Consider the following 69,302-nt stretch of genomic DNA (forward strand, 5'->3'; position numbering starts at 1 on the left):
TGCTGTGAACAACACAGAGATGTCTGCCCTCATGGAGCTGACATTCTATCCAGGGTGTCGGACAGCAAACACAATAAATAAGTAAAACGTATAATGGTAAATAATGATAAATGCACAGAAAAAGCAGGAAGGGGGATAGAGAGTAGTGGGGGGCAGTGGCAGTTTTCACGAGGGTGGTCAGGGAGACCTCACTGAGAGGGTGATGCTTAGATCTGAAGGAATCTGAAGGGGGAGCCATGTGAGCAGAGCAGTTCAGGCAGAGGAACAGCTAATGCACAGGCCCTGAGACAGAAGCACGCCCGTCCTGTCAGAGGGCAGAGTGAGAGGAAGAGTGGGGATGAGGGCAGGGAGGTGACTGGGGCAGATCGTGTGGGGCCTTGTGGGTCACAGGGAGGACTCTGTCCTTTATCCTGAGTGACATGGAACCAGGGGAGGGCTCTGAGCTGGGGATGGACAGGATCTGACTCCAGAAGTCCTAGGCAAAGGCTGGGCTCTGGCCCCAGGGCTAAGGGCTCCCCCGAGAGAAGCCTGTGAGCCCCTAGCTCTGCAGGGTGATGGTACATGCATTCCTCCATTGCGCCATGCAGTTTCAGCCTCCTCACATCTTATTCCCGCCCAGGCTCCACTAGGCCCAAGGCTTCTTGCAGTTTCTTTCTTTTTTTTTTTTTTATTTACTTGGTTGTGCCGGGTCTTAGTTGCAGCAGTCGGGTTCCTTAGTTGCAGCAGGCAGTTTCCTTAGTTGCGGCTCACCGGCTCCTTAGTTGTGGCACATGGGCTGCTTAGCTGTGGCTCGAGAGCTCCTTAGTTGCAGTTCGCTGGCTCCTTAGTTGTGGCATGTGAACGCTTATCTGCAGCATGTGGGATCTAGTTCCCTGATCAGGGATTGAACCTGAGCCCCCTGCATTGGGAGTGTGGAGTCTTAACCACTGGACCACAAATTTGTAAATGCTCTTTACATATAAAGGACAGGATGCTTTGCTTGCCGTCTATATATTGCCACTGATCTTTTTCCATGATGTATTGACATTTATCACTTATTTATTTATTTATTTTTGGCTGTGTTGGGTCTTCATTGTTGCGCGCAGGCTTTTCTCTAGTTGTGGCGAACGGGGGCTCCTCTTCGTTGAGGTGCGCGGGCTTCGCACTGCGGTGGCTTCTCTTGCTGCAGAGCATGGGCTCTAGGCGCCTGGGCTTCAGTAGTTGTGGCTCGAGGGCTCTGGAGTGCAGGCTCAGCAGTTGTGGCGCACAGGCTTAGCTGCTCTGCAGCATGTGGGATCTTCCCGGACCAGGGCTTGAACCCGTGTCTCCTGCATTGGCAGGCGGACTCCCAACCACTGTGCCACCCGGGAAGCCCGAAATTTATCATTTTTATGAGGCCAAATCCTCCTCACTCTCCTCACCTGTTTCCATCTATTGGGGGTCACCTCCTCACCAACCCCTCCAGGAAGCTTGCTATAGGAGGCTCTTCGGGCCCCATTTCCTCTCCCAGGGCCCTGAAGTAGAAGGGCCTGATTGCCCATCCTGAGGAAACCCTTGGAGCAGATCTACCACTGGGCTTGTTCCAGGACTCTGATCTCTGACTGAGATCCCCAACTAAGTTGCAGGAGGGCTTCCCCCAAACATGGGTTCTAGAGCCTGATGTCCTGCAATGTGTGCAGGGTATTAAAGAGGTAAAGACTAGATATATGTATATGTGTAAGTGAATCACTTTGCTGTACACCTGAAACTAACACAACACTGTAAATCAACTATAGTCCAATATAAAATAAAAATTTAAAAAAAAGAGAGAGAGACAAAGGCTGTACCCGGCCATCCTCCCATCACTGTGACTTGAATAAAGTGCCATCGTCTCAGCTACTAGACTTGCTTGTTTTTTGGGGGGGCGGTGAGGTGGGGTTGCAGAGTCTTAGTTCCCCGCCCAGGGACCAGGGATCGAACATGTGTCCCCTGCAGTGGAAGGGCGGAGTTCTAACCTCTGGACCGCCAGGGAAATCCGAAGACTTGTTTTTTTTTTAAAAACGGAGACTCAGTAAGGCAGAAAGACTTCAAAAGAGCACAAGAACAAGAATGTTTAATGCTGGCAAGGGTACTTTAAAGGGCATATTCCCTCTGAACACTGTTGTGTGTGTGTATTGGATCCCTGCAGCACAACCTGGCAATGTGTGTCCCAGGCCGTGGGGAGGCAGCAGAGGGCAGTTAGCGAGAGCCTTACTTGGGCATCAAAGCTAGGGATGAGCCCAGTGTGTGGTTTCGAGCAAATGAAGTTACTTCTCTAAGCCTCAGTTTCCTCCTCTGTGAAGCAGGGATAATCACAGCCCCTGCTGATTAAATTATGCAACTTAGCACCATGTATAGTGCACAGAAATGTTTGAAGCATGGGAACTGTTACTATTATTAAATCTTAAAGATGTACATTTCCTTTGACCCAGCAGTTCCACCTGTGGTAAACTTTTCAAAGAAAATAATTAAAGACGTGCACAAATATTTAACTGCTTGGATTTTTGGGGTGGGATAAATTATTTATAATAGCAAAATATTTATCACAGTTTAGATGTTCAACAAGAAAGAGTGGTTCAGACAAATTAGCGTTCATTGATACAATGACATCTTATGCAGCCATTAAAACAAATGTTCTTGAAGAATATTTAATGACCTGGAAAGATACTGGTGATATTTATAATCTTGTTTTAAAAAGATACAAAATTCTTTATAAATGTGTTTCCAATTCTGTTTTAAAAGGTAGGTAGGGGGCTTCTCTGGTGGCGCAGTGCTTAAGAATCCACCTGCCAATGCAGGGGACACAGGTTCGAGCACTGGTCCAGGAAGATACCACATGTCACGGAGCAGCTAGGCCCAGGCGCCACAACTGCTGAGCCTGTGCTCTAGAGCCTGCAAGCCACAACTACTGAAGGCCACGCGCCTAGAGCCCATGTTCTGCAACAATAGAAGCCACGGCAATGAGAAGCCCGCGCACCGCAATGAAGAGTAGGCCCCGCTTGCCTCAACTAGAGAAAGCCTGCGCGCAGCAACGAAGACACAACACAGCCAAAATTAAAAATAAATAAATTTATTTTAAAAATAAATAAAAGGTAGGTAAATGCACAGAAAAAAAGACATTAGGCAATCACTCATTCATTGCTTCTGCAGATATTAATTAATTGCCTACTATGTGCTAGATACTGTGCTGGGGCAAGCGAGATGCACTAAATATTTAAAAGTACCTCTGAGGAGGTGGATTTACAACTCTTCCAACCATCCATTCAACAAATGTTTATTCAACAGATGGGCAAGTACAGTGAACAAAACAGACAAAAATCAGTGCTCTGGTGGTGCTGACACGACAGCAGGGGAGAGAGCCAAAAAACAGTAACTATGATTATCTAATCATCTAGTATGTTAGAAGGTGATTTGAGCAACAGAAAATAAGAAAAAGCCGACAAGGTAAGGGGTTTGGTCGCATGTGAGAGGGATGTTTGCTCCATTAGTCAGGGTGGGCAGGAACAGTCCCACTGATAAGATGACATTTGAGTAAAACCCTGAAGGACAGAAGGGAGGTAGCCATGACGATACCTGGGGGAAGAGTCTATTCCAGACAGAAGGAAAAGGCAATGCAATGACCTTGAAGTGGGAGAGCATCTGATTTTTTTTTTTTTTTTTTTAATGGAAGAGCAAACTGGCTGGAGCTCAGTAAGTGCAATCACAGAAAAAGATGTCCGAGTTTAGATTACAGGTTTCTTTTTTCAAAAAAATTTTTTACAAATAAATACTAAAACCAACAAAACAAAAACAAACAAAAAAACTTTATAAAAAGATTAAATCAAACTGTGCCTTGATTCCGGGCCAAGTTCCCGGACTCAGACAGACTGACAGACGTCGTCCAAAACTCATTATTTACTTCCTGTGATCCCGAACCAGCTCGTTCGCCCCTCTAAACCTCAGTTTTATCTGTAAAATGGGTATTAATATACAATACGGCTGTTGTGAGTATTCAGCGAGAAATTTCACTTGGCGGGGTGTCTGACACATAGTAAATGCTTACGAACTGTTTCTGGCCATTATTACCATTACTGCCTTCCACCCCCTAACTCCTTTTGAGGGAAGGTGGGAAGCTCTGTTACCAGAGGATAGCCATTTTCCCCTTTAAGAATCCAAGTGGGCTGGGAGCCAGCCTCTCCGCACCCTTTCCAAATTTTCCAATCCCTGCTTGGCATTTTCCGCCTGCAGGTCTCCGATTGGACTATCAGCACCAATCAGAGGCTGGAGCGGCGCTGCCCGAAGCCCAGCTCCGCCCCTGAGCGGGCCCTGCCCCCGGCCCAGTCAGCCCCGTTGCTATGGGGACTGGTGGACGGCGAGGGGGGAAAGCCCCGGATGTTCGTTGGGGATTCAACATGGCGGCGGCAGTGGCCGTGCTGGCGGCGGCGCAAGAGAGCTGAGGGCGGCGTGAGGGCGCCGAGTTCCGGGCCGAGCAGCTAGGCCGCGAGCGACTGCTGTACCGAGCCGGTAGGATAAGCGGTCTGGCCAGGGGATTGGGGTGCGCCGGGCGGTTGTAGAGCGTTTAGGCGAATAGGGGGCGGGGCCGCTGGAGGGAAGGGTCGCGTCCGGGGTGTCGTGGGTCTATGCTGAGCGGGAGGGAGGTGTATAGGAGGTCAGAGGTCAAACTAACGAAGGGGGCGTGGCGAAGGGGGGCGCAAAATTCGAAATTTGAAGTGGGAGTTCGTTGGAGGGGCACGGGGTGAATGTCAAAAAAGGGGGGTCAAATTAATAATTTAATGGGAGGATGTGCCTACGAGGGTCAGAGGTCACAACCGTGGGGGCGGCGGGTTGGAGTTAAGGCAGCAGCCAGTGGAGCAAATGTAGGAGTTTTAGGTTGGGGGGCATCTTTATGAGATCAAAGGTGGGGCGTGACCAAAGCGAGCAAAAATCAGAATCTGATGGCCCGACAGATGATGTTCCCGAGGGTCAAAAGTTAAAACCCAAGTGGGACATATTGCTGGAGAGGAGGGGTAGGACATTCAAGAAAGAAATCAAAGGTGCTTTCTGGTGGGAGAGAAGGAAGCCCCCCTCCCGCAGACAATGAAAAGAATTCCAAGCACTCATAAAGCACTATGTGTCAGGCCCTGTTCTAAACGCTTGCCATGTATTTAATCCTGACCACAACCTTATGGGCTTGGTGCCATTTTATTAAAAGGCTAAGTGATTTGCCCAGGGCCACCTCATGAATAAGTTTTGCAGCTGAGATTGGAACTCTGGAGTTCTGGGCCCAGAGTTCTATGCTCTGCGGCCTCTCAAATACTCATAATGTTGGTTAATACTTAATGAGGGCTGACACTGTGCTCAGCGCCTGGTTCTATTGTACTACAATCTAGATACACCCACTTTGCAGCCACAAAAAGTGAGGCTCAAAGAGCTTCTGCTAAGTGACGGAGGCAGATTCCAGGCTGGATCTGAATGATTCCAGAGCTTCTGCCCCTGGTCGCCACACTGTAGATTGCCAGACGTCTGTTCGTGGAAGCAGGGGGCTGGGCAAGGCCGGGCCGCTCCCTGGGCAGGAACAGATTGTCTGTTTGGCCTCCGTGGAAGGGTGTGATCTGGGAGGAGAGGGTCCCCTGGGCCGATGGGATGGGGTGTTTGTGGGTGGCCTGGAGTCCAAGTGAGTCTGGCAGGCTCCTGTCTGGGGAGGGTGTTGTTGGGTGGTACCCTGTACAAAGTTGGGTGTTCTCTGTCCTTACAACCCCAGCCTCTCCTCTCGATCCTCAGTCACTGCCACCTCTTTTCCTCCTGCTCTCCCGCATCCCTCCCCGAGGTCCAACCACACTGGCCTGTTTGCTGTTCTTCAGCTCTGTAGGCTTATGCCTCCTCCAGGTCTTTGACCTTCGTGTTCCCTCTGCTTGGAATCCCTTCCCCACTTTGCACCCTCTCACTCACAAGCCACTCACTCACAGCCTGACCAGGACCACCCTGCCCCCAGACACTGTTTTGTGGTATTTTGGCCGTGCTGTGTGGCATGTGGGATGGTTCCCGGACCAGGGATCAAACCCAGACCTCTGCAGTGAAAGCGCTGAATCCTAACCACTAGGCCACCAGGGAACTCCCAGCGGCCCTCCACACACACTCTTTATCTCACTATTGTTCTCTCCCAGCCCTTCACTCAGTCTTTAACTTATTTATCAACACACAGTTTCTTGCCTGCCTCCCACTAGAATGTGGGCCCCTCACGGGCAGGAATTTCTCCATGTTGTTCTTTCCCTGAATCCCCACTTGAATCACTGCCTGGTCCACGGAGGGTGCTCAGTTGGTGGTGGTTGAATGTTGGGCGTGGTGCTGGGTGCTGGGTCTGCAGCAGCGGACAAGACACACAGAGCCCCTGGCCCCTGAGGGCCCTCAGTGTCCCTTGGTGGGAGCAGACTGGAACCAGACCCCTAGCCAGTGATGCATGGCTACATCTCTACCAGCAGTGACGTGGCCTGCGAGGACATGCTCAGAGGACCAGGCGAGTGCCCAGACCCTCGGCCTGCTACTCTGTCCCTTGGAAAGTCCCCTGGGCAAGCTCTGAAGGATGAATAGGAGGAATGGGAAAGGGTGTGCCAGGCAGAAGAAAAGGCGTGAGTGGAGGTCAGGGATGCAGAGTTGGGGGCTTGTCGGCAGCGTGTAGCCTGTGTGAGACCCCTAGGGTTCCTGGCCTTGGAGGAGGGTGGGCAGTGGAGCAGGGGCAGATGAGTAGCTGCCCTGTGTGTGTGGAGCTCCGAGGCAGTACTGGGGAGTGGTTCAGAGAAAGGACGCTGGAGCAAGGATGCCTGGCTATGGGCTTCCCTGGTGGCGCAGTGGTTGAGAGTCCGCCTGCCGTTGCAGGGAACACAGGTTCATGCCCCGTCCAGGAAGATCCCACATGCCGTGGAGCGGCTAGGCCCGTGAGCCATAGCCGCTGGGCCTGCGCGTCCGGAGCCTGTGCTCCACGACGGGAGAGACCACAACAGTGAGAGGCCCTCGTACTGCAAAAAAAAAAAGGATGCCTGGCTCACATTCATCACTCACAGGCTGTGTGACCGTGGGCAAGTCGCTTAACTTTTCTGGGCCTCAGTTTCCTCCTCTGCAAAATGGGCATAATGATAGTGACCAGTTCATAGAACTGCTGTGAGGATGCAGAGCATAAAGTGCTTGGCCTAAGGCCTAGCACACCGTAGGTGCTGTGTAAGCACTGGTCTTGAGGCTGCTGCTGCTACTGCTACCTGAGGAGGGCCTCAGAGGTGGTGGCCGGGCCTCTCTCCACCTGCCTCCTGGCTTACTCTGGCAGCCACGCCTCCCCTACCTGGCTCTGGCAGGGTCACTGGGTGGGTACAGGGCCAGGCAGCCCTATGAGGCCAGCCAGCCTCAGGCCCTCATGGCAGCAGCTCGCTCAGCATCTCAGGGCTTGGCACAGATAATGGGGGAATGATAGGGCTTTGGCACTAGACACCCACATTCGGGTTCCTGCCCCATCACTTACCAGCCATGGGACCTTGGGCAAGTGATTTCTTATTTGCCAGTTTTGTTCCTGTGAATACACTTCAGACTAGGGAAAAAAGTAGAGCTTTCAATGTAGCAAAACACCCACACTTCCAGTGTCCAGCACACAGTGGATACAGTTAAAGGCCCCTCTTCTCTGCCCCGCCCTCCCTGCCCGTCCTCCCTCCCAGCGGTAGCTGCTGGGCTGGATTTGGTGTCCAGCCTTCCTCTGCAGGTTTTCCTACTGTTCCTGCCCTCCGATGGATTCACAAACAATAGAGTAATAGCTCTCAACCCTGGCTACATATTGCAGTCACCTAGAGAGCTTTCAAAAATACTGCTGCCCAGGCCCACCCTAGAGATTCTGGCTTGGAGTCCCTTGGTCTGGGATGGGGCCAGCATCGGCATGTGGTTCTGATGGCCAGTCAGGGTTGCCCACTGTTTTACAGTTTTACAGATCATATAAAGGGTACCACAGTAAACAGCCTGCTTCTTCTGCTCTGCGTTAGTTTGGCTTTTTCTCCACGTGGACGTGTGTCGGTCTAGAGCAGGTCATTCGTTTTCCCTTTCTGCGTTTCTTTTTGTATTGGTGACACACAGGAGTTACCCGTTCACCTTTCGGCGGCCATTTAGGTGGTTCCCACTGGGACTGTAACAAACAACACTGCAATGAACATTCTAGACATGTTTCCTTGTGTACCACGGCCAGAGTCTGTCTTAGCCATATGTCTCACAGTGGAAATGCGGGACCTTCCAAATTGCTCCCCTAAGCATTTGTACCAATGTGCTTCCCAGCAGTGCTTGAGGGTTCCCTTGCCTCCGTGTCCTGCTTCGGGCAAGTCTGCAGCCCTTGCTGAAACAATTTACTCAGCCATGAGGTGGTAGGTTTTATGCCACCTGCCTGCCTCCCTCACCCCAGGCTGGAAACGGGGATAGTTCATGTGACGGCTTAGCTGGGGCCTGACGCCTGCTGAGCCCTCACACCCAGAGGAGAAGGCAGGCTGGGCTTTGACCTTCGCCCTCTAGGGTATCCAGGACAGTGGCTGAAACTTTGACCCAACTCTCCTTGGGGATCATCTCCCAGGGCTGACATTTGGGAAGGGAAATGGTACTGACTTAAACCTTCTCAGGACGGAGGCAAAGAGGAAGGAGGTGCAGCTCGGAAAGGGTTACACTCGTGTGTGTCAGATCATTGGTCCCAGTAGTGACCAACACAGTCAAAGCCCTGCCCTCATGGGTTACAGGATAGTGAAGGAGATAAACCTGTCCCCAGACGGTGATGGCCCACAGTGGTTGGGCTGGGATAGGGATGCACAAGCAGAATGGTTAGGGCTGGGAGGGGGGACGCACAGGGACTGTAGGAATCCGGAGGTGGCGTCTGACCCAGCCTGGAGAGCCAGCACGAGGGCTTTCTGGAGAAGGAGACATCTGATTGACGAGAGGGAGCCAGGCGCGGGAAGAGTTGGAAAGAACAGGACAGGTAGTGGATATGGAAAGTGCAAAGGCCCTGAGGTCCATAGGAGCTTGGGATGTTCAGGTCCCACCAAGGAAGCCAGTGTGGCAGAGCTGGCAGTGAGGTCAAGGAGGTGGGGAAGTGTGGCAGATACAGCAGGGGGTGACAGGCTGGGGTGAGGAGTGGGGACTTCATTCTGTGTGTAATAGGAGTCATCGGAGGGCTTTAAGCAACATCTGCTTTGCCTTTTATAAAGATTGCTCAGGCTGCCATGTGGGGCACAGATCAGGGAGGGTGGGGGCCGGGAGACCTGAGGGGAGGCTTCTGGGATAGTCCAAGCAGAAGAGAGTGGGTAGCATGAGGGTGGCGGTGTTGGAGGGTCCCGTGTGCTGGCCAAGATTTTGAGTCCTTTACCGATATGGACTCATTTGATCTTCACAGCAACCTACGAGGTAGGTACCGTTATCAACCCCTTTTTAGAGATGAGAGAGTTGAGACCCAGAGAGATATGTGACCTGCCTAGGGTCACACAGCAGGCAAGTGGCAGAGGCAGGACTTGAACTCCAGGCCTTCGGGCTCCAGAGTCACTGCTTGTTGCAGTTGCCCTGCAGTGTTTTGGGAGTGGTCTTGGTAAGACAAGGCTACTTCCTGTTCTTCCAGGCTCCTGTTTAGATAGAAACTCTTTGGGGGCCTGTTCAGCCTGGGTGGTTTCTGAGCACTGGGTCCCCACTTCCCTCAGGACCTCCCACAGCCCCCTTCCCTTTCTCGTCTACTGCCTTTCCCCTCCCTGTCCTGCTGGCTCACACTGAGCCAGACTTCCTGGCCAGACGCCGGTCGGGGTGTCCCCAGCAGCTGTTTCTCCCATCACCCAAGCCGGGCGGCCACAGATGCTGCCAGCAGGAAGCAGTCTCCTTCCAAGTCACAGCCAGGGAAATGGGACCCTTCCCGGCCCAGCCACCCATCCGGGGCTGGGGCTTATTGTCTACCAGCTGCCTTGGCCCACAGGAACGCTGGTGGAGGGGGGCAGGGAGGGTCAAAAGGGGAGCTTTCCCAGGTCCCAGGGGAGCCAGCTACGGCAGATATGTCAGAAGCCACCACTCACTGCAGCCCGTCTCACGGGGCCCTCTGGTCCTGCCCAATGGCACCTTCCCTGCCAGGGCCACACATTCCGCTCACACGTCCCTCAGCCTGACCCCCTACTGGAAGAGCCAGAGCATCCCCGGGCCTCACCTTCCTCACCTGTTAAATGGGCTATCGGGAGGATTGGAGGAGACCGTGCTGTCGAGTGCTTAGCACATTACCTGGTACGTAGTAAAGCTCGCGGTACGTGTGCCCCTCTGGGCTGCAGCCTCCTCTGCGCCTGCTCTGTGCTGGCCGCCACGTCCCTGAGTGCCAGGCGCCAGGTGTGTGCTTTATGAGCATCCCGCCGTGGCTCGGCCCGGAGCTCTGAGGAGGAGGTGTTATTAACCGCATTTTAATTTTAAGAAAGCCCATTTTTGCCCTGTCTGCATGTATTACCTATTTGCAGTTGAGAAACCACGCACAGTGCAGAGGGTTATATACGGCGATAAGGTCCCTTTCCCACCCCAGTGGTCAGGCCCCTTCCCAGAGACAGCATTGTTCCCGGTTTCTTTTCTTTCTTGGGTGTTTGTTCCTGCACGTGTTCTCCCCCGCTTTTGTTTTTGCTCACATGGAGCCGACTTCCCATGTTTGTATTCTGTCCTGCCCCTTGCATTTTTCACTCTTAAGTTCTGTGTCAGGATGTAGAGGGCTTCCTCGTGCTTTCTGTGGCTGTGTGAGGTTCCATGGCATGGTGTCCCCCCACACGCGTGTGAGCTGTGGGCACACCTCTGGAGGTGCTCGGGGGTCTGAGATGTGTGCCCCGGTAGCTCTGCTGGCAGTGTCCCTGTCTGCCTGAGAGCATGCTCCTGTTTGCACCCCACCCCCAGTGTCTGGTGGCGCCACAGTCTCCTCACGTTCTTACCATGTGGATGGGTGTTATCTGATACTTTGACCTCTGCCAGTCAGGCAGGTGCCACAATAAGTGGTCCTTATTGTGGTTCTGATTTTTTAAAAATCATTCTTGTTAATTATTTTATTTTAATTTTGGCCGTACCACGTGGGATCTCATTTCCCCCGACCACACCCCCTGCCATGGAAGCGCAGAGTCTCAATCACTGGACCACCAGGGAAGTCCCCTGATTTTAATATGAGTAAAGGGGAGCATCTTTGTGTTTGTTGAAAGCCATCTGGACTTCTTTCCTGTCTATTTGTGATATTTTTGCTTTCCCTAAAAAGAGGAAACTGAGGCATAGGCTGGAAACCCCACAGCGAGTGAGTGGCAGATTTGGGACTCACATCCAGGCCTGCCTGTGGCTCCAACTGGAGCTCTTAACCTGTCGGGTGCAGTGGAGACTGAGGGCATAGACTCTGGAGCCAACTTTGCCACTCTTAGCTGTGTGATCCCAGACAAGTCAGTTCACCTCTCTGTGCCTCCGCGTCCTCATCTATAAAATGGGGACGATAATGATACCTCCTTTATAGGGTTGTTTTGAGGATATAAATGCATACTCATCAGACAAAATGCATAGTAAGTGTTCAAAGACGGATAGCTGCCAGTATTAGTACTCATAGTATTACTCTGTGTTATTAGTATCAGCAGGCACTGTTTTGTGAGCTTTGAGTGAACGAACTTATCACATCCTCCTAGCAACCCCAAGATGTAGACGTTCTTGTTTTTTTGGTGGTGGTTGTTTTTTGTTAGTGGCATGTGGGATCTTAGTTCCCGGGCCCCCTGCAGTGGAAGTGCAGAGTCTTACCCGCTGGACCACCAGAGAAGTCCTAGATGTATATGTTCTTATTATCCCGCTTTTAAGGGGAGGAAATGGAGAACCTGGGAGACCAGACTGGTGTCAGAGCCGTTAGGGCTGGGGTTTGGCTCCCGGGCTCCCTCTGCCACCCGCTAACTGAGCAGAGGGATTAGAAGGCTCCTCCCTTCCCAGCCGGCTGCAGCGGAGCTCTGGAGGGCACACCTTGGCAGGTGGGGACGCCGGGCAGGGGCCCCACATAGAGAGCCTCCCTCCTGGGCCCTCTGCTCCCACCCCAGCGCCCCAGCCCAGCCCTGGAAACTCTGATAAAGCCGCATTGTGTGGCAGTTTCGGGCTTGCTTCCCCTGGCGGCTTTCAGCCACTCCTACACATGGGGAAGCCTCCTGGGCCTCCTCCCCCTCCCCCGCCCCTCCTGCCAGCCCTCCACGCGAGTGCTGGGACTGGGGAGGAAGTAGGGCATTGCGGGAGGGCTGGGCTCCTACCGTCCCCCAGGTGAGGACAACCCCCCAAGTCCTGTGCGCACGCACGCGCGCGCGCGCGCGCGCTCTCTTTCTCTCGCTTTCTTTCTCCCTAGGGACCCCTCCTCTGCTGCCTGCAGCCACTTCCCCAGCTCCCTTCGCCCTCCCTCCAAATCTGTCCCCAGATTAGTTGTGTATTTATGTACCTTGATAATTCCACCTCTTTAAACCTTCCACAGTAGTGAAGGGTAACATGCCTATAGAAAAGTGCATCAGTGCCCATGTCAGTTTAACAGGTAATTATAAGGTGAGCAGCATTTCACCACACCTAGGCGAAGACTGTGAACACAGCACCCCAGGAGCCTCCCATGCCCTCTTGACCACAACCCCAGTAGAGGCCACCTCCCTGACCTTGGGGGTCACCAGGCCCCCGCTTTTCCAGAGGTTTTACCAGGTGTGCATCCTGAGTTACAGCCTGCCACCTCGCCTGCCTGGGGACTTCGCATAAATGGACTTCTGCAGCACATCCTCGTCTGGGTCTGCCCTCCCTCATCCTTGGTCTGTGAGGCACAGCCATGTGGTTGTGGGTGTGAGTGGTTCGTTCGCCCTCGTTGCTGGGCAGCCTTCTAATCATGACTTACTTCTCCGCCCCTGCTACGCGGGGGTGACCGTGCTCTTTGAACGCATCTGCTGGGACCTGTGTGCATGCACTTCTCCAGGGATCACGTCCGGGCTGCGGTGCTCAGCTCAGAGGGTCGAGTCTCACCCCCTTAGCAGAGCCCGCCACGCAGCTGTCCAGTGTGGCCGTAACTGCGCGCCTGCCCAGCAGCGGCTGCTCATCCTCCCCTGCGCTGGGTCTCTCAGACTTTGTAACTGACCTTGCAACATTTTATATTCTCTTCTCCTACAGAAGTAACACGTGTGCTTCTTATCGCTGAGATGAGTCCTCTTGCCCTTTTCTCCTCCCCGGGTTCCTATCCATGCCAGCTCTTACCCATCCCACCTATGGGCGTCAAGTGCTTACTCCTTGATAAGCCCTGTGCTGGGGCCCCAGGCGCCAGGACCCGGAGGTGAACACAGCAGGCTCCCTCGCAGGGCTCAGTCTGGCAGGCGACCCAGACCTTGACCAAGGAGTGACACGGAGACAGGCAAAATAGACCAGACTCCCAAGCCCCATCTCCTCCCAGCAACCCTGCCTCGTTCACGGGCACCCCATCCGTCCTCTCGATGGGGCCGGGAATCTGGCGTCACCCTGGCTCCTCTTGTCCTCGTCCTCCACATCCAGGATGTCAAGAAAGCCGGCTGGGGCTTCCCTGGTGGCACAGTGGTTGAGAGTCCACCTGCAGGTGCAGGGGACACGGGTTTGTGCCCCGGTCTGGGAGGATCCCACATGCCGTGGAGCGGCTGGGCCCGTGAGCCATGGCCGCTGAGCCTGCGCGTCCGGAGCCTGTGCTCCGCAATGGGAGAGGCCACAACAGTGAGGGGCCCGCGTACCGCAAAAAAAAAAAAAAAAAAAAGCTGGCTGATTAGACCCCGGCGCCTCCCACTCCTTGTTATCTCCGCCTGGTTCCAGCCGCCCTCTGCTCCTGCCTGGGCCATGTGGCCACCCCCTCACTCCCCCGCTGCCCCCACAGTCTGTCCCCGTGCCCAGCCAGGGGTTCCCTGCCCTGCTGGGTGCCCTCCCGTGGCTTCATCTCTTTTGGGAAACGCCTCCAAGGCCCCACAAGATCCTGGCCCAGGTTCCCTGCTCACCTTCACTCCTCTCCTGCCGCCCTATTCCTGGAACATTCCAGGCTGGTCCTGCCTCAGGCCCTCTGTTCATGCTGCTCCCTTGTGTTTGCAGCACCTCGCATCCCTGCATCCAGGCAGATCTCCCTGACTCCTGTCTACAGTAGCACCGTCACTCTCTCTCCCCACCTTCCCCTGCTTGGTTCTCCTGGTCCACTCACCATCACTACTGATCTGTTATGACTGTGGGCGTGTGGGTTAGTGTCCTCTCAGCCCGCCCCCCCCCGCCCCCCCCTGAATAACTTAGCTTCATGGCCGTGGGGGGGATTCTTGCGTCCCTTGTTATATCTCAGGGCTTGACTTGTAGTAGTCACCCAGTAAACACTGGTGGGCGGAATGAATGAACAAGCCATAATAAGCGGAGAGTGTCATTGCCAGAGCGTATGATGTGGGGGGGTGTCCTTCCCCCACCCTCCTGCCCCGCCCCCAACGTGAGAGTTACAGGGCAGGCTTTTCTAAGGAGGAATTGCTGCTTGAGGATGAACTCAGGGAGGAGGAGGGTGACGAGCAGTCGAGGCTGAGAGAGCTGCCTGTCCAGAGGTCCCAGGCGGGAGAGCGCAAGGCGCCTTCAGGAGTCGAAGGAAGACTGGCATTCTCCCTCTGCTCTGGATTCCAATCTTGGCAGCCACTCGGGCCTCTTCATGTCTCAGTTTCTTCCTGTAGAACTGAGGCTCCTGTGCGTGTCCTAGGGCATGTGTAAAGTTCTGCTCTTAACATACTTATCCTAGTGCCTGGCATATGAATGTGATTGGTTTATTACCCTTTTTTCCAACAAATACTCTGGAGTGCCTGGCCCTTTGTGGCCTCCGGGGACACTGTGGTAGATAAACAGACCCAGTTGCTACCCAGATGGAGCCTATCTCTTGGACTCTTAGCCTTCTGGCCACACCCCCGACCTCCCAGCTCAGAGGCAAGAGAAGGCCTGAAAAGACCTTGGGCCTGGGGAGTCCTTATTCCTGCGGCTGATTAATAGGGAGAACTAATCGCGGGTTTGCACACGCCAGGCCCAGTGCCCGCACACAACTCCCACGCTGTTTCTACTCAGTCCTTCCTGGAAGGATTCGACCCATTTCAGAGATGAGGGAGGTGAGGGTGGCACCAGTGGTGAGTGCTGCATCCATCCTGCTGGCTGGTGCTAACCTGATGTGGTGGTATCTCCTCGGGGTGTTGGAGCAGCTTTTCACATGCTCCTCAAACATCTGGAGCGCCCCTCCTATGAAGGGCCCGTTCGGGTCACTTGCCTCTTTTTCCTCTGGCTGTCTGTACTTTTTTTTTTAACCACTAGACCGCCAGGGAATTCCCTGTCTGCATTTTTATTTTGAATTTCTGTGAGTTAAATTCTAGATTCTGGTAAAGAACATGTGTTTCCTAGATGGTACTCCTGCCTTCTCTCAGTCCATGGCCTGTCTTTTCACTTTAAAAAAAAAAATTATTTATTTATTCATTTGGCTGCATCAGGTCTTACTTGTAGCACACGGGCTCTTCATTGCAGCACTCAGGCTTCTCTCTAGTTGTGGCGCATGGGCTCTCTAGTTGCGGCCATGGGCTCAGTAGTTGTGGCGTGCGGGCTTAGTTGTCCCGCGGCGTGTGGGATCTTAGTTTCCTGACCAGGGATGGAACCCGCGTCCCCTGCATTGGAAGGCCGATTCTTAACCACTGGACCACCAGGGAAGTCCATTCACTATTTTTATTGTGTCTTTTGATGAACAGAAGCCTTTAATTTTTAATTTTTTTTATTTTTTTATTTTATTTTTTTTTGTGGTAGGCGGGCCTCTCACTGTTGTGGCCTCTCCCGTTGTGGAGCACAGGCTCCAGACGCGCAGGCTCAGCGGCCATGGCCCACAGGCCCAGCCGCTCCGCGGGATGTGGGATCTTCCCGGACTGGGGCACGAACCCGTGTCCCCTGCATTGGCAGGCAGACTCTCAACCACTGCACCACCAGGGAAGCCCAGAAGCCTTTAATTTTAATGCAGTCAGTTATCATCCATTTCCTTTATAGTTTTATAGTTCTACTTTTCACATTTAGTCTTCCTTTGTGCTAGAATTGGAGTGTGTGTGTGCGTGTGTGTGTGTGCGTGTGTGTGTGTGTGTGTGTGTGTGTGTGTGTGTGTGTGTGTGTGTGTGGTGTGAGATAGGCACTCAGTTTCACATTTTCCATCTGGATCCCCAGTCATCCATGTACCATTTATTACAAACTAGCGTTTCTCCCGGGCCACCTGTGTCATAAATTGTCTCTCTGTATAAGGGGGCCTGTTTCTGGGTACTTTCTTCCTTTCTCATGCTTGGTTTGCCTGTTCCTGTGTCAGTACCCCACTGTCCTAATTTCTGTAGTTGATAGTAAGTCTCGATGGTGTGGAGAGGAAGCCCTTCCACATGTCCTTCTTCCCGAGTGTCTCGGCCATTTGACTTTTCATAATTCCATTTAGATATGAGACGAGCATCTTGCCACACACACAGACGTGACTTTGAGTCTCCCAGTCCATGAACGTGGTCTGTCTCTCCATTTACTTATGTCTTCTCTGATGTCTTTCAGCAAAGTATCACACTTTTCCAGCCTGGGCCTTGCCCACCGCTTGCTGGATTTATTCCAAGGCACTTTGTGATGTGGCAGGGGGAGCCTGTGGCCTCCTCTCCCATGAGGCGCCTTGTTCACTGGGCTTGGCTTTGCTGGGTGAGGCTCTCACAGCAGAGGCAGGAGCCCAGCTCCCCCATTCCCTGCTTTCTCCCTGGCACCGCCCCTGGGCGCTGGCAGAGGGCAGGCAGGGTGCCAGAGAGGAGGTTGTAATTTTCCTGAATGATTTCAAGGGCTAATTAAAGGTTTTCCTTGACTAATCAGCTTACGGTTTAATTATCGGGAAACAGGCTCAGGGATGCAGGAAGCAGCACTGCTGGGGTCTCCTTACAGCATGGCGGGAAGGAGCCAGGGCCCAGCCCTTACCCCATGGCCATGGCAGGATCTGGGGATACCCCGGTACCCCCAGGAGGCCAGCTGCGGTTCTCCATCCCTGGGAGAGAACGGGGTGGAGCGCAGCAGATGCCGGTGAGGTCAGAGTGGGCCCCTGCCCTGCTTAAAATCCTTCTGTGGTTCCCACTGCTGGGGTGGTGGGGGACCCAGTCCCGCCTCTGGTCAGCAAGGCCCTGCCCCCTCCCTTGCCAGCTGCACTTCAGCCTCGCTGGCCTTTTGTCAGTGCCCTCACCTCTGTTATGCTTTGGGTCCTGGCCTAAAGGTTACCACCTCTGGGAAGCCGTCTCAGGCCACTCCTGCCTCCAGAGCAGGTGCTAAACTCTGCCAGCCACAGGCCGGCTGTCAGCGTCTCTCCCTCCACCACTGATAAGTGCTTCGCGCCTGGGCTGCGCCCTGTGGTCCAGCATTGGAGTTGCGGAGGACCCAAGAGGAGAAGGGGTTCAGGATGGGTGCTCTGAGGAGAGGGCTGGGCGCAGGCTTCAGGCCCGGAAGACTGAGTGATTGCTGAGGCCTTCCTGGGGGAGGTGGTTGGCAATCTGGCCAGTGACCTGACCAGGGAAGGGCTCTTGGGAGTTTGTGAAGGGGGCGGGGACCTGGAGATGGCCGTGCCAGGCCTGGCTCCATTCCTTGCATTCTTCAGCAGGCCCCAGACTCCTGGTGGCTAAGGTGGGGGAGGGTGGGCAGGCAGAGAGGGGGGCCTCCTGGGCGCTCACCCTGCCCCGCCCTTTCCCTTTCAGCCCCTCAGGCCTACACCTGCCTCCGTCTGTCTCACTTTACACCACCCCTCGAGGACACAGGCCTGGGACTGTGTGTCCAGGCCCCCCACCCCCTAATCCCATGCTCACCCCTGGCCACACATTAGGGTTACCTGGTGCAGGCATCCATGCGGGGGTCCAAGGTCAGACCATTTGAATCCGAATCTCTGGCTGTGGGGCCTGAGCACTGGGTTTTGTGACGGTTTTTTTCAAAACTCCTTGGGTGACTCTAGTGCAATTCTGAACCGAGATGAGAGCCACTGGCTTACAGAGTGATAGGAAACATATATTAGCTTTTGCGATTTCCTGAGTTTGGGCACTTTCCTGGGTTTCTGACATGGCGTGATTAAGTCATGTCACCTCCATAAGCACACTAGGAAGATATGATTATTATTCCCATGTTACTGACAAGGGAGCTGAGGCCCAAAGAAGGCGTCCGTGCCTGGCAGTGCAGCCTCTGTCACTGTCCTGTCTTCCCATCCCTGGGCCCTCCAGGCCCCTGTCTGAGCAGCTATCTCTCTCCCCACCTCACTTCTTTCTTTCTCTACCTGTGTCTCTGCCTCCTGTCTCTCTCCCTCTTTCCCTCAATTTCTGCTTCCCTCCTCCCCTGAAGAGGCTTCCTTAGCTTCCCTGTTTAGAGCCAGGATCCTGCTGAAGCCACAGAGGGGAGATGGTTTCTACAGGCCCAGGACAGGGACGGGAAGGATGCCAATGTCACCACTCTCCAGCCTCCCTTGCTGCTCCTGGCACCTGGTGTGGGAGAGGGTGGGAGGCAGGGCACCCATCCCACTGATGGTCAGGGGTGGGGGTGGGGGTCCTGGGGCTGGCTCTGCAACCTTGCGTGGAGGATCATCCAGGGGGGTGGAGCCTAACAAATCCCGTGGGCCCCAGATCTGGTGTTGTCATCTGTTGCTGGTTACCATTTCAGGCTCCCGTGGGGTGGCTCATGGTTTAATTTCCAGAAAGGTTTGTGCTAAGATGTGAATATTGCATTGCAGGAGCCGTTATTGTTTGATGGGAACGTGGGGGACCAAGAATCCAGTGCCCCTGTGTGTCCCCACTCACCAAGGGCTCCCTGGCCTCCTCTCCCCGACCCCATCCCAGCAAGGGCTGGGCATGCAGCTCCCCCGCCGGCCTCACCCACCTCCAGCAGAGCTTCCTCTGTGACCTGAGACCAGGCCCTGAGCCCTGGATATCTCTGTACTGGTTCCCATTTGGAGCCGGAGAAGAAGGATTCTTGTTGCCTCCCAGGGTAGCTGGGAGAATTAAGTGAGTCAGCGTATGTGTAACACTCAGCACAGGGCTGACATCATTATGTCATTCTGGTTACTGTTGCCGTGATTACTGTTACAGTTATTAGAGGCAGGATATGTGTTTGGATTTAGTCATTAAGGTTCAGGGGGTGAGCGATCCATAATTCTTCACTGTTATGACTAGGTCACATTTCCTTTTGCAAAACATTTAAAACCTTTGTATAATGGAAGTGTCCACACATGCTCTGAAGAATGGTCTGATGCCCTCCCCACGTCCCTGTCCCCGTCCCCAGCTTCAGCAGTTATCAGTCACCACCAGGCTTTCTCATCTGTACCCCATCCCCACCTCCCTGATTCTTTTGAAGCAGTTCTCAAGCATCATAGACTTCAGCCATAAATACCTCAGATTTTTTTTGCCTATGAGAGATAAGGAATCTTTAAAACACACAGACACACAGACACACACACACACAGTACCATTGTCACAGGAGAAAAAGAACCAGTACTTCCTTAATATCCTCACATTTCCCCAGTTGTCTTATCATCCTTTTTCAATGTGTTTGTTTGACTTGGCATGCAGACAAGGTCTGCTTTGCGTTTGGTTGATAGGCCCCTTAAGTCTTCTGTAGTCTATAGGGTTTCCCCTGGCGGCTCTTTCTGTGCTTGCTTCTTGGGTCACTGATCCATCAAAAACCCTGGTCCTCTCTCCTCTGGAAGTTTCCACACTCTGGATCTCACTGATGCATCCTTGTGGTGTCCTTTCACATGGTCCTCTTTCCCCTGTACTTCCTGTATGTTGGGTCTTAGGCCTAGAGGTGCTATTGGATTCAGGTTCCCTTATTTCATAGGTGGTGCTCTGTGGGAACATCAGGCCAACATTTGTGTCTGAGTGACTATTTTAAACTAAATTTAATTAAGTTTTTTTTTTTAAGTGAGTGGATTGAAAAAAAAGTTCTTAAGTCACTCCTAGTAAGGCTGGTACCCAGCTACAGCAGAGCGGAGCGGGAGGAACCCAAAGGCCTGACTTCCAGAACTGCCGGGGCCTGGGAGCAAAGGGCTGTGTGTGAGCCCCTGGCTTCCAGTGAACCATCGTCATAAGTGCACAGCTTTGGGCTCCTGCTTTGCTGAGACCAGAGGCCCCCAGCTGAGAGCCATCCCTGACCCCCAGCCCCACCCCCATCCTTCAGCCTGGCCTGGTGGTTAAGCTTTAGGGACTCCTGCCCCAGCTCTGCCCTTGGCCAGCAGGGCCACCCTGGGAAGCTTTCCCATCCCCCACGGGCTTCCTCCTCCGTAACATGATGCTGGTAGGGGGACCACACCTCCCTTGGAGGGCTGTGGTCTAGAGGCCTGGGCGCCAGGAGCTGCTGTTCTTCTGCATTTAGTGTAGACTCTCTTTGACCTCAGTCGGGCCACTCTCCCCTTCCACCCTCCCTCCCTTCCTGCCACGCCAGCCTCCTTGGCCAGCCTCCTCGGGCATTCTGGAATGTGCCAGGCAGGCTTCAGTCCTTGGGCCTTTGCAGTTGTGGTTCCTTCCACCCTGAAAGCTCTTCCCTAGATCCGCACGTGGCTCCCTCACTTCCTCTGCTCTTGCTCAAATCCCGCCCCCTCAGAGACACCCCTCCCCCCACTGTCCCCTCTCCCACTTGTTACGGACTTTTTTGTTTACTTGTGTGTTGTCTTAACTCCGTCACTCACTAGGATGTCATCTCTGGGAAGGAGGTACTGTCTTACTCACTGCTGTATCCCCAGTGCTTAAAACAATGCCTGGCACATACTGAGTGCCTAATAAAGAATTGTTGAGTACGGGACTGAACAAGAGCCTGAACGTGGTTAAGTGAGTGGACTCTGGCCTGGGTCAGACCTGCCATGGAATCCTGGCTCTAATACATGCTGTGTGACCTTGGGCCAGCACCTCCCCTCTCTGAGCCTCACTTTCCTCCTCTGCAACATGGAGGCATTCACAGCACCCTGCTCACTGCCTTGTCTTGCACTAGTGTGGTGTGCACACGTAAGGCTCTGTAGTTGGCCTCGCTGGTATCCTCTGTCTCCAGCGCAGGGCACAGGTGAGCCAGCTAGGGCTGTCCCCACCACGGGGACTCTACCAAATCTTGACTAACTCCTTCCACTCTGGGTGACCGGCTGCGGCACCCCAGGGTAGGGACGCCGTGGATAGATACTTCCCCTTGGCCAAAAAGGCTCCACGGGGAGTGTGATCCACGCAGGACACCAAAGTGCTGGGCATGTGGAGAGACCTGGGTGTTGGGGCTGAGGCTGAGTCTGGCTGCTTCCAGGCCTTTGTCTCCTTTGCAGGAAACAGGCCAAGAGCTGCAAGGGGCCTAGGAGGGCTACTGCTCTGATCGCGGCAGCAGTTACAGGCTTGGGAGTGTGTGAGTGAGAGAGAGAGAGAGATAGAGAGCGAAAGAGACTGTCTGTGGACACCTGCAGGTATGGAGGAAGCTTCCAGCTGTCAGAATTGCTACCCCTGGTGTTTCCTGCACCAGAGTGTAAAATATGACACATGTACAGAAAACCGCGTAAGACCTCCCTGTTCAGTCTAGTGAATAATTATAAAGCACACGCCCTTCTCACAACCACCCAGATCAAGAAGACAAGCATTGCGAGCACCCTAGAAGCCCCCTTCTTCATGTGCTCTTTCCAGGTTTATCAAATAAATTCAGCCCTCTTTTCTTCCTTTTAATTGTTGCCTGTTCGTTTGTGCATCATGAAAGATCACAGTTGCCCTCAAGAGATCAGAGAATCACCTGATGGACTCCCTTGGGCCTGTTGCCCAACTAAAAGAGAAAAAGCGCTTGCCATGGTTAAAGTCCCCTGGGTCCCCTCCCGCAGGTACTCACTGTGCTTCCTTGTTGCTTCCATAAATAGTATCCCATATTGTTCTGCAGGTTTTAAAACTGTAAATGGTCCCAGACTGCCAGCACTCAGCTGCAGCTTGCTCTCAATAGGGTGGATAAGTGAAGTCGCATGCCAGTGGGAATGCTCCCCAGCATGGGTCAGATGGAAGCCTCTCCCCATAGCCAGATGAAAGCAGCCCTGCCCCGGTGGAGCCGCAGGAGGGCGCTCTGGGGCTCCTCTCGGCTTGCCACCCCCTGCTCCAGCTGGGTGTGACACCTCTGCCTCAAATGAAGGTGGGTAGTCCCTGTCCGGAGAGGGCACTGCCAGCTTCCCAGGTTGACAATTGGGTTTTAGCTATAGGCCCTTGACCTGTGAGGGGCCTTCCCTGACCCCTGTAAGGTGTGAAGGGGGTTCTGGTACCATCCCAGGTCTGTCAGTTCCACGGGGGGGCCTTCCCTGGAGAAGGGTGAGGACCCCCCCTCCACGTGGGAAGGGATGGGGGGCTGGGTGCAGGGAGGGTCTCTTCTCTCCCCCTGCCTCCTCTGCCGCTCTGCTTCCCCTGTTAGCCAGTCTCATCCCGCCTTTCATGGAGAAGCCCTGTGGGGTGGAGATGACTATCAAAGGCTCTGGATCTGAAGGGCTGGGTTTGCTGCCCAGCTCCGCCACCTACTAGCTGGGTGACCTGGGGCTCGTGGCTCCCCTCCAGCCCCCCTCGGCCTCAGTTTCCCCATTTGTAAAATGAGATTGTTATAAAGGTTATTTTATCCATGTAAAGCACTCAAAAGGAGCTAGCACATAGAAACCTCTTAACAAGTGTTAGCTGAGAGTATTATTGTCATTATTGTCCCTCACTCTTTCACTGTGTGCCTCCTCTGAGTCCAGCCCTGTGCTGGCTGATGCCTGGGACAGGATGGTGACCTGTCTGCCCGAGGCCCTGCCCTCATGTCCAGTGATGGGAGACAGACACAGCACTAAGCAGTGACAGCCCAGAGTGACCCTGAGGAAAGCACAGGCCCAAGTGTCATGGCTTTGGTGGAGGAGGCCCCGAGAACTTGAAGCAAGCCCTGGCTCCACCCTAGGAAATCAGGGAAGGCTTCCTGGAGGAGGAGACATCTGAGCTGAGGGCTGTAAGAGGACTAGGAGTTAGTGTGTGGAAAGCTGTGCGTTCCAAGGAGAATGAATAGCATCTTCTAAGATGGGAAAGGGTCTGGCATTTTCAATAAATTATTATTTTTAATTAAGGTTTTCATTGTGAGATCATTGTAGATTAACTTGGACATGTAAAAAATAACACAGAGAGAGCCCCTGTACCCTTTACCCAGTTCCCCCAATAGTAACATCTTACAAAATTATGGTTAGTACAAGACCACAACCAGGATATTGACACAGATACAGTCAAGATATAGAACATTCCATCACAAGGATCCCCCCTGATGCCTTTTTATAGCCACATCCCCTCCCTGGCCCGTCCCTAACTCCTGGCAACCACTCATCTATCTGTCCCCCATTTTTATAATTCTGTCATTTCAACGTTATGTAAATGGGATCATACTGTACGTCACCTTTTGGTGTTGGCTTTTTTTCACTCAGCATAGTTCTCTGGGAGATTCATCCAGGTTGTTGCCTTTGTCAATAGTTCATTCCTTTTTCTTGCTCAGCAGTGGATGTGCCATAGTTTATTGAACCATTCACCCATTGAGGGACATCTGGGTTGTTTCCAGTTTGGGGCTATTAGAAATAAAGCTGCTATAAACAGTCTCATACAGGTTTTTGTGTGAATGTAAATTTTCATTTTTCTGGGACAAACACCCATAAGTGCAACTGCTGGAAAGTAAGGTAGATGCATATTTAAAGAAACTGTCAAACTGTTTTCCAGAATGACTGTTCCATTCTGCATTCCCACCAGCAGCGTATGAGTGATCAGTTTTTCTGTGTCCTCACCGGCATTTGGTGTTATCACTATTTTTTATTTTGGCTGTTCTAATAGGCATGTAATGATAATTCATCGTGGCTTATTTTGCATTTCTCTAATGGCTAATGATGTTGAACATCCTTTCATGAGCTTATCTGCCATCTGTGTATCCCCTTTGGTGAAATGTCTCATGTCTCCTGCCCATTTTCTAATTGGATTGTTTGGTTTTTTTTTTACTGTTGAGTATTGAGAGTTCTTTATCACTTCTAGATATTAATCGCTTGTCAGATATGTGGCTTGCAAATATTTTCTCCCAATCTGTGGCTTTTTATCCTCTTCACATGGACTTTTGCAGAGCAGAAGTTTTAAATTTTGGTGAGGTCTACTTTATTAATTTTTCCTTTTATGGGTCATGCTTTTGGTATCAAGTCTAAGAACTCTGTGCTTAGCCCTAGATCCTGATGATTTGTCTGTTTTCTAAAAGTTTTATAGTTTTACATTTTATGTTTAAGCCTGTGATCCATTATGAATGAAGGTTTGTGCAAGTGTGAGGTTTAGATGAAGGTTCATTTTTTAGCATAGGGATGTCTGATTGTTCCTGTACCATTTGTTGAAAATGCTGTCTTTCCTCCGTTGAATTGCTTATGCTTCTTTGTCAAAAATAAGTTACCACAGTGAGATACCACTTCACACCTACCAGGATGGCTATTATCAAAAGAAGAAAGGAAAATAACATGTATTGGTGAGGATGCAGAGAAATTGGAGCCCTTACGGATTGCTGGTGGGGATGTAAAATGATGCGGCAGCCGTGGGAAACAGTTTGGTGGATTCTCAAAAGGTTAAATATAGAACTACCGTATGACCCAGCAATTCGACTGCTAGGTACATATCCAAAAGAATTGAAAGCAGAGACTTGAACAGATATTTGTATACTTTAATGTTCATAGATGCATTATTAACAATACCTAAAAAGTGGAAGCGATCCAAGTGTCTATCAACAGATGAATGAATAAACAAAATTTGGTGCATACACACAAGGGAATATTATTCAGCCATAAAAAGGAATGGAGTTTTAATTTATGCTACAAGGTGGGTGGACCTTGGAAACATGCTTAGTGAAATAAGCCAGACATAGGAGAAATATTGTGAGATTCCACTTATGTATTCCACCTAGCGTAGGCAGATTCATAGAGAAAGAAAGTGGAATAGAGGTTACCAGAGGCTGGGGGGAAGGAGGGAGTGGGGAGCTATTGTTTAATGGGTAAAGGATCTTTTTTGGGGATAATGAAAAAGTTTGAGGCATAGGCCTTGAAGGTGGTTACACAGCATTGTGAATGTATTTAATGCCACTGAAGTGTACACTTTACGAATGGTTAAAAGATAAATATTATGTATATTTTACCACAGTGAAAAAAATCAATGTTTTAAAAACCAGTTGGGTGTATTTGTAAGGGTCTGTCTCTGGGTTCTCTATTCCGTTCACCGGGCTCTGTGTTTATCCCCACTGTCTTGATTACTGTGTACAGCTGGTCTTAAGCTATCGGGGAAACTACTGGGGAAAGTGAGTCTTCCCATTTTATTCACCTTTTTCACGATTGAGTTTTTCTAGGGCCTGGGCCTGGCATTTTTGGAGCCCCCCTCGCACTCCCTTTTGTGGAAGATGGCACCAGGACTTACCTACTTTCAAAGTCACCCTTGACACCTGCCTTGCCCTCAGCCCCCGCATCTGACTCATCAACAAGCGTTGCTTTTTGGGGGGCAGACATAGCTCTGGTCTGTGCCCCCCTCTCCGTGCCCAGCCATCCTGGCTGCTTTCATCAGTCTCCTGGAGCACTGCTTCCGTCTTGTCACTTGTCCGCACACCCTCTCAGGCCCCCTTGATCCCATCCTCCACAGACAAGGCAGCCAGAGTTACATCTCCCAAATACCAGCCCGTCCTCAGCGCCTGCCCTGCTCCCCCGCCTCCCCGGTGGCCTGGCTTCTGCCCTGCTCCAGCCTGGCTCCCCCACACTCTCAGCCCTCCAGCCACCCGTCTCCGCTGGAATTTCACACTTCATCAGGCGATGCTGGACTGTCATACCGGGACTGGACTTGGTGGATGCACATTGGATTTCTATTGACAAACTCCATGAATGTGGGAAGGACCCCATGGTTGGGGGTGGTGGTGGGGAGATGAGGCTGGAGACGTGGGGATAGCTGGGGTGGGTTTACAGAGGTCTCCCTGACCCTTGCAGAAAAATAGGCAAAGGCTTTTTTTTTTTTTTCTCGGCCATGCCACATGGCTTGTGCGATCTCCCCGAGCAGGGATCAGACCCGCGCCCCCTGCACTGGAAGCACGGACCCAGAAAGTTCCAAAATCAAACTTTTTTTTTTTTGGCCACGCCTCGCAGCATGCAGGAGGCAAAGCCTTTGAAGAGACACTTAGCAGAAAAGGAATTGTGGTGCTTTTATAAATATGAAGGGATGCACAATTACTAAGTACAAAAACGCAAATGAAAACTAGGCCGAGAGGGGCCAGACTTCACCTGTCTGACTGGGGAAGATGGGAGAGTTTGACAACACCCTGGGCCTGAGGCCGAGGGAGGGGCTGAGAACGGGCAACTTGGCAGTGCTGAGCTTTGCCCGGCAATCCCCCTTGTAGGCGTTTGGCCCACAGACATGCTGGCACACCTGTGAAGTGACATCTGCACACGCTTATCTTTGCTGCACCGTTTGTAAGAGCAAATGCCTAGAAACCACTGACCTGGCCCCATGGGGACTGGCTCAAGACATCGTGGCCCTTCCACACAGCTGCTAAAGCAACAAGGCTGTGCTTTGCAGAGATGGAAACATGGAAAGATCACTAGGCACATTTTTTTTAATCCTAATTTTAAATTATTAGCCTACCTAAGGCATAAATGTATAGTATGACCAGTTACTTTAAAGGGAAGACCCACGTAACCCCCGCCTCCAGTTGAAGACACAGATGGTTCCAGCCCCCCAGAAGCCCGTCCCAAGCCCTTTTGGCCCCCGGAGGCAGCTTCCCCCCTGACTTTTGAGGCAGTCGCTGCCTTGCTTTTCTCTTTGGTTTTGCTACCTCTGTATGCATCCCTAAAGAGCATATTTCGTTTTGTCTGGTTTTAAACTATTTCTGAACAAAGTCCTAGGATGTATCGGGTTTTGTTTTGCTTCTTCTGCTTAATATTGTTTTTGATGTCCATCCGCATGTAGCTGTGGGTCATTCATTCTCACCGTCGTGTACTAGTCCATGGAGCTAGTAGATCACAGTTCACCATCCATCTCCTGTAGATGAGCATTTGTGTTGTTTCCAGTCCCTCGCCGATTCGCCCCCCATTCAGACTGTGTGAACCTTCTCACGTGTGTCCCTGGGAGCAGACGTGGGAGGGCACTTGCCAGGTCCCCAGTGTGTCTTCACCTCGACTGGATGCTGCCAAATTCCTCCTGGTGCCGGCGGCGCAGAGGGGCCAAGGAAGGCTGTTGGCAAAAGCATCGTACGTGTGGTGCGCTGCCATTTCTGGCTTTTTAAAAAGTGTGTAAGCATCTCTGTGCGCGTGCGTGTGTGCACACGCGTGTGCATAAGCTCTCAGAAAGAAAACAAAGAAATTCCAGTAGAGGTGGCTCCAGGGCTGAGCTGGGGTGGGGCAGGGCAGGAGGGCATCGTCCTGTCCCTGTTTACCCTTTGGTGCCATTGACTTTTGAACTATGTCCCATATTATAAAGGGACAGAGACTGAGACGGAGAGAAGGAAAGGAAAGGGAGGGGATAGACGAAGCCTAAATGTGGCAGAATGTTAATAGTTGCGAATCCGAACGATGGATTTTATGGGGGTTCATTGGTTTAGTCTCTAGCTTGGGGTGTGTTTATAAAGTTTGGTAATGAAGATCTGTTCCGGTGTGAGAGGCTCTTGAACCGACCTCTCCTTGCCCCTGAGGCCTGTCCCCAGGAGGACCCCTTGTTTCCAGTGAGACTTCCTCCTGGAGGAGGGGTGCTCTCTCCTTCCTCCCCCCCACCCCTGTCCCTTCCCTTGGGACCTAGTTTCCCTGGCTGGTCAGAACTGCCCAGTCCTGACCGCCTCCCTCACCAGAGCCCAAACCAGCCGGTCCGGTTTGGGGAGCCGGCCCCATTTGGCTCTTCTCTGGGTGGCTGCCTGACAGGTGCTCCACCCTGACGGGGGAGGGGGTGGCCTGGGATCTGGGGCGTGGGGGGGGGAGTGGGAGGGGCCAGACCTGCCCTGCTGTGGCCCCAGGCCTGGCTGGAAGCCCCTGGCTTAGTGAGCAGGTGGTAGACAGAAGGGGGGTAGATGGGATTTCCAGGCCCTTGGAGCCAGTCAGTCCTCCCGGTCCCCGTGGTAAAGTCCTGGAGGAGTCGGCCTGGGGCAGCAGCCATGGTAGGGTGCCAGAGCAGGGGAGTGGGAAGGACCCGGGCACCTCTGTCCACCTGCCGCCCGGGCCACCTGCTCACTCACTGTTCTCCCTGGGCTCCCCGTCAGCAGACTACCTGCCCAGGGCCCAGGACCCCGCTTGAATCCTGTCATTGCCGCCGCTCACACGACCACCCGCCCCCCACCCAAGTCAGGGAGCAGTCCTACTCTTCCGTCCGCCCCCAGGGCAGGGAGTTTTGTCTGGTTTGTTCACTGCTGAATTGCCAGGGCCTCCGACAGGCTTGCCTGGTATGTGCCAGGAGTGGGGCAAATGTGTGAACCAATGGGGGAGACAGACAGGTCAGGGACGGTGACAGCCTGAGGGTCAGCGCGGGGATGGAGCCCGGGGTGTCAGGGAAGGCTTCCTGCAGGAAGGGCCACAGTAAAGGGATGAACTGGGCAGCCCCGGCCCCTGCCCCCCACAGGGGAGACAGAAAGAAACAGATTTCGTGCCAGGAGCTGTGCCCCGGGCCAAGGAAGGCTTCTCAGAGAAAGTGAGATCTGAAGCGGGGAGAAGGTGTGAGGCAGAGGTGGGGTGGGCCCGCACAACCCCTTCTAGATTCCCTTTCTCTGTTCTGCGATAGGGGTTCTGGGCCCCCTAGCCTCCTGCTCAGAGCGGCTGGTCTAGGACACAGGCGGTGGGACAGACGGCCCACTTGGGCAAGTCACTCAGCCTCTCCAGGCTTCAGTTTCCTTGTTGTAAAATGGGCCTGATAAAGTACCTGCCCATTTAGGGCAGTGGTGAGCTAAAGTGACTTAATGTGTGTCGATGCTGAGAGCAGGACCTGGCCCAGAGGAAGTTCTCTGGAAAGTTGGGCCACTTATTTTCAGAAGGGTTAGTTACATCCTGGCAAGACAGCCAGCATAGCGACACGGGAGTCCCAGCCGTCCCCACCTTTCCCTCTCCACATTCCCTCCATCCAGCCCCACTCTCACGCCTAGGTATGGCTGTGGCGTGGGGCTGGCGGCTGTTTACCGTGATCTCCCCTGGTGAGGCCGCAAGTCTCAGGTTCATCCTGATGGGTGAGTTGGGCAGAGCAGCTGGGGCCCCCTTCGTCGCACCCTCTGGGGCTCTTGCTGGCATCGCAGCCTGGGTGTGCAGGGAGAGGGGGACACAGCAAGCCCCGGATCTCCAGCCACCCTCCCCGTCAAAGAGGCCACTTATCCCCCGTCGCTGTGTCCTGCACCACAGCCCCAGCCAGTGTTTCACACCTGGCTGCCCCGCCAGCCACTCTCGGGCACCCAGCCCCAAGCTGAGCCACTGCTTCCCTGGCCCCTGGCACCTGGCCTGGCATAGGGAGTGAGATGGGGGTGTGCGTGTGTGGTGGGAGACTGACCCTGCCGAAGCAGGGGCTGTGGTTGGGTCCCCTGCTCCTGTGTCCCTGCCCAGCCCCTCCCTCCGCTGGGACAGTTGTGGGGGCCCAGTGGCCCAGGCTTTCCAGGCTCAGCCCCGCCTCCCTCCCTCCCTCCACCCTTCCCCTCCCCCTCCTATGGGCTGGAGCCACAGCCAAGCTCAGCTCCTGCCAGGGTAGGGCCGCGTCGTCACCAGCCGCTGCCAGGGAGGCCGGGGCACAGAGTCCAGCCAGCTCTCCTCCATGGGCCAGGGGAACCCCTTGATCCCAGCTCCCTGATCTTTCAGCTGGAAGCCTCTGTCTGCTGGCCTGTCCCACTGCAGGTGGCCCAGGACAGAGGGAAGAGGATGGTGGAGGTGAGCTGGCCCAGGCCTTGGGGAGGAGTGGAGGAGGGGGAGGGCTGCCTGGGTGTGCGGGAGGGCAGTCCAGATACACGGCCACCTGAGCCAGCGTAAGCACGTGCGCCAGGGGCCACACCTTTCTTAGGGCCAGGGGCGGGGTGGCCGTGTGTGTGTCCGTGTTGGCGGTGGCAGGTGTCTCTCTGCTGGGGCTTAGCCCACACCTCGGCGCGGGTCCCCCTGAGCATCTCTGTGGGAGCACATTCCTGGGGTCTGGTCTGCATGGAGGTGTTTCCAAGGGGCTGTGCCTCCCTGCGCCACTGGTGACCCTGGAGCTGGCTGTGGGCATGCCTGGGTCTGTGTGCGGATCTCATGGTTTAACTCTGTCTCAGGAGCGTTCCTAGGTGTGTGGAGGGTCTTGGGGTCTGCCCTCCTAGTGAGTCCAGCCATAACGGAGCATTTGTGGGATTATGTGTGTGCAAGCATGTGGCTGTGTTTCTAGGTGGTGGCTAAAGTCCGTATCATTGTGTCATTTGGTTCCCCCAGGATCCTTGTATGTGTCTCTGGGTCCCTCCGGAGTCCCTCCATCTCTGGGGTGTACGGGTCTTTACATTATTTGTGGAGGGGCTCCCGGGTCCTTGACTTCTTGGGGTCCCAGCCGTGGGTCCCCAGTGTTGCGGCCCTTCCGTTCTGAGAACTTCCTCTGAGCCAGGCCCCTCTTAAGACTGCTTTCCCCACCTTCTCCCATTGACACCTCACAGTTGCGTCCGGCCCACTTGCTGGGGCCTGTGTTCCTGAGGCGGGAGCTGAGGCTCGGGGGTGGGATGTTCCTTCCTGCGCCCAGGCCCCTGTACAGCCGCCAGCAGGGTGCCCGGGTAGTGTGGGGCAAGCGGCTGCTCCGTCTCAGGCTGCTTGGGGACTTTTCCGTGCAACCAGTGTGTGTGTTCTCGTGTGTCTGTGGTTATGTGGCTGGACGTCTGTGTTGCATGTCTGTGTCAGTCTCTGAGGACAGCTGTGCACTGTGGAGCGACTTCATTTGCTTCTGTGTCTCGGGTGTGTGTGTGTGTGTGTGTGTGTGTGTGTGTGTGTGTGTGTGTGTGTGTGTGTGTGTGTGTGTGTGTGTGTGTGTGTGTGTGTGTGTGTGTGTGTGTGTGTGTGTGTGTGTGTGCGTGTGTGTGTGTGCGCGCGCGCGCGCGCGCGCGCGCGCGCGCGCGCTGGGAGGCCACTGGAGCCTCTTTTCTGCCTGTTGCCCCCTCCCTCCTTCCTGCCCCACCTCAGGGGAGGAATGAATGAAGTCGAATCTGATTTCCCCAGTCCCTGGGGGCTCGCCCACACTCTCAGGTTTGTTGTGGCATCCATCCCCACCCTGGGTACCTCTGGGGGGTGAGGGACACCAGCAGTGCCCTTTGTGTCTGTGCCCTATTGAGCCTGGCCAGGCAGGGAGGGGGGCACCCGAGCCTGGGGCTGCCACAGGAGCCGCCTGGCCTCCCTGGGGGCTTAGAGCACCTTGGGGTAAAGGAAGCACCATCTCTGCATTCAGCCACACGCTCTGAGCTGTGCCTCGCCCTGTGCTGGGCAGGGCTGGGGACACAGGGTGGCTGAGAGGGCCCCAGGCCCTGTCTTTTGGGAGGGCAGGGGTCATCAGAGCATAATGGGGGCCCATTATGCTCCCCCATCCCAGCCCTGGAGAAGGAAAGTCTTAAACAGAGATAGTCAGACTGGCACATTTGCTCTGGGAAACCGTGCTCAGCATCCTCTGTCCTTTATTTGTTCCTTCCTTTATTCGTTCAGCAGCAACAACAACAGCAGTGCCAGTAATGATAACAGCAGCTAGCCTGTAGTAGTGAGGACCCACGCGGCAGCAGGCACTGTTCTAAGCGCTTTGCACGGGTCATCTGGTTCGATCGTCCAAACACTCCCAGGAGATAGGGACTATCATTACCCCCAGTTTGCAGATGAGGACACGGAGGCCCAGAGTCACTTGCTCACGGGCACACAGCTTGGCAGTGGTGGAGCGGGCACGAGCCTGGGCCGTCCGCTCTTACTCATCGGCTGCCTTCTGAGTCCTTGTCCGGCACACTCAGTGCAGAGGCCTGCTGAGGGGAGGATGGCGCTTATGTGGCCAGAACACAGAGAGCAGGCTGCTTGTCACTTCCCACATGGCCGACTCCAGGCCCTGCTCTCCAAGGCTTGGGTGGCCCTCGATCTGTGTCTTTTTACGGGCTTTCACCCATCGTGGGGAACGCGAATCTCTGGCGGCACACCCCCTGTATGATGTTCTTCTTGCTTTTGGCCAAAAGGTACCACCACTTCCTCCAATTCCCAGCCTAGGCCGTGTGGTGGGGAGGGCCTGGGGAAGTGGGCTCGCAGCCGGGCGCTCCTTGTGTTTGGAACACACACCAGGTTATTCACTAAATAGCCGGATTCAGTCTCTCAAGAGGCTCAGTTCCTTCACAGGCATCAAGGTCAGACTTCCAGGCAGTGTGGACAGGCCTTGGAGACTCCTGGCTGCCCTCCGCCCCACCTCCCTTCCCTGCTCCTCCTCAGGGTCCAGCCTCATCACTTTGGTGATGGCATCACTCATTCGTTGCACAGATATTTACCAGGTACCTGCTGTGTGCCAGGCCCTGCTCTAGCTGCCAGGGGTACGACAAGAATGAGACAGACAAAGGCCCCTGTTCCTGGGGAGCCCATACTCTGCTGGGGGGAGGGGAAGGAGGGGGGGACCAACAGGCAACAGGTATGTAATGCCAGATGATAATAAATGCCACAGAGAAGTATAAAGCAGGGGTGCAAATTTTGTCAGGGTGTCAGGGAAGGCCTCTCAGAGGAGGTTTTCTTTGCACTGAGACCTGAAGATCAAGAAAGGGGAGCCATGCAGCTCTGGGCAGAGGGAACAATGGGTGCAAAGGCCCTGAGGCTGGAAGAAGCTTGATGTGTCCAAGACTGAAAAGGAGGAGGCCAGCGTGGCTGGGGTGAAGTGCAGGGAGGAGATGGGGTCCCTTGGTGGCAGGGCCCAACTGCTGAGTCACAGTGGGGAGTTTCATCCAGGTGGGAAGCCCTGCAGAGTTTTGTTTAACATTTCTTCAGAATCCCTGCTAACCACAGCAGCCTTTCTGATCTTGGTTTTGGTCATCGGAAGTAGAGTTGTCTCTCTTCATGTTCCTGTCCCATAAACCTCTGCGGTCCTTTGTCTGGAGTAGAAGCTTTGGCTGGAGCCAGGGCTGCTGGGAAGCAGGAGGCTTAAGGGGGCAGTGACAGGCCTTCTCCGTGGGTCAGAGTCGACGCTTTTGTGCCCTGGTGCTGGGCGGCCCTGGGCAGTGACTTCCCCTCTCTGGGCCTCAGTTTCCTAGTTTGGGAAACAGGAGGGAAGAGGACTCTCCACCCACACACCCAAGAACCACTGGGAGGGTTCACTGTGGCCTGGTCCGCGTGCCTGGTGCAGGCATAGGCCAGAGTCAGCACTGAAACACATGTGTCCCCTCCATCCACCCAAGCAGCCACTGAGGGGAGACCTGGGATCCAGCCTGTAACCAACCAGAGCGTCGCTCCTGCGTGCGCCAAGCCACCGACTTAGCAGGAAGACAGCGGACACAGTCATAACCATATAACGTGTTAGGTGATGCTAAGGGCTGGGAGAGAAGGGACTGGATGCCAGGATGCCAGGCTCTGGGGGATGCGGCGATGGGCAAGACCAGACCAAGCCCCTGCCCCCGTGGAGCTCACGCTCCAGCTGTTGCAAAAGGTGGTGTCAGTCCTCAGCAGTCCTGCCGTCTCAGCCTCTACAGGGTGCCCAGAACCTGCCTGTTCCTTCTGCCTCCATAGGCTCCACATGGTCCTGTCCACCCTCTTCTGCCTCCGTAGGCTCCACACGGTCCTGTCCACCCTCTTCTGCCTCCATAGGCTCCGCACGGTCCCGTCCACCCTCTTCTGCCTCCGTAGGCTCCGCACGGTCCCGTCCACCCTCTTCTGCCTCCGTAGGCTCCGCACGGTCCCGCCCACCCTCTTCTGCCTCCATAGGCTCCGCACGGTCCCGTCCACCCTCTTCTGCCTCCATAGGCTCCACACGGTCCCGCCCACCCTCTTCTGCCTCCATAGGCTCCGCACGGTCCCGTCCACCCTCTTCTGCCTCCATAGGCTCCGCACGGTCCCGCCCACCCTCTTCTGCCTCCATAGGCTCCACACGGTCCCGTCCACCCTCTTCTGCCTCCATAGGCTCCGCACGGTCCCGCCCACCCTCTTCTGCCTCCATAGGCTCCGCACGGTCCCGTCCACCCTCTTCTGCCTCCATAGGCTCCACACGGTCCCGCCCACCCTCTTCTGCCTCCAGAGGCTCCACACGGTCCCGTCCACCCTCTTCTGCCTCCATAGGCTCCACACGGTCCCGCCCACCCTCTTCTGCCTCCATAGGCTCCACACGGTCCCGCCCACCCTCTTCTGCCTCCATAGGCTCCGCACGGTCCCGCCCACCCTCTTCTGCCTCCATAGGCTCCGCACGGTCCCGTCCACCCTCTTCTCCTGCTCGACTGTCGCATCCTCCTCCTCCCAGGTGTCCCTGCTCCTGCCCTGCCCCCACACGCAGCCACCGGGAGCCTGTGAACACCTGAGTCTGGCCACATCCCTCCCCTGCTCAGAACCTTCCTATTGCTCCATCTCACTCAGGTAAAAGCCGGAGTCCTGGGGACTTCCATGGTGATCCAGTGGTTAAGACTTCACCTTCCAATGCAGAGGGTGCAGGTTTGATCCCTGGTCGATCCCAGGTCGGGGAGCTAAGATCTCACATGGCTCACAGCCAGAAAACCAAAACGTAAAACAGAAGGGATATTTTAACAAATTCAATAAAGACTTTAAAAATGGTCCACATAGGGCTTCCCTGGTGGCGCAGTGGTTGAGAGTCCGCCTGCCGATGCAGGGGACACGGGTTCGTGCCCCGGTCCGGGAAGATCCCACGTGCCGCGGAGCGGCTGGGCCCGTGAGCCATGGCCGCTGAGCCTGCGCATCTGGAGCCTGTGCTCCACAGACGGAGAGGCCACAGCAGTGAGAGAGAGGCCCGTGTACCGTAAAAAGAAAAAAAAAAAAAATGGTCCACATAAAAAAAAAAAAGCCAGAGTCCTACCCATGGCCCACAAGTGCCTACACAATCTGCCCTCCTCTCTCCCCTCGCCCACCCTGCCCCAGCCACTCGGCCTCCTCTTTGCTCTTTGACCACATGAAGCACGTTCCTGCCTCAGGACATTTGCACTGGCTGTTCCCACTGCCTGGGTGCTCCTCCTCCAGCTACCCACAGGGCTCCCTCTCCTCTCTCCACTCGGGTCCCTGCTCAAGTGTCACCTCCTCAGCCATGCCCTCCCTGACCACTTCATTGAAAATTCACACCTCCCCTCACCCTCCACACCCTCCTGATCCCTGCTGTATTTTTCTCCTCAGCACTTACCACCTGACTTACTAGCTATTTTTCTGATTTATCTCATTTATTGGCTGTCTCCCTTCCTCTAGGATGTGAGTTCTGCAAAGCGCAGGGATATTCCTGACGCTCCTGGCCTCTGCTGTCGGCCCTGCTCCGGGCCTGGCAGAGATAGTCCTCGGTAGACTTTGATGATTGGATAGAGGAGTGGGGGGCTGAGTGTGATGGATCATTTGTGGGTAGAGTAGGTGTTTGCCGAGGAGGGGGCTTGAGCACGTGTCAGTCCCAAAGCGTGAGGCAGGGTCTGGGGACAAGGGGCCAGAGGGTTCCTTGGTGGAACTAGGCTCAGGGCAGGAGGAGAATGGGGGTTGGGGGGGGGACACGCAGGTGGGCAGCAAGAGCTGAGCAAAGGAAGTGAAGGAGGGACGGTGTGGGGTTTCGGGGGGCAGTGAGAGCCTGCCGTGGGCCGCCACGTTGAGACAGACTCCCCCTCCATCATCAGAGCACCGCCCAGGGAGGTAGGCAGTAAACTGAGGCAGGGAGGGGGCTTCTGGAGCTGGTGGGTGAAGATCATGGCAGAAGGGTGGGCGGGAACCAGCGGTGGAAGCGCTGAGTGCGGGCTGGGGCCAGTGAGCCCCTCTTCATCGCCCCCTTCCTGCCTTGGTTTCATTTTGGTGACTAGGAAGGGGTGGCCGTGGCCCCTGCCGCATCCTCTGCTCCGCCCCTGCGCCCTGGGGCCCTGGCTGAGTCAGCTCCCTCCACGGCCGGGGTGATGAGGGGGGCAGCTTTATTCAGGGCTGCCGGAGCAGGTGGAGGGCAGGAGGGAAGGAGTTCTCTACACACGCACGCACACATACACGTGCACACGCACACATACTCCCTTGACCGTGTTACCACACTAGCAGATGTGGCTCTTCCATGTCCACTGATTTCCTTGGTGGGGAGGGTGGTGCCTTTTTTGTCTCATGAAAGGTCTGATAGTAGAACACGTGAGCATAGGGGGTGCCTGGAAAATGTGAAGCTTTTGCTAGGACAGGTGGGAAACTGCCCGTCCCACATGTGAAATAATTCAAAAGACTTTTTTTTTTGATTGAAATAAACATTTTAGAGTAGGATGGAAATGTGCCTGCATTTGAGAGATCAAACACTGGGCTTCAGAGGCATCTGTGCCCCGGCTGGTGGCTGCAGGCTGCACCCTGTCCTCCTTTGTTCCGTGTCGCTGGGGTCAGTGCTTCACCCTCTGCCTCTGAGTTCCAGGGGTTTCTCTGCCAGAGTTTCACAGGTACTGCCTGGGCAGAGCCTGAGGTGTCCGAGCAGGGGTGTAGCATAGCGGGTGCAGGCGAATGTGTTCGTTCACCAAGTGTTCCTTGAGTGCCTGGCACGCAGTGTTGTAGGCATTGGGGTACAGTGTGCAGCAAGACAGAGGACAGGCCCTGCCCTGGTGGAGCTGACATTCTGGTGGAAGAAGCAGACACTAAAGAATCCCACACACACAAACACATACACACACAGTATATGGTGAGTGCAATGAGGAAAAATGAAGCAAGGAAAGGGTCATAGAGGGTGGTAGGACAGGAACAGGGACATTTGTGTGCAGACGTGGGTCGAGGGAAGGAGGGAGGGAGGGTCGAGGGAAGGAGGGAGGGAGCCATATGGAGATCATTGAGAAGAGAGTTCCAGCACGGGGTGGGGGTGGGGGTGGGGGTTGTAAACTGCCAGTGCAAAGGCCCTGAGGTGGGGGCATGTCTGACGTTTGAAGAACAGTGAAGAGGCCAGAGTGGCTGGGGCAGAGTGATGGAGGGGCCGTGTGGGAGGAGAGCTGATGGGCAGATCTCTCAGGACCTCGTGGGCCACGGGGAGGAGTTTAAGGATGTCGACTCTGTAGTGGATCAGACTGTCTTCCAAGCCCACCTCTGCTTGGTGACCTTGGCAAGAGATTTCACCTTTGTGGGCCTCAGTTTCCACATCTGCAAAATGGGAGTGAGAATAGCATAGCCACTCCACCTAAGTGCCAGGGAGTTGGTGAGCTCAGCATTGGCATCTGCGCAGGGTCATGGGTCCCCCATGGTGGTGGTGATGGTGGTGGTGGTAGGGGTGTGAGTACTGGGGCTGAGCCTCAGTAAACCACATTTGGTGGTGGGGACTGGTTCTTGGACTGCTTTTCTGCTGCAGACTGACAGGCCAAAGGCCCGTGGAAAAGGCGAGTAATTCCTTATTCCTGGGTGGGGGTGGGGGTGGTCGGAGCCCCACTTTGTGCTGCCTCCCACACTACCGCTGGGGGCCTGGGCAGGTCGGAGGAGCTGGGGACCCTCACCCCCAGGTGGGGTCAGGGCAGGAGAGGAAGAGCAAGGTCTGGGTGTGGATAGGGTGGAGAAGGAGGGAGGAAGGGTTGGAGGCCAGGACCATGATGGCAATGACAAAAACCGAAGCACCACCGCAGGACAGGTGGGTAAGAGCCTGGACTTTGGTCCTCGAATTCTAGGTGCCCTGGACAAAGGATTTCCCCTCTCTGAGCCTCAGTCTCCCCACCCGTGAACTGGGGATGATGAGCGTGCCTGTCTCACAGGTTAGCGGTGAGGATGGAATGCGATTAGACACAGAACACCAAGCAGGCCCAGGCACACACGAGTCTCCAAGGATGCACCTGCCGTAATTCTGAGAACTGGCGGGGCCCGGGCTCTGTGTTAGACAGGACTGGAGTCTTGTGTCCACTCTGCTTCCCAAGCTGTGTGACCTGGGCAAGTGGGGTGCCCTCTCTGTGCCTCGTCTTCCTTGTCTGTAACACAAAGCCCAAAAGGGCCCCTTTGTCTGGGGTCGGGCGTGCAGATTAAATGAGGGACTCCAGGTCAAGTGCTTAGGAGAGGGGCTGGCACGGTAGGTGCTCCATAAGTGTTGGCTGCTGCTGTGATGGTGACTGACGGCTGTGTGCGCTTGGCCTTGGGGCCAGGCCATCAGTGCCTGGGTTCTCTGTGACTCCTTACAAGAACTCCAGGAAGCAGGTGCTGTCATGGTCCTCTTTTAACAGAAGAGGAAACTGAGGCACAGAGCAGCTGAGCTGCTAGCCCAGGGCCACGCAGTGAGCTCCCACAGTGGGTCAGCGCACCCACACTTCACAGGCAGAGAGAGCTGGGCTCTTGGCCCTGGGCTGACTCCTAAATTCTGGGCTTGCCTGGGAACCCCAGCGCCTACTCTTTGCCCGCCCCCTCTGCTGCTGGCGCAGGCCCCTTTATATGTAGCAGCTCCTCTCCCTTCCCTCTGTGGCCCCCATAAAGTCAGGAGCTTGGGGACTTGGTGGGAAGGGGGGGTTCTGGTCGGGGGAGCCAGCAGTGCTTGGAGGTGCCCCAGGGTGGGGCTCCCGCCTGATCATTATAAACACGGTTGGTTCCTCTGTTTGTCCTGCCCTCCGTGCAGCGCCCAGAGGGAAGGGCTGGCCCCAGGCAAATATCCGGAGGTGTGCCCGTCTGTCCCCTGCCCCTGCAGGTCACACAGGCAGCTGGGGGCGGGGCCGGGGGCGGTGTGCAGAGGTGGCTGCCGCGTCTTCCAGGCTGCCTCCTGCCCACCCCGTCTGGATCCTGAGCCCCTCCCTCTCCTGGGTTTAGTGAGGGGTCCTGTGGCTAACCCTATTCGTGCAGAGGGCTTAGAGCTGACTTGGGGCCCGCAGGTCCTGAGCTAGGGGGCGGAGGATGGGCAGGCAGAGTGAGAGAGGCCAAGGTGAGGAGTGAGGCTGGGCCCGGTGCCAAACGGGGGCAAATCTGGGAAGACAGTGCGGAGGTGGTGAGACATGGGGTACACATCTGGAGGGACAGAGCGGAGCGGGGAAGATGGGGGAAGGTCAGGCTGAAGGGATGAGGCTAGGAGCTGGAACTGGGAGAGAGTCGAGGGCAGAGAAACCTGGAGAGAGGAGAGGACAGGGTAGGTCAGGGCCTCTGGCAGGTGGGCCGGGAATGGAGGCCTGGGCGGGCGGGATAGGCAGCGTTCTGGGGGCTGGCATGCGGGAGCGCCGCTGAAGGGGCTCCTGGCTTGGGGGGTAGAGAGGGGGCTGGGGCGGAGGGCCCCTCACCCTGGCCAGGCCTGTTCCACCCCAGAGCAGGCAGGGAAACTGGACCCTGGGGGAGCGCTGGCGCTGGTCACCTGCTGGCCGGGAGGCCCAGGCCAGTTGAGGCAGGTTGGCTGCTGGGTCCCCACCCGCCTCCCACTGGGCGGCTCCTGCTGCCAAACCGGTTCCCCTGGATCGCTGCCCACTGATGTCCCTACCTCTGGCCTGGGGATGGCGGCCTCTTCGTCCTTACCTCACAGAGCTGCTCCGCGAAAGGAGCCGGGAGTGGAACCAGGGGCTGCAGGGGCCGCATCCCAGACACACGCAAGCATCCTCGCTAGGTCACGAGACTTACTGAGCTTGGGGCCGACCCTGTGCTGGGCACTGCGCCAGGCTCTGGGGAGCCAGCCATGAACCAGACAGAAATCCCCACCCAGTGCATTTCCCCTAGTTCTTTGGGTCTTAGTTCACACGGGCCCTCTCCTGGAAAACCTCCCTTATCCCCAGCCTGCCATCCCTCCAGGCTGGGTCTGGCGCTCTGTGACCCCAGCGCCGACCACTCTGGGCCGTCGGAGGCTGTCTCAGTCACCGCAGTATCCCTAGCACCAACCAGCGCAAGGCTGGCACAAAGGAGTGGGTTATTGCTGAATGAATGAACGAACGCATAATGGACAAATGATGTTTTCTTCCCACTTTACAGATGAGTAACCCGAAGCCCCAAGAGGAGACATCTCGTGCCCAAGGGCACTTCTAGCACAGCCAGCATCAAACCAGGTCTGTGGGACTCAGGGCCCGTGTGCGGGTTGGGGGGCAACACCTGGCCCCCTTCCCCAGACGTGGCTAGGAGTCATCCTAATCATCAGAAGAGCAAATGCCGACGGGGCCGTCCCTCCGTGTCCCAGCCCTGCACCCAGCTCTGCTTGTATTAAGTCATTAATCCTCCCGGCAGCCCTGTGGGGGCTGATCCAAGGCACAGACAGGTTAAGTCACTTGCCCAAGGTCACACGTAGTAGGTGACAGAGAGACATGTTGCACTCTGGCCATCTGGCTCCCCTGCCCATCATTTCTGTGGTTCCCCCTATGGGACACCACCATCACACATGTCCTCTTCGGCCCCTTTGGTTTTTAAATCAGCTTTTATTGAGCATTTACTCTGTGCTGGTACTGTTCTGAGTACAGGACTGGAGACCACAGGCCCTAAAGACAGGGACTGTTTGGTCTGTTAGTATCTGTTATGAAGTGGCTCTTTCCCCGCTCTGTGATCTTGGTGAGGAACTTCCCTCCTCTGAGCCTCAGTCTCCTCATCTGTAAAGTGGGCATATAGCAGTGAGGCTGCCTACGGGTCACGCATAGGACAGGGGCTTGGTAACCATTTGTTGAACAAGTAACCAAAGGTATGTGGTGCTTCCAGCCCAGAGTGCAGGCTGGCAAAGCAGGGATAGTGTCGGCGGCCTTTAGGAACCAGTCACTGAGCACATACTGTGTGCTGGGCGTGGCCGAGACAAGGGAGTGGGACGCCAGGAAACTGGGCAGGTGAGACCTGGCTTGGGGCACTGAAAGTCTAGTGATGGGGGTTGTAAACACTGAACTAGTAAACACAGACTGAGCAGCAGAATTTCCAGAAGTTAAACATGCTATGAAATGTGATGGAAGGACAGTGGGGAATGGGGACTCTTTTTCTTGGGATGTTCAGGGAAGGAGTCACCAACGACTCTGACACCTGAAGGAAGGGAGGGAGGGGACCATGTGTGTGGATACCGGGGAAGAGTATTCCCCACAGAGGGAACAGCCAGTGCAAGTCCCTGAGGTTTGGAAGCCAGTGTGAGTGACGGGGAGAGATGAAAGCAGAGGAGGGGCGGGGCGGGGCGGGGCGGGGCGGGGCCACGGGAAGACTGAGCTTCTCCCCTGAGTGAGGTGGAGCCACAGGAGGGCTCTGAGCAAGGGGCCTGACTTGGGTGTTCACGGGGTCCCTTGGGCTGCATGTGGGGGACAGACTGGGGAGGGGGCGCGGGGGAGTGGGGAGACCAGGGAGGAGAGGAGGATGGATAGCACCAGGGCTGGGCCAGAGGATCGAGGAGAAATAGCAGGTTCTGGCGAGCCGTCCCCTCCCACAGGCCTGCCGGCAGGAGCCCAAATCTGCGCCCTCACCACGCTGAGAGCCTGGCGCCATGTTTGGGAAGAAGAAGAAGCGGGTTGAGATCTCGGCACCGTCTAACTTCGAGCACCGCGTGCACACGGGCTTCGACCAGCACGAGCAGAAGTTCACGGGGCTGCCCCGCCAGTGGCAGAGCCTGATCGAGGAGTCAGCTCGCCGGCCCAAGCCCCTCATCGACCCCGCCTGCATCACCTCCATCCACCCTGGGGCCCCCAAGGTATGCTGGCGCCCACCACCGCCTCTCCTGACCCACGCCTACCCCCTCGGGGTGACCCCAGCCCTCAACCCCACACTTGACCCTGCGGCCAACACCTCCCCCTCCCTTGCTGACCTCCACACAGACGCGCCCCAATTCTCACCTTTCGCTCACCCCTCCACCCACTGATCCCTCACTTGGCCTCAACGCTGACCCCCCCTTACCTTGCTGAGAACCCTACACTGACCTTGACCCTCCGACAGTCCCCCACACCAGCCCCAAGTCGTGCTCCTGTCCTGGAGCCTCACGCCCTGAGCTCTGTGCTCCGCTCCCCAGCACCACAGACTTGTCCTGGGCCTTCACCGGGCTCCCATCTCAGGGCGAAGCACAGACTCGTTCCCACATGGTGACTGCCCCAAGTGCTCAGGGCTGGGCTGGGGGAGCCCAGAGGGGGCTCCTGACCAGCCCCAGGGTCCAGGCCAGCTTCTTGGAGTTGGGGACACCGGAGCTGAGCCCTGAGGACTGAGGACGAGGAGGAGTCATTGGGGCAAATGGTGGAGAGTCAGGGCTTTTAGTGGAGGAAACGGCCCACGTGAAGCATTGGGGTTTTTTTGGTTTGGGTTTTTTCCCTGCCATCTGAGCAAAAGGGCGGAGTTGGGATTTGAATCAAGGTCCGTTTCCAAGGCCCATGTTCTTAACCCCTTTCCTGTCTCGGAGCACGGACTTTATCCGAAGGGCAGTGGGAACTGGGAAGGGCTACGGGCCACGGGAATGCAACCCAGGTTGTTCAGAGGGGTGGAGATGGGCAGGCTGGTCAGCAGGCTCAGCACCCAGGGGCAGGCCCAGGGCTGACTCATCCTGCCCTGCCCCGGGCTGGCGGCGGAAGCTCTCCCCCAGGGTCTCCAGCTGGCTGCCCACTGAGGCGTTCATGTGCCCCAGGCAGGGGGCTTTTGGATACTTTGAATTCTCTGCCAGTGCCTAAAAAAGCAAGAGACTTCACATCCAAATCTCTATTTCTGGCTTCTCCTGACAGATCGGCTGGGGCCACTGGAGGGGCAGCTGCCACCGCAGGCGGGGTGCCAGCTCTTCTGGGCCCTCAGGCCCCACCCAGCCCACCTCAGTTCCATCCCCTACCCGGCCCTGTGGCTGCTTGTCTGCTGGTGATGCCCGCACTAGGGCGCTTCCTAAAATCTAGCCCCTGCTCGGCCTGCCAGCCACAAGCCCTACCTGGGACTATGTTATCCAGGAGGAAGGGGCACCTTAAGTCACACAAAGGTGCCACACAGGCTGGCACTCTCCTGGGGCCCCTGTAGGCGCTCGTCTTTGCTGCCCTAGGCTGGGAAACTCCCTAGTCCTCCCAGACCCTCCCCCAACCCCCAGGGACTTCTCAACCTCTTTTTCCAGCACCAAAGCCTGACCAGGTGTCTCCCTTGCTTGGCTGGGCCCCTGGGCAAGGCCAGGCCTCCAGGCTGGCAGCCAGGCCCAGGAGAGGCAGGGGGCAGGGGCTGGCCCCACAGGGGTATGGTGGCCTGTAGGTGGGTTTTGTGGGATCTGTGTTTTCTGCACATTTGAGGTGGTTCTGGCTTTAGGATGTCTTGCAGCCCATGTCCCTGCCGCCAGTGATTGACAGTACAGGGCTGAGGGGCATGGGTTCTGCTTCCCTCAGCCTCCTCCCAGCCTGCCTGCCTTACTCACTCACTCACTCATGGGTTCAGCAAATGCTTATTGAGCACCTTCTGCATACCAGCCACTGTTCTAGGTGCTATGGATGCAGCCAGAACAGAAACAGACAGGAGGAAACCGTGGCCTCCCTCGCGATCATTGCACTGGGGGAGCAGGCCATGGACAGCTGTACGCATGCTTTATGTCAGCTGGTTTTAAGTGCTCTAGAGAAAAGGAGAGCAGGGGAGGGGGATAGGGAGTGTTAGGGGCTGGCGTTTCAGACTACGGGTGGTCAGCGAAAGCCTCCAGCAAAGACCTGAAAGGGGGGTGCGCTGGGGAGGGGAGCTCAGGGCAAACTTGGGAGAAGACGTTCCAGGCGGCGTGAACAGCCAGTGCCTGAGGTTGGAGTGTGTCCAGTGTGTTTTAGGAGCAGTTAGGAGGCCCATGTGGCTGGAGCTGAGTCAGGGGCAGGGGGAACCCTGGAGGCTGTGACCTGAATCAGAATGGTGGCCATGGCAGGTGAGGGTGGATTCAGGACAGGCTTTACACAGGCATTCGCATTTGCCAGCCTTGCTCCTGGGGCACTCCTGCCCTCTACTTTGGGCCCAAACTTTTCTGACTCTCCCTTTAACCCACCCTCAGCCTCCAGAGGCACAGAGAGCATGGTTTGGAGTTAACAGCCCTGGCGGGCTGCAGGGGAGGAAGTGCCGATCTGGGCCCTGGCCCCAGCATCCTGTAGTTTGCAGCTCTCCAGGGCTGATGATGGGGTGGCGTGGTCTCTGCCCTTCCTCCCCTGCACCCCACAGGGCAGGGACCGCCCCCCAGTCTGGAGAGCAAGAAAAAGACGGGTGCATCCCGCGGGGGGACGACAGCCTGACCGATGGGCAGGCTCTCCTCCTGCTCCCCTCCTGCCACCCATGGCCAGGTGCTGGGGGAGGGGCAGCAGGGGCCTCCCTGCTCCTGCGCCCGCCCCCCCGCCCCGCCCTGTCATCACCCATGGCATTTCTTCATTCCGTCTCTGTCTTGTCTCTGTGTGTGTTGTGTTGTCCTGTCCTCGTGTGTCGGATACACGTCCTGTGTCCCCCTCCTCCTTGCCCGGCCCCCACCCCGCCATTGCCCCGGACCCCAGACCATCGTGAGGGGCAGCAAAGGCGCCAAGGATGGGGCCCTCACGCTGCTGCTCGACGAGTTTGAGAACATGTCGGTGACGCGCTCCAACTCCCTGCGGAGAGACAGCCCGCCGCCACCCGCCTGTGCCCGCCAGGAAAACGGGATTCCCGTGGAGCAGGCCGCCACGGCCAGGGGGGGCCCAGAGAAGGCGGGCGGTCAAGGCCGGGTCGCTGGTCGCAGCGAGGCGGGTGGCAGCAGTGGAGACAGGAGGCGGGTGGGGCCGGACAAGAGGCCCAAGTCTTCCAGGGAGGGCTCAGGGGGGCCCCAGGAGTCCTCCCGGGACAAGCGCCCCCTCTCTGGGCCCAACGTCGGCACCCCCCACCAGCCTGTCAGTCTGGCCAGCGGGGCGAAAGTGGCAGCTGGCCGGCCCTTTAACACGTACCCGCGGGCCGACACGGACCACCCATCCCGGGGCACCCAGGTAACTGCTCTCCCTGCCCCAGGACCACCCCACTGTCCCCTTGCCCGGAGCTTCCCCGTTGCCACCCACCGACTCCAACCCGTGCCCAGCCCACCGTCCATCTGCATCCTGACCACCATGTGTCTGTCCCACAGCCGGGGTCTCTGTCCCTCTGGCCCCTCCACTGACAGTCGCCTCTCTTTTCTGTTGCAGGGGGAGCCTCACAACGTGGCCCCCAATGGGCCATCGGTGGGGGGCCTGGCCGTCCCCCAGTCCTCCTCCGCCTCCCGGCCCCCCGTTCGAGCCCACGGCCCCCCCAGCCCTGGAGTGCTGGGCCCCCACGCCTCCGAGCCCCAGCTGGCCCCTCCAACCCGCACCCTCACTGCCCACCCTGCACCCCCCGCCCCCGGACCCCGCTCGCCACAGCGGGAACCCCAGCGAGTGTCCCACGAGCAGTTCCGGGCTGCCCTGCAACTGGTGGTGGACCCCGGCGACCCTCGCTCCTACCTGGACAACTTCATCAAGATCGGCGAGGGCTCCACGGGCATCGTGTGCATCGCCACCGTGCGCAGCTCGGGCAGGCTGGTGGCCGTCAAGAAGATGGACCTGCGCAAGCAGCAGAGGCGCGAGCTGCTCTTCAATGAGGTGGGCCCGCTGCCCCTGCCCCCGCCCTTCACCTCTCCTCCTGGGGCTCCTCCGCCCCTGGTTTTTGAGGGCACGTAGGGGTGAGGAGGGGAGAGGGCCTTTGGGGATGGGGTTCCCCAGGGCTGGGTTCTGGGCCCGGCTCCTGTCCTCACGCGTCACACCTCCCCAGGCTGTCTTCTCTGTCCCCACGGCCACGGCTGTACTGTTCCTGGCTAGACCCCGAGCCCCAGCTCCAGGCTCCCTCAGCCCCCTGAGCCCCACCCTCTGCGTGCCTTCCAGGCCCCTCATACCCACCAAGGCCCATTTTGGCCCCGAAACATGTATTCCAAACCTGCCTCTTCTGGTTCCCTGTCTCAGAGAGGCCCCGCCACTCCTGTCCCCAGGCCAGAGTGCTGGACCTCCCTGGCCCCCACCCCGGCTTGTCAGCCCTGAGCCTTTCACTCCTTCCCCCGTCCCTGTCCCCGTGTAGCCCATTTGCTGCTCGGCCCTGCCCCCTGGGCATTCCTGCACACCGCAGCCAAAGGGCTGTCACACGCCCCTTTACTACCCTTTGCAGCGCCCCCTGGTGCCCTCAAGACAAAGGCCTGGCCTCTTGGCCGTGCATCTGAGATCCGCCCCTATCTAGGCCTCGCTTCTGTCTGACCTCAGGCTTTGGCCCTTGGGGGGCTCATTACCAGTGAGCGTGTTGCAAAGGCAGACCCCTGGCTCCCTCCCGAGAGGAATCTGTTGGGAGCAGCCCCCGGCCTCCGATGCAGGAGTCCCAGGAGGATGTCACATCCCGGGTCGTCCGACTCTAGCTCTTGCCTCCTGACCTCTCCACACTCAGCTTTGCCCCAGTGTAACGTGGCCCCTGTGAGCATCGTGTTCCCCCAGCTCCGTGAGGCTTTGCCTTGCTAGGCCTTCCTGCCCCTGAAATCTCTTCCCCCACCCCCCACCACCGCCTTTTATCTGACCTGCCTAGTACCTGCTTGGCCTTCTGGTCTCAGCCCTGTGCTTAGACGCCCTCGTCCCAGCTCCCTCTCCCAACACCAGCCTGGCCATCAGAGCCACTCGCGGCCCAGCTCAGGGCTGGTCAGAGACCAGCGTCAGAAGTGTGGGGTGTGTGCGGGGCGGGAGCACCCCTGGAATAGAGTGCAGACGTCAGGCCCACGCTGCCTTTGAGGTCTCTTGACTTTGGCCGTGGGAGGACAGCCCAGGGGGACCCCGATGAGCAGGAGTCGGACCCGCAGTGTGGCAGGGCCCACACCCAGGCTGAGAGGGAGGCGGGAGGGCTCCGGTGGCAGGGGCTGGCGGTCCTCCCTCCGCCACGCCGACCCAGCCTCCCACGCCCAGGTGGTGATCATGAGGGACTACCAGCATGAGAACGTGGTGGAGATGTACAACAGCTACCTGGTCGGGGACGAGCTCTGGGTGGTGATGGAGTTCCTGGAGGGAGGCGCCCTCACCGACATTGTCACCCACACCAGGTACTGCTGGACAGCTGGACTGTGTGACAGCCGGCCTGCTATCTCCCCCAGCTCCCCAGGGTGGACCTGGGTCCCCTCAGACCTCTCCCACGATAGGACTGGCCCCCTCCAGACCCCTTGGGGTGGGGCCGTGTCTCAGAGCCAACAGGCTCTGTCCCCCTCCGGCCCCCACGGTGGCACCATGTCCCCCTCAAAGCCCAGGGCAGTGTTGTGTCCCCCTTAAACCCCAGGGCAGGGCCCTGTCTGTCCCCGTCACTCACCCACCCACCCCCGCAGGATGAACGAGGAGCAGATCGCCGCCGTGTGCCTGGCCGTGCTGCAGGCCTTGTCCGTACTGCACGCCCAGGGGGTCATCCACCGGGACATCAAGAGCGACTCCATCTTGCTGACCCATGATGGCAGGGTGAGGAACGGGGTGGCTTGGCCTTCCCCCGCCTCTGCCCAGCTCTCCCTCCGCTGGTAGGGTGCGCTCTGACCCCCGCGTTCAGTCTCATGAGGAGCAGTAAGTTCCTTCGTTCCTCGTGCAGCAGTCCAGAGTCGGGGGTCCGCGCGAGTGGGGCCTCTGCCCCTGCGGTCAGGGGCTCAGGCTGGCGGGGGCTCTGCCGTCGGCACAGGCCGTTGGGAACTGTAGTCTAGCCCTGGGCCCAGAGAGGGGAGACTCCATTTGGGTGACCAGCCTCAGCTCTCGGCCACGTGAGAACCTGCTGCTAGCCTGGCATCCAGGCGTGGGCTGTGGACTCCAGTCCTGTCTCCCATCTTCTGGACTGAAGTTCTGAGTCTGAGGTCCATGGATGAGCCTCACAATGACCAGAACCTGCATTTATATTCCAAGAGTGAACATGATTTTCAGTAGGAGGGGGCCCTTGACTTTCACCAAATTCTTGTTGGTGATTTGCCCGCCCTCCCCCAGGAAAATTAAGCCAGTCAGCAGAGGCGGGGGGTGGGGGGAAGGCTCAGTTTCACCGGGAGTCTCCGTTGGGGTCCACAAACACCTAAAGATGTCTGCAGATGTGTTTGGGGGACTGTGTGAGCATGCTCTCTGGGGGTAGGAGGATCCATAGACATCCTCAAGAGTCCGAATAGGGCCCACAGTTCCAAAAAAGGTATAAATCCTTGGTCTGGGGACGTAGCTGTTGCAGAGGCAGGCTGTGTCCCCTTGTACCCACCTTGGACAGGGTTGCATCCCTCTCACACCTGCCAGCTGAAGGTGTGCTTCCTGCCGGGAAGCAGGGGCCCAGGGCACAGCATTGGGAGCCAGCCCCAGTCTGAGCCCCCGCCCAGCCTTTGGTACCCCTGGGACTCGGGCCACTTCCCCCGAGAGCCCCAGCGCAGACCCTGTCACGGAGGCAGATGGTGCGACCTTGGGCAGGTGACACGGCTGAGGGCCCCAGCCAGGAGACGGCAGAGCTCCCCAGAGGCTCTAACCTCTGGGCAGCATCGTGGAGACCCAGGCGCGTCTGAGGCCGAGGAATCAAATAGGAAATGCCTCTACTCAACCTGCCCCCACCAGCACCTCTGACCCTACTGCCTACGTCCTACTGCAGGTGAAGCTGTCGGACTTTGGGTTCTGTGCCCAGGTGAGCAAGGAGGTGCCGCGGAGGAAGTCCCTGGTCGGCACGCCCTACTGGATGGCCCCGGAGCTCATCTCCCGCCTCCCCTACGGGCCAGAGGTGAGTCAGAGGCGGCCGGTCATCCCACTCTCGGCGCTGGTTTATGCTGTGACAATCCGGAACAGCCAGAGTGCTGGGGGTGAGGGGGCTCAGTCCCTGGGGTCAGTTTTGGGGGAGAAGTAGGCATGCCTGTGTGCACTCGTTGCTGACTGGGTTCTAGTTTGGAGCCAGGCCAGTGCTTAGCAATGGGAACAGAATGCTGAGCAGAAGTGGCCCTGGCCTTGCCTGTCAGCCTGGGGCAGAGGCCACAAACTGGCCGATGTGCTCTGAAGATGCTCTTGGAAGCATTTTAAAAAGAGAGCTCTCACGTGAAAGTCTGAATTTTATCCTCTGTCAGAAAACCAAGAGCTCTGGCCACGTGGAGGCCAAATTCCCACACGGCAACAGTCAGCAGGTGCTGAGGGGCTGCTCCACATTAGAAAGTGCAGGGGTGCCTTCGTCCTGGCCATAGTCCCCACCCATCTCTATTGCCTACACTGACCTGCTTCACTCCCCGCCGTGACCTGCCTGGTCTTTGAGCTGTGGCCTGTGGCCCTGAGGATTCCTCCACAGTCAGTCAACAAGGCTTGACCCAGGGCCTGGCCAAGGTACCCTTGGAAGCATATCTTGGGGGAACCTCAGGTAGGAGTGGGATCACACTGGGAGGGGAGGCTGGGAGGAGATTCTGAGGGACCGTCTCGGTCAGGACTGCCTGTGAGTGACAAAACCATCTCAAACGGATTTAGCAAAATGGAAAGCTGTGGGTCCCTAGAATTTTCCCCTTGTAGTCTTCAGTCAGGCAGGTGCTCCCCTGGTCACAGCAGACATGACCCTGGCAACTCCAGGACACATCTCCCTGCCTGTGAGCCCTACTGTTTTCCTGAATACTTTGGTTGAAGTCTCAGGGTTGACTGTGACTGGCTCAGCTTGGGTCCTGTGCCCGCTCCTGAACCAATTACTGTGTCCGGACTCTTGCTGATGAGGCTACCTGGTCATGCTCCATGGACTGAAGTAGGGGAGAGGGGGTTCTCCAGAGAAACCCAGGGGGAGGAGGGGGGTTAGCAAAAAAGAAGGGGATAGATGCTGGGTGGGCAGAACCCTTCAGAGGGCTCCCTGGGTGAGGAGTGCATAGGGTCCGGCAGGCTGGGTATCAGCGAGGGTGTTCAGGGCCCAAGGATTCCGGGAGCGAAGAGGCAAAGGCAGAAGCAGGGCCGTCCCGCTGTGGGTGTCCCTCGAGCACTGGCCGTGCTGCACAGCTCAGCCCTGCTGCCCCTTCCCCACCGCAGGTGGACATCTGGTCTCTGGGGGTGATGGTGATCGAGATGGTGGATGGGGAGCCCCCCTACTTCAATGAGCCGCCCCTCAAAGCCATGAAGATGATTCGGGACAACCTGCCACCCCGACTGAAGAACCTGCACAAGGTGGGCCCTTCCCGCAGGCGGCAGGCAGGTGGGGGTGGGGGGACAGGGCTCCACCCAGCCCCGAGCCCAAGCAGAGCGCTGGGTGCGGGCCGCACTGGGGTGTGGATGGCTCCCTCCCAAGGTGGCGCTTGCTGTGTGCTGGGTCACCCCCGTGTCCCCCAGGCCTCGAGTGTCTGTGTAAGCTCTGTGCCCTCACCACCCCACATGCCAGAGGTTGTGCTTAGGCTGGCCTGGCTAGACGCACACAGCATAGCCAGGTCCAGGAGAGGGGCCTTCGCGGTGGAGGAATTGCCTGGTGAGAAAGGGGCGCCTCCAGGGCCCAGCTGCTGCCAGGGTCCTGCCGAACCTTGGAAATGGGGAGGGAATGAGCCCCTGGGGCCAAGCTCCTGGGACCTCTTTGCCCCCTCCTTAGGCAGTAGATGTTGTCAGCCCATTTGACAGAGAAGGAAACTGAGGCCCCACAGCGAGTGAGCAGTGGAGCTGGCTCTCAGACCCCCTGACCCTCTCGTCCTCCTCCTGACAGGTGTCGCCATCCCTGAAGGGCTTCCTGGACCGCCTGCTGGTGCGTGACCCGGCACAGCGGGCCACGGCGGCTGAGCTGCTCAAGCACCCATTCCTGGCCAAAGCGGGCCCGCCCGCCAGCATCGTGCCCCTCATGCGCCAGAACCGCACCAGATGAGGCCCAGCGCCCTGACCCTGAACCAAAGAGCCCCTTGGGTCACCCCTGCCCTGCCAGAGGCCAGTGGAGGGCCGGCCCCTGCCCCTCCCAGCCCAGGAGACACTCTGTATGGCACTGCCCTCCTTGCTGGGGGGTGTGCGGGACCCTACTACTGAACTGCCGTTTTGATTTTGTGACTTTTAAAAAAACGCAGGGACTTGTGGGAGCACACGAGGCTCCCAGGACCCGCCAACCCTCTGGGACAGGCCCGCCCCAGTGTTGTCCTGTCTCCAAGAAGGACGGGCGGCCTTCCCATCACTGGAAATCTGCAGTGGGGGCCGCCAGGGGTGGAGACAACACTACGAAAGAGGTGTGTGTGCGTGTGTGTGTGTGTGTGTGCGCGCGCGCACGTGTGTGTGTGTGTATGTGTACACGCATGTGTGCATGTAGAAGGTCCAGCTCCTCTGTCCTCCAGCCTGCAAGTGCGTGTCTCTGAGACCTCGCCTGATCCACAGCCCCTCCCCCCTGAGCCATTGCGGGGGTCGATCATGAATGTCTGAAGAGTGGCCTTTTCCCTTTGCCCCACACCCCTCTCTGTGGCTGGATGCAGAGACGGGGGTCAGGGCTTCCCACCCACCCCCAGCCTCTGCAGAACATGACTACTGCACCTGGAACAGCCTCCTCTTTTCTAGAAGTCTATTTATATTGTCATTTTATAACACTCTAGCCCCCATCTGGGGACGGATGGTCCCTGTCCCGCGGGGTGGCACCGGGGACAGGACCACTGCTTGAAGAATCAGGTTCCTGCCCCCTCAGCGCAGCCCCGCCTGCCCCTCCCTCAACTTAGTTTTACAATTAAACCAGTTTCTTGTTTTGTGTGTGTGCAGTGTGCATAGAGGCCCCCCAACCCCCGTCCAGGCCGTCTTGTGGGGAGAATTGATGGGGAGGGGCTCTAGGGTTGGGAGGGAGGCCTGGCTGACCCCAGGATTCCAGCCCAGTTCAGGGCCAGGGCCGTGTCTGTGGGTGGGCGGGAGTTCCCGGTCCAAGCAGCCAGTTACAGGGCTGGATTGATGCCCCCCAGGCCTGGAAGCGGCCAGTTTACCAGTCCATGTGCCATGATGACCAGTTTGCCAAATCTGCAGTTTGCTGGAAACCTATTTTAAAGGTGGTCTGGAGTGCGTTCAGTGGGTAGGAACTGATCCTTGGTGAGCTGATGTTAGGAAACTGGTCAACAGGCAGATGGGCTGCTGGGGCGTCGGCTAAGACAGATGGACCTGGAGCTGCCAGCCTCAGAAATATTCCACTGGCCATGTCCTGCCCTCCAGCCTCCCTGAGGCTGGGTCTCAGGGAGAGGAGAAAATCCGGCCGACAGGAGACGGCGCTGCTTCTGCATTTGGGGCAGTGACTGCCCCAGGCCAGTGTGGGCTCGGCGTGTGTCCTTCCCAGCACCCTGGGAGGTGTCGGGGCAGCAGCAGCCTCCTGGGGACACTGAGAGACCAAGGAGGGGACCCCCTTCCCAGAGCCCTCCGGAGTCACCGGCACCAGGGACCTCAGTCTGGTTTGTGGGCTGGAAGTGTGTGGAGAGGAGCCAGAGAATCCGACCTAGTCCTGCCTCGTCCCCATTGTCAGCCCCCACCCCACAGCACCCCTCTCCACAGGCCCTGAGTCCCCCAGGGATCTGGGCACTGTTTCTGTGACAGCCTGGCCAAGTACACACATGATCTAGATGGATAAACACAGATTTAAAGCATAGTGCAGGACGTCCCTGGTGGCGCAGTGGTTAAGAATCTGCCTGCCAATGCAGGGGACACAGGTTTGAGCCCTGGTCCGGGAAGATCCCACATGCCGCGGAGCAGCTAAGCAGGTGCGCCACGACTACTGAGCCTGCGCTCTAGAGCCCGTGCTCTGCAGCAAGAGAAGCCACCGCAGTGAGAAGCCTCATTCTGATGCCCCCTCAAGTTTGAGAACCACTGAGATCTACAGTTGCTCTCAGTAAGAGGCCAAGGAGTGGGGGACTCAGTCCTGCCCAGTTAGCAAGGTCCCAGCTTCCTTCCATCCTGCTGCTCCTCCATCCTAGGATTGTTACCTCTCCCACGTGAATAGGAGGACACACCCCTTCCTTTTAAAGGATGTGACCCCAAAGCTTTCACCATTGCCTCTTTGGCCTGAGCTTAGTCACGTGGCCACACCCAGCAGCAAAGGAGGTTGGGAAATGTAGTCTTTATTCTGAGCGACTCTGTGTCTAATTAAAACTTTATTACTGGGACTTCCTTGGCGGTCCAGTGGTTAAGACTCCACGCTCCCAATGCAGGGGACACGGGTTCGATCCCTGGTCGGGGAACTAATATCCCACATGCTGCATGGAAAAGCCACAAAAACAAAACACTTAGGTAGAATCGTGATCCTCCATCCCTGCTATTCACTACATTCGCCAGGCTTCACCCCAGAGAACCCAGAGGCAGGCCCAAGTGTATGCAGGAGCAAATTGATGGGGGAAATAGATTGTTTAATAATAGTGTTGAGGAAATTGGTTCATTTTATGAAGAAAAAGAAAACAATCCCTACAGAATACAATGAAAGAGAACCCGAGATCAGTGCTATGCAGGACAGTAGCCACTAGCCACATGTGCCTATTTACTTTTAAATTAAATGAAATAAAATTAAGCATTTGGTCCCACAGTTGCACTAGCCACGTTTCACACGTTCAATTGCTGCTTCTGGCCAGCGGCTGAGGATTAGACAGTAGAAATACGAAAACCTTCTATTATCTCAGTTCTGTTTTGACAGTATTTTTCTCTAGCTGGATTAAATATCACCGTGGGGACTTCCCTGGTGGTCCAGTGGTTAAGAATCCGCCTTCCAATGCAGGGGACGTGTGTTTGTTCCATGATCGGGGTACTAAGATCCCACATGCCACAGGGCAACTAAGCCTGCACGCCGCAACTTAAGATCCCGTATGCTGCAATGAAGATCCCGCGTGCCGCAACTAAGACCCGACACAGCCAAATAAATAAATAAATACTAAAAAAAAAAAAAAAAAAAAACGCCGTGAAAGGTAAACTATAAAGTTGATAGAGGAAAATAATTGATGAGCTAGGGGCAGAGAAGGACTTATGAAAACTCCCCCAAAGAAACAAATTATGAAGAAAAAAATCAATTTGATTATACCAAATTAAAAGGCCAACAGGGATGTGCGCAGGTGCTCAAACCCATTAGTAATCAGAGAAAAGCAAATTCAGCGATGAGCTGTCATATTAACAGTACGAATCTGGTAAAAATTAAAGTCTGGCTTAGTCAGATGAAGGGCTGCACATACGTATCTCTCAGTAATTCCGCTCCTGGGTGACTTCCCAAAGAAATTATCCCTCTGGACCATGCAGTATTTATGCAGGATCTGAGGGAGCAAGGCAAGGGCTCCTGTGAAGCCATCAGGAGCCAGGTACCAAGTGTGCCCATGGGAATGTGGAGCCAAGCCAACCAAGTCTGTAAATCAAAACTGGTGGACGTAAAAGAATAGTCCTCATTTGGCAAGACCAAAAAAAGAGACTCATTTACGGAACAGAATGGATCGCAGTGAGGAGAATGGAAGAAGGAGTGGGCTAAAGGGAAAGAATGAGAGAGGGGTCTTGGGAGGAATAAAGGCCTTGAAGGCCATGCTGAAGGTCTGTTCTGTGAGCAAAGGGCAACCCCCTTTGGTGCGGATTGGAGTCTGGTCATAGGTATATAAAATGAGAATTATCCAGGCAATTCTAACATGCAGCCAGGATTGAGAATGGCAGTTTATCTGCCACAGTAAGTCATTGGTGACCTCAAACTCGTGCCTGCCTCCTGCCAACGCCCCACAACGAGAAGGGCCCTGGAATCATCTCACACCTTCCCCCATTTCACAGATGTGGAGACTGAGGTCCATGGAGGGGAAGGACCTGCCCAGGGTCACACATCCTACGAGGGCCAGGCCTGAAGTCCGGGGTCCCTCACTGGCTTTCTGAGCCAGGCCTCAGGCTGGGCTGTGGGGCTGCAACAGTGAGCAGGACAGATCTGGTCCAGGAGGCTCCAACTCTGATGCCCCAGGACCAGGCAGGTGACACTGGGGACTGGGGAAGTGGCCACACACACGCCCCTTCGAAGGTCAGTCACTTCTCAGGGCTCCTTGGCCTTGCGGGGGTTTGGTCCAATGATGCAAAATGTTCTGATTTTCCTCAAGAGATCCTCATTTTCATGTGAAAGCTCTTGAATCTCAAAGGTAGGCAACTTATGAAAAACATTTAACAATATCATGTGGGCCAAGCAAAATCAAGGGAATAGTTAACATTCATCAAAACCTTACTGTGTCCAGCGCTTTGCTGAGCTCCTAGTTTTACCTCATTTAATCCTATAGTGGGTTAGTGTCCCCTCCCCACCCCCACCCCCTCAAAAAAACCAGACGTGTCCCCGTGGAACCTGTAACTGACCTTATTTGGAAAAAGGGTCTTTGCAGATGTGATTAAGGACCTTGAGGTGAGGTCATCCTGGCTTATCTGGGTGGGCCCTAAATCCAGTGACAAATGTCCTTATAAGAGAAAAGCAGAGGTAGACTTGACACCCAGAGAAGACCTTGTGAAGACAGGCAGAGATTAGAGTCCTGTGGCCACGAGCAAAACCGTACTGGGAGCCACTAGAAGCAGGAAGAGGCAAAGAAGTCTTCTCCCTCTAACGCTCTAGAGGGAGCAAGTCCTTGCTGACACCTTGATTTCAGACTTCGGCTTCCAGAACTGTGAGAGAATACATTTCTGCTGTTTTAAGCAACCCGGTGTGTGACAATTCATTATGGCAGCCCCAGGAAACTAACACAACCCTCCTAGCAGCCCTCCGAGGAAGTACCTTCCTTGTCCCATTTTATAGCTGGGAGACTGAGGAACAGAGACTTGAAGTCACCAGCCTGAGGTCACAGAGCAAGAAAGTGGTAGAGGCAGGGTTCAAAGCCATCACCATGCCACAGCCTCCTGAAGACTGAGCAGGACCTCCCTTTACAACCACACCTGAGGGATCACAGGTCTCAACAGGAAAGGGTCAACCTCTGTCTTCCAGGGCCACCAGTCAACTCAACTAGGCCAGACCCCAAAAAAGGAGACTCTGGAAGAGAGATGGCCACTCCAGGAGAAGACTGAGAGGTGTTAGGCCTAGGGGGACAAAATGGGGCAGCAAATAGGGTCTTGGCCTGTCATTTGGGGAGGTCAGGACCCCTCACAGCTTTTCCCTGGATGACCAAAGGCATCTACAGAAGTTTGGGGACCACTGGATTAAACAGAGTTAAACTCTCTGTCCCTTTCTTCCTCCATCCCTCTCTTCCCCACAGCTTTATCCCCGACTTTCTGTCTCCCTCTGTCTTTCTTATTCTATCATTTAATCTTATTTAGTGTTTAAACAGGTAACTGAAGCCCATGGCACAAAATATAGAAGATTGCAAAGGGAATAAATTGCAAAGTCAACCTCCCTTCCTCTGCATCCCCAGCCTCTCGGTCCCCGTCCCCAGAGCCAGCCACTGATGCAAGTTTCTTGTATCTGCTTTCAGAAATGTATGCATATACCAGGAAATACCTACGTGCATATACTGATATATGTTCCACTTTGCGCAAATGTTAGCATACTGTACACATCCTTCTACACCTTGTTTTTTTGCGACCTAACGATGTATTCTAGTGGTTGATCCCAGTTGGTACATAAAAAGCAGCCTCGCTCCTGTTAATGGCTGGGTAGTATTCCGTGACGCATATGAACCTTGATTCACTGAAACAGCCTCTGTGGATGGACGAATTCAGGACGTTCAGCCTGCGGCTGTTTGCTGTTCTAAACAATGTCACAGGAGAGACCTCGCACGTACTTTCTATTTGGCAAATTTATGTGGTGTGCGTACGCCTCGCCTCCCCTGCCTGCCCCTGGACTCCCACCTGCCCTCTGTCCCAGGTAATGTTTTGTGGGTATCTCTGACCCTCTGGATCCTTCCCTGGATCTGATCAACTCCATCCCAGTCCCCATAAGCATCTCTTTTTGTCTGCCTGCTTCAGCCTCTCTAGATCTCTCTACCTCTCTTTCCTTCTGTCTTCATCGTCATCACTCTGTCTCGATGTCTCTTTGTTTTCCTCCTAACCAGCGTCCCTCCTCCGCCTCCTCTCCTCCCACCCCTTCTCATTTCCTTCCTTCCACCCCAACTCATCCCCACCTCTCTGTCGCCCCCTACAGGGTGAAGCTGGCTCAACACATATCGCCTCCTCAGAGCCCAGTGGTTTGTATTTGGGGGATGCGGCACCCAACCTAGCACACCTTTCTCCCACCCTCACCCCACACCTGACCTGGCTGGGCTCTCCCATCCCCTGCAGCCCTGGTGGAGAAGCCACCATCTTGTCCTCCAAGCCCTGATGCCCGCCCTCCAGGACATCCCCCCCCCTTTCTTTCTCTGTACCAGCAGGACTGGGCCCTGGGATGCGCCGATGCTCCTGGGGGTGATACTGGTTTTGCAGCAGGAGCCGTGGGAGCTAGACTTGCGCAGGTTGGATGTGGTTCTTGGGCTGGACAGAGCCTCATCCTCCTGTTCGGGACCGGCCTTCTCGCCCTCCCTGCTCAGCACATAGAGCAACCAGTCAGTGTCAACCCTGAGCTGAGGACAAATAATAAACAAACCCACCCAAGGCCCTGCCCCGGTGAGGTTGACATTCTCACTGGGTGACACGGTTCATGACCCAGTGAACATACCCATGTACTCACAGGTATTTACAAACCACACTCAGTTCAAGAAAGAAAGAACGGGGTGTGGCAGGGGGTGGAAAATTGACCTGGTTGGGGAGGGCCCAAGTTGCTTTATATGAACCAATAGGGAACAATTACCGAAATGTATTGTTAGGTAGAATAAAGAAGGAAGGGTGTATGCCTTATGAAGAGATGACATCTGAATGGAGATGAAGGCATCCACTGGAGGCGTTGAGTGGAAGGCCTTGTAGGCAGAAGGGGCAGCATGTGCAAAGGTCCTGAGGTGAGAAGGAAGTTGGAGGGTCAAGGCCCACAAAAATATGGGACTCACAGTGGGTGAGGAGGAAAGCATGGGCCACCTCAAGTAGCACTGTGGGGAGGAGAAGATAGCCCCATTTTATAGACTAAGCTTTGGAAAGAAGGAAAGTCCTTTGTCCAAGGACACACGGAGTAAGGGTGAGGACTGTTGAGCTCAGGCAGCCTTCTGCTTCTCACCACCAAGATCCCAGATCTGCAGCAGCATCACCTCGCGGGTGAGTGCAGGGGTGTGGAGCCCAGAAGCCTGCATTTAACAAGCCCTCCAGAGGATTCCAACACACGATCTTTTTTTTTTTTTTTCCTGTTCTGACACACAAACTTGAGAACCACTGAACCAGGCTCTCCTGCCTCCCCCAATTTTGCTCTTGCCCTGTGAGGGATCCCTGTCCATTGTGGGTTGACCGATGGTCCCCCCAAAAGATATGTTCACATCCTAATCCCTGGAACCTGTGAGTGCTACCTTTTTTTGGAAAGAGGGTCTTTGTAGCTATAATTAGGTTGGGGACCTTGAGATGAGATCATCCTGGATTATCCGGAAGAGCCCTAAATTCAATAAGTGTCCTTATAAGAGTGAGACAGAGGGAAATTTGAGAGCAAAGGAGGCAATGTGACCACGGAGGCAGAGACTGGAGTGATTCGACCACAAACCAAGGAATGCCGGCTGCCACCAGGAGCTGGGAGAGGCGAGGAAGGCTTCTCTCCTAGAGCCTCTGGAGTGAGAGCTGCCTGCCAACTTGATTTCAGACTTTTAGCTTCTAGAACCATGAGAGAATACATTTCTGTTGTTTAAGCCACCAAGCGTGTGCTAATTAGTCACAGCAGCCCTAGGAGATGAATCCACTGTCTGATGGGGCAGACCGAGCAGCGGACTCCAGCCTGACTTCCCACCTCGGGCGGAAGACTGAGCCCACCCAGGCTTCCCTGTCACTGTGCCCGGCACTGGCTTCATCCTGTCATTTTCCCGAGAGCTCTGAGTCTTCTTATGAGTGGAATTCAGAGCTGCTGGGATGTAAAGAGAGGAGCAGGGGTGGGGTTGAAGTGCACTGGGACCAGCTCGATGACTTAGAAATGGGGCTGCAAACTAGAATCTGATCTGGGGCGGGGGGTGGTCTGAGGAGCCGGCAAGGGTTTCAGGGAGAGCAGAGCCATGGTCAGATGGCTGGTGAAAAGGATCATGATGCTGGGAGTTGGACACTAGCATGCGGAGCTTGGACCCTAACCTGGGCCACCCTCCCCTCCCTGGGGATGCAGACTCTGGGGCCAGAGAGCGGGGGTTCAAATCCCAGCTCTGCCACTTTCTGGCTGTGTGACCTTGGGCAGGACACGTCACCTCTCTGTGCCTCAGTTTCTTCATCTGTGAAATAGGTTTAATGATAATACCTACCTTAGAGGGTGCATTTGATTAACAGACATAGAGCACATAGTGCCAGGCACACAGTAAGTGCTCCATTATTGCTATTGTTTGTTTGTTTTGTTTTGTTGCGGCCTGTGGGATCTTTGTTTCCCAACCAGGGACTGAACCCCGGCCCTCGGCAGTGAGAGCTCGGAGTCCTAACCACTGGACCGCCAGGGAACTCACATCATCCCTTTAGATGTCCAGTATTGACACCTGAGACAGAATACTTGATTTCCTGCCCACTCTTCACCCTCAATCTGTTCTGACCTCGTTTTCCCCTCTCTGCAAATGGTGCCACCTTCTTCTGCCCATTGCTCAACCCTCAAGTCCAATCAAGCCTTTCCTCTCTGTCAAATCAGCAAAGATATTAAATGTGTCCTCGACCAGTCACTCTATGGCCCCACCCTGGTCCTGCCCACCCCCATCTCCTTCCTCATTGTTTCCTTGCCCCCTCCCTGCCCTCACTCAGCCAGAGATAATTAATTCATCACTTCCCAGCTAAATACTTCCCCATAGTTTCACTTTGCATTTATTACACTTAGATAAATCCTACAAAGCTGCCCCCCCATCCTCTCTGATCTCATCTCCCTGCATTCCCTCCATTCCAGCCACACTGGCCTCCCTCCTGTTCCCCAAATGCACCATGCCTGGTCCCACCTCAGGGCCTTTGCACTTGCTGTTCCCTCTTCTTCAGGTCTCTGCTCAAATGTCACCTCCTCTGAGAAGCCCTCCCTGACCACCTCAGCTAAAACAGGCTTCCCACCCACTGCTCTTCCCTGTCATCACAACCTTTTTTCACCATCAAAGCATTCCATGCTGCTTGTCAATTAGTTACTTGTTGAACTGTTGAAGCCTGTCCCTCCTCCCACGAGGAAGCTCCATGGGGACAGGAATCTATCTGTTCTTTCACCATTATATCCCTAATGCAGAGGGCTTGGCCACTGTGGATGCTTAATAAGTATTTGTTAAAAGAATAAAAGGTAGAAAGGACAATGGGAAGTTATGGATCCTTGTTTTCTTCATATATATATATATATATATATATATATATATATATATATATATATATATATTTGTGTGTGTGTGTGTGTGTGTGTGTGTGTGTGCTGTACGCGGGCCTCTCACTGTTGTGGCCTCTCCCGTTGCGGAGCACAGGCTCCGGACGCGCAGGCTCAGCAGCCATGGCTCACGGGCCCAGCTGCTCTGCGGCATGTGGGATCTTCCCGGACCGGGGCACGAACCCGTGTCCCCTGCATCGGGAGGCGGACTCTCAACCACTGCGCCACCAGGGAAGCCCCCATATATATTTTTTGTTCACACAAATAGTAGCCTATGAGGTCCACTATTCTAGATCTGGCCTTTTTCACTCAATAGGCTTGTTGCTATTTCCTTGTTTGTACGTGGTGAGAGTTACCATATCCTTTTTGCTTTGTTTCTTATTGAGGTATAATTTACACACAAGAAAATACACCCATTTTAAAGGTACAGTTTGATGAGTTTGGGCAAATCTATACACCCATATAACTACCACCACAATTAAGATGGAACTTTTGGGAACTTCCCTGGTGGTCCAGTGGTTACGACTCTGCGCCTCCACGGCAGGGGGCATGGGTTCGATCCCTGGTTGGGGAACTAAGATCCCTCATGCCCTGAGGTGCCACCAAAAAAAATTAAAAATAAAAAAAATAAATATACACACACAAAAGAAAGATAGGGCTTTTTTTCTCAATCCAGAAAGTCCATGCCCCTGCCCCGCAGCCCAGGAAACCACCAACCTGTTTCTCTGATTCTAGATTACTGTTGCCTTGTCCAGAAATTTCTAGAAACGGAATCACACAGTACGTGCTCATTTCTGCGGGGCTTTTGTCAGTCTGTATGAGGATTTTTAGGTTCATCCATGTGGCTGCATGTTTGGCTAGTCACTCCATTTTCTTACTGAGAGCATCCCACAGTGTGGACATAGCACGGCTGGTTTATCCACTCGCCTGTCGACGGGCACTTGGGTGGGCTTGCTCTGGAGTCATCATGGGAAAGCTGCATTGGGTGTGGATCTTTTGGTGGCCATGGCTAAATCCCCAGGAGTGGGATGGCTGGGTTGTAGCGTGGGAGCATATCTGGTTTTATAAGAGGTTGCCAATTTGTTTTCCAAAGTGGTCACACCATCGCTCGTACTTTTTAATGTTTCATGACACATGAGAGGTGGCTGTGGGGAGGCGTGCTGTGTTGGTCATCCAGGCCTTGGCCCTTTTGAAAAACAGCCTTTCAGAGCTTGAGTCCCTACACTGGGACCTTTACCGCTCAGAAGGTGGAGAAAGAAGACGTTTGAGATCTAATGTTGAAGACACTTGGCTTTGTATGGCCCTGGTTGTGCCCCTGGATCCTGCAGATGTAAGTAAAAATGTTTCTCATAGTATGGAATGATGGGGTGGGTGCTTCTAAAATTTTAGATTCTGGGGCCCAGAGGGACTGAATTAGACTCCTGGGAGTGGGGCTTGAAAATACACATTTAAGGGCTTCCCTGGTGGCGCAGTGGTTGAGAGTCCGCCTGCTGATGCAAGGGACACGGGTTCGTGCCCCGGTCCGGGAAGATCCCACATGCCGCGGAGCGGCTGGGCCCGTGAGCCATGGCCACTGAGCCTGCATGTCCAGAGCCTGTGCTCCACAACGGGAGAGGCCACAACAGTGAGAGGCCTGCGTACCGCACAAAAAAAAAAAAAAAAAAAAACATTTAAAATAAGCTCCCTGGGTGAAACTAATGAGCCCTAAAGTTTGGGAACCACTGAGTATGGGGATATGGGTGAGAAGGAAGGGCATTCTGGGTGGAAAGAACTTTCTGAGCAAAGTCCCTAAGACGGGGGAGAATAGGGAGCGGAAATCCAGGGTCTCTAATGCTGGCAAACAGCTGGGATTTTTCTCCCGCACTGGGGAGCCATGGCAGGTTTAAGTGGTGGAGTGATTTCTTGGGTTTAAGCTTTCATAAGACCCCTCTGGCTGTGGCGTGTGTGTGTGTGTGTGTGTGTGTGTGTGTAAGAGAAGGGGGTGAGGACCCCAGGAGGGAGATAATGTGGACACCATGGCAGGAGGGGTGCCGACAGAGGAGGGGTGTTGATCCCCATTCTATAGACTTGCTGCTTTTTTTTTAGGTTTCTGGCTCCAAGCCACTCCCTGCCCTGGATTCTGACCAGGGGACAGCTCTGAGTCCACTAGACAGACACTCCTCCTTCTCTCTCTGTCCTTTCCTCCTCCCCGTCCCCCTCCTCCCCCTCCCCATCCTCTCCCTCCTCCTCCTCCAATGAAGACAGGTGGGCAGGCAGCCCGACAAGGCTGTGGGTTTGTGTGCTTGTAGTGGCCAAGGGAGTATTTCCGGTTGTGCGTGTGTTGTGGGCTCTGCGCGTGTTTGTCTGGGTATCTCCTGGAGACTTCCAGGTGCAGTGGGGCTATTGCACATTAGTTGGTTTGCCCGCTTCCATGGGTCCTCCCTCTTCCCAGGGCCCTGGCTAATTCCCAAGTTTCCCAGGATAGATCACTTCACCTCTCTTGCCTCAGTTCCCCAATCTGTCAATGGAGGTGGAACTCCCACCTCCCAGGGTTGTAAGATTTAATGAGTTAAAGACAGACAATAAACATAACCCTTTTCTCCTGTCTGTTTCTGTGTTGAGCCAGTGTTTCTCTCTAGGGGCAGTATGAATCTGAATCCCTGTGTATCTCACTGAGACTCTGTGTCCAACTCGCCACCTACCAGCTGTGCAACCTTGGTTGAGTTACTAGACCTCTCTGAGTCTCAGTTTCCTCAAGCATCATCATTCCAGTGTGAGCTCAATTCTGTATGTCTGCAGTATGTGTCTCTCAGGGTCTCGCGGGAATCTGAGGCAGGAAGCACCCGTGGAAGCATATGGGGGTATCTGGGGCAGTATGGGACCAGGCCTGTGAGGTGGGACTCTGTTCCCTCCATGAAATGGGGATAACAACAGTTCCCCACTCAGGGTTGGTGTGCAGGCGGATGCTGGAGCGCTTGGGCCAACATGCAGCTCCACACACGTTCTCTATTCTTTCTTTTACCTATAAAATGCCCACAATAGTAGCACCTACATCGTTAGAGAATGAAATGAACTTGTAAGTGCTTAGGACAGCACCTAGCAAGCAGAAAGCGCTCACTGTGGCACTTGTTACTGGTAACCTGTGTGGGACTCTGAGCCTGTGCTTACCGGGGCCGGGTGTGGGAAGTGGCACGGGCAGAAAGTGGCTGTGGGTGTCTGGCCCTACAGGTTCCTCTGCCACCCCACTTCCTCCACACCCCCACCTCCTACCCCTACCATCACTCCAGCCCTCACTCCAAACTCCCTATGGCCTCCGAGGGAGGAGGCTTTGGCAGCTGTGCCACCTGCCCCAGCCCCAGGAAGGGATGCAAGGCACCCTGATACCCAGGAGGGGTTGCTGCTTCCCTCTCTGGTACTATCTCAGTGTCTCCCTGATGTTCCCCATCTCTGTGACTCCCCGTCTCAGGCTCCAGGTCTCTCTCTGACCTCCACTGCACCCCCACTATGTTTCCAGAACAGGAAATGTCAGGTCCCAAGGTTGTGTCCCATGTCAGGGCAGAGGAGGAACTGGCAGAGGCAGGACCTACCCTCCCACCCCCCACCCCTTACTGCCTAGCTGAGGGGGGTGGGAAGAGGGGGGCTTCATTAATTAACCTCTAATCCTGCCATGCGGAATCTTAAAGAGGTGGATGTGCCCCGGAGCCCTGACATGAGCGCCTTGGTCCCACCCCTCTCCCAGGGCTGGTGTCTGGGTCCTCAACTGGCCCTGGGGAAACTGGGGCAGGAGGCTTGGGAAACGGAGCAGGGCGGGGACCCGGACTTCTACAGTCTGGGAAAAGGAGGCGCTGTGACCTGGACTGCTGGATCTGAGGGAGGAGGGCCTGGGGCCCCAGATCCTTCCCCCAACACACCCTTCGCTTAAATGCCAGCCGAGGGGCTCCGCCCTCTCCAGCCCTGGGTTAACCCCGAGCCCTGCAGAGGAGCCGGGACAGTCGCCCAGACCCGACGGATGGAGGAGGTGCAGGAAGGACCCGCGCTCGGTGGCGGGATGGAGGAACCCTCGAGCACCCAGGACCTGCCGTCGCCTCCCCCGCCCCCGTCGCCGCCGTCGCCCGCGGACCCCGAGACCCCCGGGCTCCCGGCGCCTGAGCAGCCGACCGAGGCCTATGCACAGCAGCTGCTGCTACAGGAGTGGGCGCCTCCGGGAGGGAGCCTGGAGCTGCCCCCGCGCCTCACCTGGAAGCTTCTCTTCCTGAAGCGGCCGCTCTACCGCAACCTGCTCCGCTCTCCCAACCCCGAAGGTGCGGGACAGAAGTCCGCGCGGGGCTGGAGACGTCTCCGTCCTCTTCCCCCAGGCTCGCTCACCCAGACCGTCTGTCTCTTCTTCTTTCCGTCTGTTTGCCTCTCTACTCTGTTTCTCCGTCTTTGTCTATTAGTGTGCCTCTGTCTTTTTATTCCTCTACATCCCTCTGTCCCTTTTTGTCATTGTGCCTCTCTCTGTCTCCTTGTGTCTTTGTCCCACCTGCATCTCTGTTTCTTTGTACGACGTCATGTGTCTCCGTCTATCTCTCCCTGTGTCTCTTTGTCTCACCCTGTATCTCTCCCTCCCTCCCTCCGCCCATATTCTCTCTCTTTTTCTTGGTGCCTCTCTCTCTGTCCCTCTGTCTCTGTCTCACCACAACGCCCTCCCTCTCCGAGCATTGTCCCTCTGCCCCCAGGACATTCTCCGGGCTCTCCCAGGGCCATGGCTCCCCACTCACCCCTGCCTGGCTGGTCTGGTCTGGCAGGCAGGGCACTGATTCCTGCTCTTCCAGCCCGCCCTGGGGTTAGAAAGCGGGGAGCATTCGGAAGGGGGGCAGCTTCAGCGCGCCTGAAGCTCTGCTTCCCTGCGCATTTCAGGCATCAACATTTATGAGCCAGCGCCCCCTACTGGTCCCACACAGCAACCCCTGGAGACTCTGGGTAAGCGCTTTGTGGCTAGCCCGGTACTGAGGGGGTGGCCCTGGAGAATGGGCACATTCTAATCCTTTGCTCGTCCACCCGCCAGGCAATTTCCGCGGCTGGCACATTAAGACGGAGAAGCTCCAGCAGGGCCTCAGGTGAGTGGCCAGGACCCACGGTGGCCTGCCTGTGATTCCTTGTTCTGGCCTTCCTCGCTGTGGGACCTGGAGAAACAGTCTTTGCCTCTCTGGGCCCTAGTCTCCTGCTCTGTAAACAGGGTTAGTCATAAGAGCATGTCCATAAAACACACGCCATAGGGTCTGGCTGGGAGTAGCCTGCACATAGTAGGTGTTAAATAAATACAGTTAATATTGTTCCTATGTTCAGCCTCTTTCCGTGAGAGGGGGAGGGTCACCCAGGCCACCAGCTATCTGCCATTAAACCAGGCCCTGCTTCTGAACGCTGGGTGGGATGGTGCAACTCAGAGGCTCAGAGTCACAGGCACCTGGGTTGGGATCCCAGCTCTGCCACTTCTTTGCTGCTCAATCTTGACAAGTCACTTCCCTTTGTGAGCCTCGATTTCCCCATCTGCAACACGGGGCTCAGGATGCATTACCCTCAGAGGAGTTCATGGGAACTGAGGCCGTGAGGTAGCTGAGTGAGCTCTCAGTGCCCTTATGCCGGTGCCCTTGACGTCACTTCCAGGGTGCAATGATCAGGGTGTCCTGCTTGCTGGGGCCAGGCTGGCCTGGGAGAATCCTGGCAGATGGCAGACCCCGCCTCCCCTGTGCTGTCTCTCATAGCTGGACCGTGAAGCAGCAGAGTGTGGACCTTCTGGCGGAGGGCTTGTGGGAGGAGCTCCTTGATGTTGAGCAGCCACACATCACAGTCATGGACTGGTATGTGCCTCTGCCCCACCGGCCTGCCCAGCCAGGTTGCACACAGGCGCTCCCCGTAGCGCAAGCCTCACGCCATCCTCCCAGAGACCCTCCTGCTACTGCAGGACCCAGCCCTGCCCACCTCTGTGGCCCCTTCTCTCTGAGTCTTTCCGTTCTTGCAGTGTGCCAGCCCAGAGGCTCTTCCTTCTTCCTTGGATGCTGGCCACCCTCTTTTCTTGAGGCGAAGTCCCCTCTCTCCTTCAGGAGTCGGTACATGTGGCTCCACCAGGAAGGCTTCCCCTGGCTGCCCCCAGGTTGGGTCAGATGCATTATCCTCCAGTGCCCCGGATTTCCCCCATCCCGGCCCTGACCATTCCTGTTTGTCACTGCCTGGTGACACGTCCACCTCCCCCACTGGATCGTGAATCCCATGAGGGCGGCGTGTGGGGCTGTCTTGGTCACTGCTGTGGTGCCAGCACCACCCAGCCCTGGTGCACAAAGTGGGTGCCAGTTAGTGTGTGTTGACTGGCGACTGAGCCAGGGTTTGGGGCTGGGAGGCAGGGGCAGTGGAGGCAGCTGAAGGCCTGGCCCCCACCCCCAGGTATGAGGACAGCCGACTGGACGTGCGTGTGTATGAGCTGCATGTCTGGCTGCTGGCAGCTGACCGCCGCACAGTCACCGCCCAGCACCACGTGGCCCCCCGGACCTCTCGGAAAGGCCCCCCCGGCCACTGGGTCCAGGTGAGGCTCCCTACCCCGTCTGCCACCTGCACACATACTTTCGCATCCCAAGACCTCACAGAGGGAGGAGAGCAGGGTTTATGGGTCCCTCATAAGAACTTCTTCCTGACCCCGGTGCTGCCCCAGGTGTCCCACGTATTCCGCCAGTACGGCCCTGGCGTCCGCTTTGTCCGCTTCCTGCACAAGACCAAGAACCGGATGGAGCGCGGTGGGCTGCTGCGGACGAGGGTGACCAGCTCTTCTGTGTCTGTGCAGTTCAGGGAGTGATTGGCTGGCTCCGGGCCCATTCTGACCCCTTGTCACATCCATCCACCCCTTGACATCTCCCTGAGCCCTTAGCATCTTCTTGCTCCTTTATCACTTCTGACGTCTTAGCGTCTCTCTGACCCCACAGCAGCTCCCTGACCCTTAGAAGTCCCTAACCCTTGGCACCTCCTTGACCCTTAAGCTTCACCGTGTTCCCCGAGCACCTCCCCGCTCCCTCTAGACCTTCACGACCCCTCAGATGCTCTTGGATCACGTACCACCTCCTATGCCCCCGTAATCCTGCCTGACCCTTGGTTTCTCATATGACATCTTCACACATCTTTGAACGTCTGACTCTCTGGCATTTTCCATGAGGGCAGTGGCCACTTCCTCCTGAGTCAGTGCTTGACAGATAGTAGGGGCTCAATAAATCTTTGCTGACTGAAGGAATAAATACATGTGCCCAAGGATGCTGATTATTTCCGTGGTGTTTGATCCTTAGAACTTCACCAAGGGACTTTCCTGGCGGTCCAGTGTTTAAGACTCTGCGCTTCCACTGCAGGGGGCGCAGGTTCGAGCCCTGGTAGGGGAACTAAGATGCCGCCTACCGTGCGTGGTGGCCAGAAAAAAAAAAAAAAGCTTCACTGTGTTCATTTCCCACTTTCCAACTTGCACATCCTCTAATCCTTGATCCTCCAGTACCTCCCTTGACCTCTGATCTCTTCACATATCCCCGATTTATGGCCTCGTAGCCTCTCCACTTACCTCTTCTCCCATGTCTCTTAACTCAGAATCCTCCCAGATTCCCTTCCTCCTCCAATCCCAAGTTATCATCCCCCAGAGCTGTCCCCCTACTTCTTCTCCCCCCAAGACCCCTCATTTCTCTTCTCTCACTCCTCCAGAGCGCCCAAACCCAGGTACCCGTCAAGGGCCCTTATCCTTGGGAGTAGTAAATTGCAAATTCGAATTTTCAAAAATATACAAATTAGAACTAAAGTGTTCTCCATGTATTGGGTAGAGGGGCACTGAAAGCACTTCACAACCCATAAGTCCTGGGCTGTGGCCAGATTGCAAAACAGACCCTGGCCCTAGCCTGGAGCAGGGTCCTTGAAGGCCTCCTAATGTCCTATTCATAAATCCTGAGGGAGTCTGGAGGTCCTGGCAGGCCTGAACAGCTGGGGGGCATTCAGAGAAGTTCTATCCACCAAAAGGTGTGGGAAGCATTTCAGTGTTTAACGATCACCCGGCAGTACCATGGCATGTCACCCAGATGTCCTGTGTGGGAGGGTGTGTCCACACCTAAATCCATGTCGGAATCTATGGGTGTGTCCCCATCCACGGCATTGTCCCAAGTATGGGCTGACCCAGGCCTGACCACCCTGCTCTCTCCTCCATCCTGACCCGCATCTGCATGGGCTTGGGTCCCAGGCACAAATAGATGGCAGACAGGGACAAGTTCGTAACAGTTGTATTACAGGGAAGGCAGGGTGGTGGCGGCAGGCGGTGAGCTCTCTTCTGGGTCTTGCGGACTTCAGCAGACGCCACAGACAAGGCCAGGTGAGGGGCTAAGCACTTTGCCGGGGACGGAGATGAGGGATTGCTAAGGTATCAGGAGCACCTGCCACAGAATCAAAAATTATTACCAGGGGGTTCCAGGTGGGAGGGGTTCTAGAAGCCTGAGATGGGGTGGGGGTCGCAGGCTGGACTCCAAGTTCAGGAGCTAGGCATCCTGGCCTGGGAGTTTGGGTCTGGAGGCTCTTGGAGTTCTTGGGGGTAGAGGGACAGGTGGGGTGGTTTCAGAGGGTGCCCTGGCTACATTTAGGGCCCCCGGGTCTGTGAGCTTGGATATGTGAGTCCAGGGTGGGCTCAGGGGCCTCCAAAGTTGGGTCTGGGGGCTTCAGAACCTTAACAGGGGCTCTGGAACTGGTTTCTGGGGCCAAGGCTGATCTAGAGGGTCTAGGAGAGTGGAGCATGGGGTATTCCTAGATAGGGTATTCCTAGAATTAGGTCTGGGGTTTTGAGGTCTGGGTCAGGTTTAGAATCTGGGAGTCACAGAGTTGGGTCTGAGAGCTCTGGGATCTGAGGTTGGAGAGGGTGCTCCCAGAACGGAGGCTGGATTACTGGGTCAGCTTCTGAGCCTGGGAATCCCAGAGTTGGGTCTGGGAGATCCAAGGGGCATGGGCTTGGGGGAGGGGGCGTGGGTGAGGAGAAGGGGGGCCTCCAGGACTGGTTCTAAGGACGCCCAATTTGGGTCAGAGGCTCAGTGTTCTGCATCATGGGGCTGGAGCCCGGGTGCTCGGTTGG

At 55.8% G+C, this 69,302-nt stretch overlaps 3 protein-coding genes across 4 annotated transcripts in view; 2 read left to right on the forward strand and 1 right to left on the reverse strand.

The window, feature by feature from the left end:
• Positions 1-4,338: 4,338 nt before the first annotated feature.
• PAK4 (p21 (RAC1) activated kinase 4) lies at positions 4,339-51,593 on the forward strand. Of its 2 annotated transcripts, none has more exons than XM_081216716.1 (10): positions 4,339-4,500; positions 39,998-40,071; positions 41,412-41,669; positions 44,440-44,901; positions 45,094-45,525; positions 46,858-46,991; positions 47,268-47,394; positions 48,536-48,661; positions 49,927-50,061; positions 50,585-51,593. In XM_081216716.1, exons 3-10 carry the CDS (start codon positions 41,466-41,468, stop codon positions 50,738-50,740), a joined length of 1,776 nt encoding a protein of 591 aa, XP_081072842.1. In that variant the 5' UTR covers positions 4,339-4,500; positions 39,998-40,071; positions 41,412-41,465; the 3' UTR covers positions 50,741-51,593. The 2 variants fall into 2 exon arrangements, with proteins under 2 accessions (XP_081072842.1, XP_081072843.1); XM_081216717.1 differs by lacking the exon at positions 4,339-4,500 and adding an exon at positions 29,746-29,875.
• Positions 51,594-64,202: 12,609 nt separating this feature from the next.
• NCCRP1 (NCCRP1, F-box associated domain containing) lies at positions 64,203-67,019 on the forward strand (the record flags this gene model as incomplete). The annotated part of the gene is made up of 6 exons (XM_081216844.1): positions 64,203-64,494; positions 65,093-65,155; positions 65,241-65,292; positions 65,938-66,033; positions 66,614-66,752; positions 66,879-67,019. 6 exons carry the CDS (start codon positions 64,203-64,205, stop codon positions 67,017-67,019), a joined length of 783 nt encoding a protein of 260 aa, XP_081072970.1.
• Positions 67,020-69,243: 2,224 nt separating this feature from the next.
• Positions 69,244-69,302, reverse strand: part of SYCN (syncollin) — a gene marked incomplete at its 5' end in the record, with an annotated part of 522 nt that continues 463 nt past the window's right edge. The window contains one exon of the mRNA XM_081217094.1: positions 69,244-69,302. This exon is cut by the window's right edge and continues 463 nt beyond it.

This window comes from Mesoplodon bidens (assembly GCF_964165515.1).
Source record: "Mesoplodon bidens genome assembly, chromosome: 18".
Lineage (NCBI taxonomy): Eukaryota > Metazoa > Chordata > Mammalia > Artiodactyla > Ziphiidae > Mesoplodon > Mesoplodon bidens.

Coding starts and splice junctions, on each gene's coding strand:
- PAK4 (XM_081216716.1), top strand. CDS start 41,466: ATGTTTGGGAAGAAGAAGAAGCGGGTTGAGATCTCGGCACCGTCTAAC. Junction 45,526..46,857: donor GCGAGCTGCTCTTCAATGAG/GTGGGCCCGCTG, acceptor TCCCACGCCCAG/GTGGTGATCATGAGGGACTA. Junction 47,395..48,535: donor TGCTGACCCATGATGGCAGG/GTGAGGAACGGG, acceptor GTCCTACTGCAG/GTGAAGCTGTCGGACTTTGG.